This window comes from Anastrepha obliqua, chromosome 1 (assembly GCF_027943255.1).
Source record: "Anastrepha obliqua isolate idAnaObli1 chromosome 1, idAnaObli1_1.0, whole genome shotgun sequence".
NCBI classification, from domain to species: domain Eukaryota; kingdom Metazoa; phylum Arthropoda; class Insecta; order Diptera; family Tephritidae; genus Anastrepha; species Anastrepha obliqua.
The window spans coordinates 23,330,815-23,400,966 of record NC_072892.1 but is presented as its reverse complement, the minus strand read 5'-3'; the positions used below and the strand labels follow the sequence as shown (position 1 = coordinate 23,400,966).

The following is a 70,152-nucleotide window of genomic DNA, read 5'->3' as shown; positions in this document are numbered from 1 at the left end:
TTATAAAAAATAAAAAAAAATTCCATTTTGAGAATTGCATCTTTTTAAATTTTTCTCGTATAAGAACTATTCTGCTAACTCAAAATTGTTGCTGTTATTCTGCATTAGCCCCAGGTTTTCGTTTTTAAATTAGTTTCTTCAACTAGTCTCAAAATGACTTATTGCTTTGCACGACCAAATACATTTTTCTCTTTGACACTGCAAAAGTTTCTCAAGCTACTTACCTATTGCCATGATCCGACATCATAATAAGTATTGTATTGTCTAACAAATGTGTCTCTTTCAAAAAGCGAAGCCAAGAAATTACTTCATCATCGGCTGCACCTATCAAATTAATGGAATCATGTGACAGTCCGCCATGAAAACTAAACACAAAACGGGGCGAATCTTTGTATTTGAGCATAAACTAAAAAGAATTTTAAAATTAGTTTAGTACAAATTTGTATTAATATTAATAACTTACATTTTTAGTGTAATCCAGCATAACAGCATGATCTGGTTGATGACCGATGCAGTGTTTTGCGCAGCAATTCCACATGTTTGGCGCTTCCAAGTAAAGCGTACGCAAATAGTGATCGACTGGTTGTTCAGTGAATCCTTTCATGCGATATGTGAAAGTGCCAATATTTGGCACATCCTCATTAAACGAAGTATAGTAGCCATTATGCGCATACTCTTTCCAAATCATCGGATAAACATCGACGTTCATTGCATTCGACATGCGTGTACGTGTCTCTGGCAACTCCAATTCAGTGTAGCCGGTCAGTAATGGTACTAATGCCTGTGGCGTGCCATCACCTACAATGTTGTAACCTTGTAAAACAATGGTCTTTAACTCCTTCACAAGGTATGCGTACGTTTTGGGTAATTTGCGCTGAAAAGCATTGCGGCTGAGCGAATCGAAACCCAACATAAGTATGTTAAAATGCTTCGAGAATGAGGGGTTGCTGTCCTCGTCAGCAGCCATCTCGGCAACGCCTGCACCTGCAAGTCCGGCATAAATGGGTAGCTTAGGCGGTGTTTGTGGCTTCACAGCAACTCCATCGCGTATGCCGTAGGCCATGCCATACCAGCTGTTACCAGACGTGGAACTATGACAGACAACCTTTACAAAGTCACTTGCGCGCAAAATATATGGCTCTTTAGTTTTTGTCGATTTGCCATATTTGCTCTTGTAATCCGTGCTGCGTATCACATCCGTATAAGTACAAATGACTTCACCTTGTGTGGCACTTATTTCCGGTTTAACAAAGCAAATCGATTTCTGTGCGGATGCATATTATTGAAGTATGCATTATTAAGTAATTTAAGATAATAAAAAATATATTCTACTTGAATATCATACCTACATATTTATAAGATATTTTTCGAGAATACTTTTAAAAAATTACCTATTTTATACATAGTAGGTAGTTAGGAAGAAGTGGTAGTTGGTCTCTAAACCACCTCACTTACACCGCTGTCGATTTACAGGTATTGTGATAGCACAGTGGCAGTTAATCTGCTACTCCTCGTTAAACCATTTTGTTTTAAGGGGGGGGGGGGGGGGGGGGGGGGGTAGGGTCACAAAATCGAAATTTTTTTTCTTCACTCATCTTATAGTAAATCATTTCAGCATTACGTCATACTTTAACTGAAAAATTCGACTTTTTTAGTTTCAGATGATTCTACGACGAATGCCGATTGGCACCGCAGAGCACCTCTCGAAAAACATATCTCCAAAAAAACTCTGTCATGGGCTTATTTGTCAATATTTTATTATTAATATTGTTTAAAAACTTATTGAAAAGATGTACAATAACATGCAACTGATTTTATTAAAGTATCTTAAGCCATATTTCTGTAAAAAATTTAAAAAAAAGTGTTTTTTTTTTAGCGCTAAACCCTACCCCCCCCTAAGTGCAAACCCATTGATCGGGTTGCGACTTAAATCCCTAAGGTCATCAGTATCATTCAAAAACGATGAGCCAAAGTATATATGTAGGTAAACGTAGGAGCATGAAGAACGGGACAGTGACAGAGAAGATGTGTGACAGACTCTCTCTCCCTGTCATTCTTGCAGCTTCTGCAATAGTTGAAATGAGGTACGTTCAATCTTTGAGCAGTTCGGCCTAGGAGACAGTGCCCTATGATCAAATCAACTAACATAGGGACGTTTTTCCTTGACCGATGAAGTAGCACCCGTAGAATTTTGGCCAAATTCTTTTTGTAGCATTGCATGCCAGACTATCAACCTATCTCATGTTGGCTCTCAAGTGGCAATACTGCTTGTACCGCGCAGTTCGTATGTTGAGAGGGGTATACCTACAATCTCCATACCAAGAGAGAGGCGAGTGGTAGTGCCCCTAAATTCCCTGGTATGTCACTATATCCTGGCACTTATATCAAATGTACGCGGAAATATTTCGCCATCTCGTTAAGAGATGTCCGACGTTGGCAGACACGATGGAATTAGTGACAAACCCACCAAGAGATTTTTTCACCGCTTGCCTACCGGAGTAAGTATAGACATCTCCAAAGGTAGTCACACTTTTGCCTAACCAGGCAGCTACTCGTACATACCTTATTAATAGTTTGAAATTTCAGCCTGTGGCTACAGTGATTAGGAAGACGAGCCGACACCTTTACTTTTTGCTTACAGTAGACAACAAAGCCACATTTAGCGCCAATCTTTGAGCTATCAGTAAAGCACCGTAAGCAGTTTTGCTTACCAGGTATATTGTCAACCCCCTCACATCTAGCTGGAATTTTAGGAATAAATAACCTGTTAAGGTATGGTTCATTCAAACACAAAACATCAGTTTTTATACATACAGCCCGTAAAACAAAATATAGCACCTCAACATTTTGACATGTTTTGATTATTTACCTTTTTTTTAATTAAATAATTTTTTTTATAATATTGTAGTTTATTCCATTACAAGGACCATATTCATCCCAATTTCAAACTTTGTAGAAGGTTTATAAAAATTTTCATAAAAATTTCAAAAAGTTTAGCCTATAAAACTTTGGCCCATTTCATTTTAATATGATACATCTAGCTCCTCTTCCTATTTGTGTTGTACATCTTCATAGTTTCCATAAATGGAGGGGTGTACAGTTTTACACCAGATGGGTTTTTAGTAGGAGATTTCTCATGGCAGAAATACACTCGGAGGCTTGCCATTGTCTGCCGGGGAGCGACCGCAATTAGTAAATATTTTTTCTATCAATTGGGGTTGCGGACCTGCACACCAATCCATTTGGGGCCGCCGTAAATTTTTTTGTACAGAGAAAATACGCAGAGAAAAATGTCAAAAATCAATGAGAATTTTAAGCCACTTCAAACTTACTTTGTATTGTAGATATATAATTATATATTATTTTTAGTTCTGCTTAAAAAGTAGGTAATGAATTATACTTTTATAAAAAAAAAAAGATAAATACTAAAAAAAGGAAAAAAGTCAGACTGGTCAAAATGTTGAGGTGCTATATTTTTTCGCGAGCTATAGTATATTTATTATAGTTGAATTTGTTGTACATACATTGGCCTAATTTGGAACATAAATCACAAGTGCGTAATTGTGCATCCGTAAATTGTTCATATTACAAAGAAGCGTTCGGAGTAGAGCTCTAAATCATCACAAGCCAAATATCAATCTAACAAACTCCCTCCAAGTCCAATAGGCATACATGAGATACCATTGGCTTGCTGCCCTAATTCAAAATTATGGAAATTCCCACTGGGAAATTTTTTATGTACCAAAACAGATGTTTGAATTCAAAATTATTGCCATAAAACTTTGCCCAAGAAAAACATGCAGTTTCACCCAATTTACTCTAAATTTCTATTCCATTACTTTTTTTTTATAAATTCATACTTATTTACCTCACATGTGACCCAATCATCCAGTATATTGCCACAATTGATTTTCTCAACCGGATGGTAGTACTTCATTACTTCTGGGTCATCTACTGGCAGTTGGGGTAGACGACATTCGCCACGATTCATAGGCGAGCGTATAGAACGCTCAATGATTAAACTATGACATATAATATTTTGTATTAGTAGCATTAAAACAAAAAAATTTGTTATATTTCTATAAGTTTAAGATTCTTCTTACATTTTCTCAGAACGATCCATTTCCTTTGGTCCAGTAAAAAACAGAAAAATAGCCACTGTGAGTACAAATAATAAAGCGGCAATTTTATAAGCGAAACGACGACGTATCTTGCGCATACTGGCAATGATTATTTCACAAAACGGGGCCTGAATGAGAGCGAATATATATATATATTGTTACATATTTATGTATATAATAAGTACCCGGAAACATGTACGGAATTACTAAATTAGCTACAAGAAGACTTTAATGTTAAATGTTGTGTCCTTTTAATATGATTGCAAAAAGCTTCATATATTTAGGAGTGTCGTAATAGGACTAAAATATCCTAACTTTAGACAGATTATTATCATCATTCAGATTTTGTAATCTACAATGAAATGGCGAAATCAATCCAATTATAATTTACAAAAATTCCCAATTGACCAGTCAACATCTTATAGAAATTCTGAGAACAGATTTAATTAATTTCACGTCTAGTTTTTTGAAAAGTAAAGTAAAAAATATTTGAAAAGTTAGTTTAATTATTATGTTTCATTTTGATTACTTTAATAGCTAAAATATTAGCCGGGATTTTTACGCAAATATGTATCTGCCCTGGCGGCTGCCGTAACCGAATAGGTTGGTGGGTCACTTTCATTCGGGAGTGCGTAGGTTCGAATCTCCGTCATAATAGAAAAGATATTTTATAATAGCGCAGTATATATGTGCCAATTATTTATTTTTTAGTTTTTAAACCAAAAATATGCACATCGACAATTGCCTATAAACGGAGCTAATCGCAAAAGATTCAGATGTAGTAGAATTCACTACATTTTTAAAGTATATTCGCATTGTTATCTTTCCTTGACCATAATTGTACCGACTAGCAAACCCGTTTCATGACAAAAATCGATAAGACAAATTCAGCTAGTTAACATGTCGATTATCGCAAAATATACGATAACAATTTTGGGGCGGTTGACTCAAACGGCGTTTTTATTAAAACGATGAAATTAGATTATCAAAAAGTTTCTAAGTATTTGGTATTTTAAAGCTAAATACACACCAGGCAACCGTTGCAGCAACTCGGCCATGTTGAAGCAACCGTTGCCTCGTGTGTAGCTGTGTTGCCAATTGATTTTCGTGTTGCTGCAACCGTTGCCTGAAATATCAAATAAATTTGATTTTTGGGATAGGTTGCTGCAACCGTTGCCTCGTGTGTATCATTGTTTACTGCTTTTACTCGTTCAGTTCGTTGAACACAAGCAAAGAAGAAGGTTCGTGCGGAGTAAAATAAAGTGAAAAAGGAAAAAATGGCAATTGAAAATAATGAAAATTATGTTAATTTTATTAACGAATATAAAAATTTGAGAGAGCTGTGGGATATAAGTAGTGAAAAATATAAAAATAAAAATTTTAGAAAAAAAGCATACGAACAATTAAAAAATGAATATAATTAAATTGATAAAAATTTCAAGTCCGCAAAAGCGTTTCCTGTTACAAGATACCGCAAAGTTATTGCCAGTCTAATTTCTGCTGCCTCTCTCATTATGGTATCTTGTTTCGTTATTTTGGCCTTTACAAAGTCCAACAATTTTCTAAACAGGGCTTCGTCCATCCTCATGTAATTTTTAAAGTCCGCTGGCTCATTTTCCTTCAGTTCTTTCAGCAGCCTCTCTTTCGAAAATTCGATTTTTTTAAAAGCCAATTTTTGGACCAGATTTTTTTTCTCTTCTTTTGTTGCATCTCTTCTTCCTCATTTTCGTACAAAAGTTCGTCAATTATAATAAGGGAAGTAATTTTACGCATTTCGTCGATCATTTAAAAAATTTAATTTTACGTATCTTCCGCTTGTACCTTTCCTGCACCACAGTTATACACAATACTGAGATTGAAGCAACGGTCGCAACGTGTTTCTTAAACAAAGGCAACACGTTGCTGCAACCGTTGCTTCAACGGTTGCCTGGTGTGTATTTAGCTTAATGATTTAACGTTTAAAGAGGAGATATTGAGCCCGCAAGTTGTAGGTATACGTTTGTTCCACTCTTTCCACTTCGCTACAGGGAAGTTCTAAAAACTATTCCTGTTTACTCCAGACCTGATGACCTAATTTTTCAGCTTTACAGTCAACTTAGAGGTTAACCTGTTAAGTGATTATGTCGCATACATATATGCGAAAATTTCAAAAGTACATTTTAGTTAATGTCGTATATGTGCGTCATGCCGAAAAAGGAAATTGCATTTGCTATGAAACTTAAAGTTAAGCAAAAAACGAAAATTTCCCTGTTATTTTGACATTATAAAGTAAGCATAAACACTGAATTTCCTGATAATCGTTATCATAATCGTTCAGCCAACACGCACGGTGAATCCAATATTTGGCTGAAAACCGGTTTTGCATCGACAGTCTTCGCTTGAAATTAATTCAGCGCAGTAAATCGAGCTGTCTAAGAAAAACTAATCGCTTAATAGGTTAAAGGATAACAAGTATCCAAAGGAGAATATCCATGAGCCAGTCGTCCGTACGCCGTAGCATACACCGTGTAACAACCTTGCGATAACTTTGTTGTTGCTTTCACATTCAAATTTTTCGTCAAGGGAGCAGTACCATAGTACTATAATTTATTTTCTTTTAGTTTGTGATGCGATCTTCAATAATTTTCGTGTCTGGCAACATCACATGAGATCCGTCGAATACTCATCTATGGAATACTCTCTCTCGTCGTGTCCGGTGCAATAATTGCATTGTGTTCGCCAAACAAAATTTCAGCATAACAGTGACCTAGTACATACATATTTGCAATAAGTTGTTTCCATATTTAATATATTGTTATCAACTTTTGCCTGTACAGATGTGTGATAAGGCAATATCCGTCTTTCAATTGTTTGCGCTCACAAAAAATGATCTATTTCATGAATAATTTTAAATATAATCGGCATATTTTTGTAGGCATCGAATAAAATAATGCAGGCCTATTTAACATTCACGGCGCAAATTTAAACATTAAAATTTCTCTAAATTCTTCAATCCAACAACAATGTGCATATATATATATATATATATATATATATATATATATATGTACGTACATACAAACATTACTTTTGTTCTCAAATGAAAACAAATTTCTTGTACTCATATCACTCATTAATACAAATTTTTTACCTTTATAATTCTTCTTCAGTAACTTTATGCAACACTGCAAGGAAGCATAAAATCAACAAATTGTTTCACTTTCAACATGTAATAGTTTTTTTTTTAATACTATCAATGTTTCTGCTGGAAAGTCCAGCCGGGAACAGCAAAAACAAGAGCACAGGACGCGAAAGAGCTGATAATTCTATATCAGTACTGTTATTAACAAAATATTCGTTAAGTAATACGTATATATATTTGGTACTATATTTTAGCTGTGTTATCTTAACAAATAACCGGAAATATTTTCTGATATCCACTTAAATGTTTTATGAACAAAAATGTATACAAAGTTTGAGTGCCTAATGAAAAAATTAACAGATGAGGTATAGTATTGCCACACTATTTAAATGGAAATGTTGTTATGAATTTTTCTTATAAGGTGTTGAGAGAGTAAATCAGCCGTGTGAATAGAAAAATACCTAGTTCAAGCAAATACTAACGAATTCGGAGTTAAATTAGCTTGAATTCAAGAAGCTTTGAATTCATAAAAGGTGGATTCGCTAGAACAACAGCAAAATTTACGTGTATTTTTCTAAACGATAACACATTTAAACGGTTCTCAATTTTAGCAATTTGTTCCCAAAATTTACAAACGTCTTATTGCTGCTTAAGCTGATTAAGATACAATCTTAACAAACTAATAATAATAAATAAATAATAATTATAAAATACAAAATATTTCCCGACATATACGTCTTCTTTAAATGTATCTTAAAATCTGTCAAACTCTTTTTCGAATTTGGTAAAATGACAATTGAGTTGTCAACCTACGAAATGACAACTGATGTTAGGACAGTAATGGGAAGAAATTCAAAAGGACAGATATGTTGTAATGGGGAAATTCGCGATCTCAACATAGCATTTTTGTCTTAACAGTGCTACTTTAACATAACCTATAGACGGTGTAGAGATTAGAATTAGAACTATAAATTCTTCAAACTTATCGATAATTTCCTGTGCTAAGAAGCGTTCAGTGTTAAATAAAAAAAAAAATTAAGAGTATTATTTTTTAGCTTTTTAGCGCTTTCCCATCTTTATATAAGAAAAATAGAAAATTTAATGTATTAAATAAACGAAAAAAGGAACCATTTTTCAAAAATTATTCTGAAGGAACCAATAAACTATGATGAGTTCAGCTTGGGTCCGATTAGAGGTTCCATACCATAATATCAATGCCAAAATCGTCACCATATATATCAATTGAAATTTTGTTTTTCGTATTCACCTCTGAGTTTTAATTTGTAATATTAATTTGCGATTCCTTTCATGATTTTTACTTATTTTGAAATTTTGTTTCGATATTAAGAGTAATGAATGATGAGCATTTTCTTGAGTTGGTGCTGTGCTGCTCGTGGTTTTATGACAAAACTGATGATAATAATGATGAGTATAAGAACCAGACAAACAAAAAAATAAAATAAATGCAAGGGATACAAGTCGTCAATAGTTTGAATGCAGATGGTGAATAACAAATGAGTTTCAAGTTTTTGAAAAAAAAATTTGTTTGTATAATCTGAATGGAATGTTGGCTCATATTATTTCTAGTTGGTAAGAAAAATGAATTGTTTATATGGTACATGTGGTAATTATATTATCTATTTTAACAGACTGGAGCAAGGGCACTAATATTGGAAAGCACCGTCAATCTCCTCGTTTCGGCATATGGTGCCTATTTTCCAAGAATAACAACATGAACTTATTCTTTCTTTAGTTTCTCTCTCAAAATTAAATTGAGCAAATAAATGATTTCGTATGTGAATTTAAATTGTTTACAGTTAAGGTAAAATTAAAGGCGTCATATCGTGCCAAACCATACCATAACGTCATAACTTTAACAGTGGTCTTCACCATAACGATATTTACTATTGTTGTAGCATAAACATTCCAAAACATGTAAGTGGAGTGACAAGCCCTTGACCGGATATAAAATCAGGTCAATCCGGTCAATGTTATTTACTGATATCTATTATTGATTTATTTGTTTATTTCGAAAGTGTAGCAAATCAACAATCAGCTGTTTATGGTTACGGTGAAAAATCAAAATTCAATTGTCCTGTTCGGTTACGGTTATGACTACGAAATTATGACATGTCACGTCTAATCGACTATAGTGTTGCCTATAGCTAAATACACACCAGGCAACCGTTGAAGCAACGGTTGCAGCAACGTGTTGCCTTTGTTTAAGAAACACGTTGCAACCGTTGCTTCAATCTCAGTATTGTGTATAACTGTGGTGCAGGAAAGGTACAAGCGGAAGATACGTAAAATTAAATTTTTTAAATGATCGGCGAAATGCGTAAAATTACTTCTCTTATTATAATTGATGAACTTTTGTACGAAAATGAGGAAGATGAGATGCAACAAAAGAAGAGAAAAAAAATCTGGTCCAAAAATTGGCTTTTAAAAAATTCGAATTTTCGAACGATAGGCTGCTGAAAGAACTGAAGGAAAATGAGCCAGCGGACTATAAAAATTACATGAGGATGGACGAAGCCCTGTTTAGAAAATTGTTGGACTTCGTAAAGGCCAAAATAACGAAACAAGATACCATAGGAGAGGCAATATCAGCAGAAATTAGACTGGCAATAACTTTGCGGTATCTTGCAACAGGAAACGCTTTTGCGGACTTGAAATTTTTATCAATTTTATTGTATTCATTTTTTAATTGTTCGTATGCTTTTTTTCTAAAATTTGTATTTTTATATTTTTCACTACTTATATCCCACAGCTCTCTCAAATTTTTATATTCGTTAATAAAATTAACATAATTTTCATTATTTTCAATTGCCATTTTTTCCTTTTTCACTTTATTTTACTCCGCACGAACCTTCTTCTTTGCTTGTGTTCAACGAACTGAACGAGTAAAAGCAGTAAACAATGATACACACGAGGCAACGGTTGCAGCAACCTATCCCAAAAATCAAATTTATTTGATATTTCAGGCAACGGTTGCAGCAACACGAAAATCATTTGGCAACACAGCTACACACGAGGCAACGGTTGCTTCAACATGGCCGAGTTGCTGCAACGGTTGCCTGGTGTGTATTTAGCTTATAAGTTAATTCGATCGGCAGATTTATAGCACCTCTAATTTAACCTTGAGTTATCGACTTATCACCTTTCATATTAGTACGATTCGATTATTTTAATACATTCGATATATTATTCGCATACAAAGTAGTAAATATTTTTCCGTCGATACTTGAATTTCTATTATACGTACGTAAAATCCTTAAAATCATATATGAATTATGACTGAATCTGTACGGTTAACTAATGATGACTTTCGTAAGCTCTTGGCTACACCGCGGCAACCACCGCCAGGTAGTACTCCTTCACTGAATGCAGCGGCAGCTTCGTCGTCTTCAACCGAAAAGAAAAAAACGCAAGGTTCAAGCAGTGAACGCAATGATTTACGCCGAAAAAAGAAAAATTTCTATGCAGCACTTAAAAAACAAGAGGATGGCAAATTGCAACAGCTCTCGGAAAAATATCGTGACCGAGCGCGTGAACGACGTGATGGTGCCAATCCGGATTACCAAAATGTTAGTACGCCTGGTCACAGTAGCACAAATGCGTATCGTGCTGTTGCTCCAGATTTGAAATCAGGCATTGATGCGGCTGAGCGTCGTCGTAGAATTATACAGGAGTCGAAATTCTTGGGTGGTGATATGCGTCATACTCACTTGGTGAAAGGTCTTGATTATGCGCTCTTGCAAAAGGTTCGTTCTGAATTGCAAACTAAAGAGGTTGAGGAACAGGCTCTGGCGGTTGCGGCAGCAACGGAAAAATTGGCCGAAACCGCTGCTGCTGAACAGGCTGAGGCGGAAGCCAAAGATGCAGATGATCATATGACTATTAAAAGTGCTTTGGCTCGTAACATTTTTAGTTTGGTTCAAACGCGTCGATCAAAAGATATTCCACGCATTGAGCTATTCGCTCCCGGCCGCATGGCTTACGTTATTGATTTAGAAGATGATTTGGGGGAAACCGATATACCAACAACGTTAATACGTTCAAAATTTGAAGTACCCGTCAATCGAGAAGACATTGCCACACTAACTACTAATGATATTGTTATAAATAAACTGTCACAGATTCTTTCTTACTTACGCGCAGGTGGACGCAATAAGAAAAACAAGAAACGTGACAAAGACAAGCCGCTTTTCTATGAAAAAGAAATGGAACAGTCTTTGAATATGCTCGAAGTAGGAGTAAATGTGGGTACCAACTTATCTGGTAAAGCTGCGGGTGATAACATCTATGACGATATTGGGGACTATCAACCAAGTACCAAGAATGAAGGTTCAAAATTGGTTAAAAATAACTCAAAAAGTGCAACTGGTTCTTATTTCGGCGATGTAAAAGGAGTCGAGGACACAGACCCTCTGATTACTAATATACCACCACCACCTAAAATCACAAAAACTGTAACCTCGCGCTTTGCTAACGAACCTGAGGGGTATGCCGAGTGTTATCCAGGATTAGAGGAAATGAATGACGCTATAGATGATTCAGACGACGAAGTAGACTATACTAAAATGGATTTGGGCAATAAAAAGGGACCGATTGGGCGTTGGGATTTCGATACACAAGAAGAGTATTCAGATTATATGAGCACCAAAGAGGCTTTGCCCAAAGCAGCATTTCAGTATGGAGTTAAAATGCAAGACGGAAGACGAACTCGCAAAAACAAAACCGAAAAGAGCGAAAAGGCAGAATTGGATCGAGAGTGGCAGAAAATACAGGTATGCATCAATTGTGTTATTATCGCTAGATTAAATTGAATTGATTTTTGTTTTAGAATATTATACAAAAACGAAAATTCCCTAAAGGAGGTGCAGAAGAGCCTGATTACAAAGCTGCTAAATATTAGTTTAAAAATCAAACAATATCAAATGTATATGCGTTTAACAAATTTAGAGAAGTGCACAGACTTTGCTGTTTTATTAATTTATAATGTAAGTACCAACAAATAACATAAATTAGCAATTGCGTTTCGAATAATAAATGTGAAAAGTGTACAAATGTTTTGAAATATTTTAGTGCAGTGGATATCATGTAAATATTTGAGTACATTAATAGCGATTTACTAAGAATACACAACTTATAGCCCATAATGTACACAACAATAATACTCCAAATACAATGTTTTAGCTACTGGAAAAATTTTAACCTGTAATTTTACTTCAACATGCCGTTTGGTTTTTAAGATAGATTATTTGTAAAGCTCGAGAGTAGCTAGTAGACTGTCTTATAGAATTAACAAATAGTCCAGCTTTAAACTACAATTTTTGTATTAATAGGATTTTCGACACTGTGATTTCCGGTAACACATGGAATCCTTTAATGTTCAACTTATTCTTCAGAAGCGCTCGTTATTTTATGATAACGGTTTATATGAGCTGCAAGAATATGATGAAAATATTTAAGTACTTTAAAATGAAGATATTAAAATTAGTTTGCTTACTTTTTAATTGGGCTAATCGTATGTATGATTTATTGCAAATATCACAGCTGTGGCGCATTGACTTGTGCGAAAGGAGATGCAAATTCAATGATTTCTCAAATTTGAAACGTTGATTGCATTCCGGACAACGAAAGTTTCTCCCCTTTACTGAAATCATCGAAAATACTGAACATTATATATTTATTTACAAACGTTCTAATAATATTAAGTACTGACCCTCGTGAACTTTTCCGTGAATTTTAAGCGCTGTTCTTGTCGAGAATGCCTTTGAGCACTTACCGCATCTATATGGACGAACAGTAGCGTGATGCTGCAAATCGTGACGATCCAACTCTGAGAAGTGCTTAAAATGCATATCGCAGTCACGACATGAATATGGGCGATCTGTCTTCGTCACATGTACCCTAAGATGTTTTATAAGCGAATATTTGGAACGATATTTACGCGGACAATGTGCACACATAAAGCCTTCATACGGCTGTGGAGAAGTGGCGACTACTTCCGACTTTCTTGTTGTATCCGCATTATCTTGCTGATGCTGCTGTTTCAGGTGCTTTTGAAGATTGGTCTCCGTAGAGAATTGCTTTTTGCATTTTGGACAGCGAACGGTGCGTTTGGCCAACTCAATGGGATGGCATCGCTCTAGATGTGCCCGCTTTTGTATGTGTTGTGTGAATTCTGTAAGTAATATAGATAGATATGCATACATATATAACATCTGTTATGCAAACAATTTTTTTTTTGTTATTTTTCATTTTACTTTCATCGCAGTAGTTGCATTTAAGTGGCGCTTCCCCCTCGCCGTGAATGGCATAGAGATGAGTGCGTAGTTCCCATTTGCTGCGCATACCTATGAAAAAATGAAGTTCAGATTAATAAAATAGACATAAATGTATGCTCACTCCTTCCACAACGTGTACAAAGGAACTCGCCCTGGCGTGTATGAGTTACTTTGTGCGTCATCAGATGTGTGCGTGTCACAAACGCTTTCCCGCAAAGCTCGCATCGCCATAATTTATCTTCGTTGTGCCATCTTTTGTGATATTTGAAGTTATAAAGAGAAACATTCTTCAATTCTAGCTGACAAACATCACAGGTGTAGTTGCCGTGCGTATGATTTCGTTCTATGTGCATACGCATCTGGCCAGAACCGCCTGCAACAACTTTGCCGCAGAGCTCGCAGCTGTCTGCCTTTTTGAGATGTATGGCGTTTATATGCGCTACACAGCCACTCCGTGTACGATACCGTGCCGCACATTGAGGGCAATTATATGGCCGCTCCTTGTCATCATGTATCGAAGCTATGTGCTCGGCCAGGAGCTCTTTCGTTGCGAAAATCGGCTGCTCCGACACCTTGTACACGCACAGACGGCATCGCATGCCATTCGAAGACTTTTTATTTGGACGTGAAACCACTGCAGTTGAATGCTCGATTTCTTTATCCCCAAGCGCTGCATTTTGAATGCTATTATTATTTTTGATAAACTCAGTATTAGCTTTGCCAAGCGATTCCCCATTATATATCTTTCTGTAATCAGGTTCATTTAATACACCGCATAAAACATCTGAAATATTATCATCACTTATTATGCGTTTAATCTTATTTGGCGAAAACTGATAATGGGCATAATCTGTAATTTTAGACTCAACGCACGAAGAATTATATGTTTTTATTTTAGCTTCGCTAGTAGAATTAGAAAAATTTACTGTGTCTGTTGCGCTACTCTTCTCGTATAACGGTGAAAAATCCTCTTTTTTTAAGGCTTCCATTTCTTTTAGTATACTCTCTTGATTTTCTGGAATATCTAGATCTATTTCTTCGTTAAAACCAATTTTATGCACCATCTGTCGGTCAGGTATCTCTGCTGTCTGTCTTGGCGTATTTATAGACCCCAATGTGGAGGCCTGTTCATCAACTGCTGCCAGCATCGTTTCAAACTCATCAATTTGCAAGTCTTCTTCCAGAATATTTACATTTGCATTGATCATCTGCAGTGTTAACTCATTCATAAGCACCGATTGTAAGTCATCAGACAAATACGCATTTGACTCTTTACCTGATTCAAAGGCAGCGACTTGATCGTTTATTGCAGCTAGCAACGTTTCAAATTCATGTATTTCAGATTGGTAATCTGCCACGATTCCTTTTTTATCGGACATAGGAGCAGCAATTTCTCTTGATGTTTCTGTAATGACCCATGTAAATTGGTTGTCTTTTCCGTTGTTTGGTATGACTTTTTGTGCACCATGCCTTTGAGCATCCTTACAAGGCTTTCCTTTTAATCCACTTTTTTCGATTTTTCCGATTTTGTAGTCAGTTGTTCGGCATACGTATTTTTGTAAATCAAATGAAATGTTCTTGTTTAAACAGACTTTCTCGCCCTCTTCTATAACGCTTTTTGCATTTGTGCGCTGCGTTGATCTATTAAAATTTATAGACTTGCCCGCGGCAGTCCCTACTGAGTTGTTATTGGTGTCAATTTCACGCTCAACCTCTTGCACATGCACACTGCACTCTGAAATTTCACTATTTGGTACATGAATCCCCTTCTCTCCAGCATCCTCTTCTTCACTTATCCATTGCAAATTCGTCTCCTCCTCCTCCTCAATTAGTACTACCTGAAATTCGGGTGGTCTGCTAGACTCAATATTCGAATCAAACGATAACTCACCGGTTTGTTCATTGGCTGCAATTAAACCTGATTCAAACTCAATTAATTGTTCTTTGCTCCCTTTCTTATTTGCATTTGTAACATTCGGCACTCTGTCATCCGCATACATAGCAGTAAACTCGGATACTGTTGGAAATGTGTTCGGTGCGGCTTGCCTGTTGTGCATCTCCGCTTCACCACAATTTGTTTTAGTATGAAGGTCATTTTCATTGTCGTTGATTGCTTCAGCATCCCCCACCATCGTCTCCAACGAGTGCAAACGCAAATGAAGATGCTCTTTCGCTCTCAAAGCTTGTAACCGAAATTCGTCTATCTGTATTAGCGCCAATTCGCACGTCTCACAAATATGCTGAGATAAATTATCATCCTGCATAATATCTAATTGCCACTCCTTTAGCGTACTTAAAATCGCAATTAATTTAGCGTTTGCGAAAATGTCGATCACTGCTTCGTCTGCGTTCCCAGGAGGTGCTGCACAGGTGCGACAGTACACGCTGCTACCCATTGCTATGACGAACTGGCATGCAGTCGTAGTTATTTCGATCATTTGGACGGAGTCTCACGTTTCTATTTAATATTATAATCATATTGTTTGTCGCCGCCACCACCGCTGTTACTGCTGCTAATGCTACTGCTCCCATCAATTTTGTTACCGATCACTCATGTATGCTTCTTCTTCGCGTGTTTGCGTCTGCGTTGTTGTAGTCTCTCAAGTTAAGAACATTATGTAAACAAAAAAGTTACGAGTAAACAAACCGCTATTTCACCTGATAGATGTCACTGAACGCGCCCATTCATCGATCGCGAATAGCGATTAATATAAAATTGCATGCACATGATATGCGCTGGACTATGCTGATGCTCATGTACCCACTAGGCAATAGCAATCGTAACGTTTATTAGAAGATTATCAAATACGAAATGCAAACTTTGCGTGAGCTCTTAAATCAATTTAAAATAAACTTTGCTATTTTTAATGAATGCTGGCTGAATATAATTTTTTACTAAATTTACGTCAAACCCTTACATCGACATTATAAAATATCGGCAAGGAAAACGCAAAACTAAGAGCCCCTTGTCTATACCAACTTTTATGCACCTTATCATAGAGCAGGGGTGTCATAGCAATACCATGCATCATTTTCCAAGTAAAAATCTTGATACTAAATTGAATAATCAGGATAGAGAATCAAGTTTGCAGAATCCAGTCTACGCAGTCAATTTTAAACCCGGGTGTTTCTCATCGACAATATCGCGTTTTCGGAGGCAGTCCGAAGTTCTCGTGTTCCATCAGGTCGCCTTATATCTACATACATGTATATGTAATATTTATTTATTTTCATATGTATGTATTTATTGTTTAAAAATAGAAATCAACTAAATTTTACTGCAAGCACATAGGCATCGGCATTTTTAACACAAATATTTATATATGTACGTATACAAGAGAGAAACACAACTATTTTTAGGAGATGAAATAATTTTTTTATAACATACATATATATGTATATGTCCCAGTACATGGCTAATTTGCGAGCATAAATTCACGCCTCTAAATATTAAGGTCAAAAAACTCTTAGTTTCCAAAAAAAAAACTATTTAATTAATACTTACTACAACAGAGTCTCTTCATTTTCTCTTATAAAGAATATATGCATGTATGTATGTATATTTTCAATCTCCTTGAGAACTCTGCACATTAACGTGTTGTTGGTAAAAAATATTGTATATTCGGCACATGTGTATACATATATTCACAAAATAATAGAATAAGGTATTTCACCAGATGTTGTGATAATTATTGTTAAAAAATCGCTATAGAATAGAATGTAGGCATACATAGGTGATTAATGAGCGTTAGAATGAAAAGATAAATATACAAAATATGTACATAAGTACATTCCAACGTACAGTCTTGTCTTCCCTATTAGGTATTTTCGCCAAATCGCTGCCCCTTGCATGTACTCGAACTGTACCAAGAACCGTGTGGGCTTACTATCAGCGGTGTACTATCAGCCGTGTGGGTTTACACTTATACAGCTATGACCAGGGAAATAGCGCACTTATGGTGTTGTCCATACGAATTGTTATTGCTTAGAAGATTAATTGATATTCGTACGGTTTTTATGCCAATGTTCACTCAGAATTACTTTTCTCTATTATCGGACAATAAGTCCAATTAGCTTTTTTAATGCTTCCATTTGCCATATTTTATTCGAAACCCATATTATTGCATTGAGCAATGAAATAGCGCAGTTATATTTCAAGTTGGGTTCCTGAAGCAAATATTTTGTTACGATTGTTGCAAATTATCAAGTTCTGGTGTTCATAAAAACTTGCAAAGTAGGGGAAAATGAGAGAGCTACATGAGATTTCATTTTGAGGGGAAGTCGCAAGCTTTTACTGGATATATTTGTACTTGTAAGAATTTGCAAGTGAGAAAAACAGCTCATCGCAAAGTTAAAATAAACGCGAATTAAAATTTGCGAATTGGGTCCAAGTTCTAAATTGAGATAAAGCAAATTATTTTAGATACAATTTATAAAGTTATATTAAAATATTATAAATTTAAAGTTATATTATATTATTATATATATTAAATGGGAATCGTCCAATGTTATAGAGGTATGCACTTCTGAACCACAGCCACAAAACCCCTGAACCACGAAATTCAAATCGAAAGCATTGCAGGTGTCTTTTGTGTTTTGCGCTTGTACCATACTTGTTGGTTATTAACTAATTTGGCAATATATGTATATACATACATACATGTTTAGACGGGAGCAAATAAAATATGAAGAAAGTTATGATTGCCATAACAATACAATTGTTAATGGGATATTCTCCATCTGACAGCCTTGATGAAATGGAACAAATTATTGTGGACAAAATAAAATCTTGTGAAGCTAAGTTCGTTATGTTGCATTTTATTTGCTTTTTTGTTTTTTTGCTCAACTGAAAATATTTTTACTCATTTTGATACTTTCCGCTAAAAATTTAATCAGCTGTTCGTAAAATTTGCTAAATGTTAGTAGTTTTGCGTTCAAGTTCTTTTTTTTTTTTTTTTGACAATTTTCTCTTTGAAATTTTAATTTCTGTTTTTGTAACAGATCAGTAGAAGTGCGCTACTTTAGCGTGCAGCTCAAAATGTGACAAATTTCGATTTTTGAGCTGCTCATAATTATAGATATTGAATTTATTATTATTTAGTTTGCCTTTTTTGTGATAATCTGGATAATCTAGATTTGTGCAAGAATAACTGTTTTACTAGGCCATCCAGTAAAAATAATCATCGTTATTGTAGAAAAGTGCGCTATTTTTCTGTCCATAGCTGTATAAATGTATGTATGTATGTATATTCAGATGCATGTGCGAACATTTTTTTTAAACACATTCGTATGCACATATATATGTATATACGTATATGTATTGACGTATTTGGATGGGAGGGGTAGTAGTAAGAGTTTAAGTGCGAAAACGATTTATTGATAATGAGTCGACGTTTGTTTAGCAAAGATTATTCGAACGTCTCTGTCTAGTTGGTCTAGTTAAGTAATAAATATAAAAAATATACAATCGGCGTTTCAAGTCCAATGTTGAAATTCTTCTGACGACAGAAAAAACAGACGCCCAGATGTGTGTAATCTATACATTCTGATTTGATCCCTTTTTTCTGACGCGTTCGGCTTGATTAGAAATGGAATTTACGATTTAAATATTTAAATTTTCCCCAGTGAAGTTAGCAGCAATGCGCATTTATTTAATTCATTCACTTATTATCTTATCCTAACAATGTTTCCATTCATTTCATACTGCTAGTCGCGAGGTCTTGAAATACATAAATCGAAAATAATGTAATGTTTAACAAGATTCAGAGATAGAACAGAGTAGTAGTTGCAACTACAACGAAGGCCTAACACAGCCAGTTTCCTGAATGAAAAATTATTTGCAAGTTTATTTATATTTAATTTATAATAAATAAACAAATATAAATATGTAAATGCAAATTATTACATACATACACCCGTAGGAAAGAAAAAAAAAGAGGTTGTCTGTAAAGTCGGTTTACTGACGATAGTTTAACGTGATAACTTCATTAGAAAATACTGATTGAATGGTTGCATTTTTCAAAAGAAAATTTTAATTTTATTTGTTTGATAGATATTTTGTATGGATATAGAGAATGAGGTAACATTAACATAACATAATATACTTTAACATAACATAACATAACATAACATAACATAACATAACCTAACATAACATAACATAACGTAACATAACATAACATAACATAATATAACATAATATAACATAATATAACATAACATAATATGCTGTTCAAGCAAGGTAACGACGCATTTTTGGTGCGTGCAGCCGGCTACATAGAATTATAAGACGTTATCACGTCAAAAAATAATAACATTAAAACAACAGGTATTATTAACAAACTTGGTTTTATTTTAAATTCTTCTTAATCAATAAGAAGGCATATGCAAATACAAATACGTGAATTTATATATGTACATATGCGCATATACATACATATATACGCTCACTTAAGTAGGAGAGAGCAAGATGTCGAACGTTGCCGTTCGTTTGCTTTGTTCGTTCCGCGCTTTCGCTTGCAATTCATTCAAGGTAACGGCAATGAGCAAGGTAACACTAATGAGCAAGGTAACGACACATTTTTTCGTGTGTGCAGCCTGTTAAATCGCATTGCTGTAAAAATTAGTTAACTGCTTGAATTGGAGTGCATTTCTCAGTAATCTTAGCCTAATAGGAAGAGTGTTTCAAAGAATAATAGAATTAACGACATTGTGTGCACTCGACGATTGTAGAAATATCAGCCTACCATAAACAAAAAAATAAAAATAAATTAATGGTTCTTCTTAGTGTACGAGTGTTGCCTTTTATGTTTTGTGCCCAATAATGAAAACACAGTAAAATAATAATAAAAATGATTTTTTCTGTTGTTTTTCAAAATATTTTGCTTTGCGGTCAATACACTTCTGCATTAGTTTTAATCAATTTTCAAAGCACTTTTGCTACTCGAAAGACTTGTTTGCCACACGAGAAGAGTGCTACGGATCATTGTTTTGTTGAAAATTCCAAATCACCGGTGAATTCCCTTCCGCGCAATTTGAAGTATTTGAGCGTACTTGACCACACCCATATTTCCTTCAATACAATGAATTGGTTTGATACCGTTCCACGAAAACCAGCCCCCCTCCCGTGTTTTATGATTGGTGAGACAAACTTGGGGCCGATTGCTGCACGTAAGCCGTACGCACTTCCTACCATCTAAACAAACTCTATTAATTTTCGTTTTATCACTGAATAAAATATAATGCCACTGATTTTGACTCTAGGATATGCGCTCTTGAGCAACCTCAATTCGGCGTTGTCGTTGCGATGCTGTTACCAATGGCTCTTCCGTGCCAGCCGATCGCAAAGCCCTGCTTCTGCTAATCGAAGCGAAACTGTTCATTTTGTTATTAGATTTTCCAGGTGAAAAAAAAATTCCACAGGGATATCAGCAGTATTCTTCCTGGGATCCTGTTTCGACAATCTAACGGTCAACCTATCAATCTCGCCAGCAGTCTTTCGAGATTTTTTTTTTTTTTTGAATGATTTCTGCTGTTTTATACTCAGAAAAATATTTCAAAGCATTAAAAATCATTGTTTTTGAAACGTTTAATTGTGTTGAAACAGTATAATCCGGTCTTTGTACCTCTATGATTGCTTTTCGAAGAGCTGGGGTGCGATTTTTCTCTTTCGAATCGTTTCGACAATGGTCAAATGCTGTAGGAATGCTTCACACACTTTATTTTTTTACTTACTTACCAGTTACAATATAAAACAAAAAAACAATTCACAAAATTTTGGTCGAAGACCGAATCGTGCTTAAGTATATTTCTCACAAAAATATCAGTACTTCTCCTAAAACGCAAGATGTTCTTAAGTACTTTTTAACGGTTGTAGATTGCGACCATGTTTAAAATCCGCTTCGGAGATTTTTCCTTTGCCCCAAAGAATGGATTTTTTTCAGATCAGACTCACCTTTAAATTCCAATTTACAATTAAGCAACAACTTGGTTCCAATAGAGCTTAACTTTTTTAACTAAAAACAATAAATTCGCATTTATTATGAAATTTACTTACTTTTTGCGCTCCATCTCAATTGCGTATTGAATTTTTTTGTATTGGCTGCATTTCCTTATTCATTCCCTGTTTAGAAGAAACTTTTTTGTTTACTTATACGTTAAAACATCCCGGATATTAAAGCAGACTCTGTAATTCCCTTCCGAGTGAATTCCCATGAAACTCGTTGTAAATCCACGGTGTAGAGAATACCGGAGGTTGCGCCTTCCAAAAACTGTGGGTGTATTTTTGGCGAATTTGACAATTGAGTGAAGTCAGTACAGAAAATAAACAGACCGCTGTGTGCAGTTGTATGTGTGCTCAATTTATTCGATATTCTTGGCTTACTGGATACTCTTGCTTATTCTATATTGTTGTTGTAGCAGCATGAACATTTCCCATACATATACGAGAAATGCGGCTGAAGTGACAGTCCTTGGGCGGATGTATAGTAAATACGGATTGTTCCGGTTACGTATAACCGGCATGACGAGATCTGTGTTTCATTTTCACCCTTTTTTTCTAAAATGAATTCCGAGTGACTTGTGAATGTTTTCAGAAATAAATTCATAAGAAAACTTTCGGTTCAGAGAACGTCTAAAATCGAGAAGCTGCAACTAATGTACTAAAACTCACGAAGAAAAAAACTGGCAAAAGCTAATTGGTTCAAACGAGATCCTATTATATTTTGTCATGGTGAATTTCCGTCGCGAGTTTTACTAGATGATTTACACCTTCTTTGTTTTAGACGTACTCTGGACGGTTAGCATTCACATCAATATAAATTTATTGCATTTCGCCGCAGCCGAATAGATTGGTGCGTGACTACCATTCAGAAGTGCGTAGGTTCGAATCTCCGTGCAGGAAACAGCAAAATGATGTAAAAATCGTTTCTAATAGCAGTCACTCCTCGACAGCCAATGGCAAACCTTCGAGTGTATTTCTGCCATGAAAAAGCTCGTCATAAAAAGTATCTGCCGTTCGGAGTCGGCTTAAAACTGTGGGTCCCTCCATTTGTGGAACAACATATAAACGCACACTACAAATAGGAGAAGGAGCTCAGCCAAACACCAACAGACGCGCCAATTATTTTTTTTATTTTTTGTTTTTTTTTATTTGATGCATACACATTTGGTCTGTTCCTTTACACGAAATTCCGAATTGTTTTAAAATTTTACTTGCGTCGTATTGTATTTCTTTTCTTGGGTTCATAATTTGTACCGATTTTAAGCAATTTTTGTTCGTTTATAAAAGATATCTTTTTTTTAAATTACCGTTATATGGTTTACGTGTTTATTGTCCGATTTCGATCTTGGCCAAGTTTCATTGAACTATATTAAGTTTTGCCTGAGTTATCGTGCGCACGGACAGACAAACAATTATTGCTAAGTCAACTTCTCTCATCACTCAGAGTATTCTGGCATAAATAAATACTTCAAAATCTATCACTATTTCTTTACGCTGTTACATCCAACCGTTATGTAAACAAAATTATAACATCATTGGACACAAGTGCGCGGGTATAAAAACAAAACAAATGTATTAGGCACCTAAGCACCTGCTCTCAGGCTGCTCTTTACAAATCATCGGCTTATTTGTAAGAAATAATAAAAAGATTTTGTTTTAAATGACGTATTGTATTTGTTGTTTGTTGCATTTAAATCAAGTACAAAGTACTTAAAACTCAAACTTTTGAATGATTGGAGTGCATATGCGTACATTAGTAGGTATTGTTACTGCCTAGAATTAACCAATTTTGTGCGGCAAATTAATGACATATCGTTATCGTTAAAACAATATGCCGACAACCATTTGCATGAAATCATTAAGTGCTTAATAATATTGTATAACATCGTTGTGTCTGAATGTACAATTTGTCGAATAGCATAGTTTACTATTTAATACATATGCAAGTAAGTATAAGATTAAATGTGTTTATATAATTAAATGTTGCAGTTATTTTTTGTCACAATCATGCGGTTTAACATTGATTTAGTTATTTACGCGGGGCTTATATGTACATGCATATGTATGGTTGTACGCATAATGGCATGCATGACTTATATTTGCAATTTTATACATTATTGTATATACATATGTCTGTGCTATAACTATTATACGATTTAAGTGAATTTTTTTTTAATAGTATTTTTTGTTTTTATAAAAGCTTAAAACTACAACACTACATATACATACATAGCAATTAAGTTTCCAAACAAATCGATTTAATTATTTCCACACTACTGCTTTTATTACTGCATTTGCACACACATATGTACATACATTTTTTAAAACAAAAATATGTCTAATATGACACATTATGCCGTTTATGTGTTTTCAATTGCAGTATTTTTTCATTCGTTTTATTTTAATCGTACGTAGATACCCTGGCTTAATTTTTATTATGTACTGCATATACAATTTCTTAAAAGCTATGCGGAAAAGCTTACACGTTCACACACATATGTATATTTGCATTTCCATCTGACGTCTTTTAATGCTCTTTAAAATTTTTTTCGTCCTTGCTGTTGACACTTGGGCTGTAGCATTCATTGAATAGACAGTGGTGGGAGATTATGGTTAATGAAATTAAGATAATGCATATGATGATGTGTTGTTGATGGCTGCAGGTTGTTGTAATGGAACAAACATATCTTTGGTTATTATATTTAACTTTTACTCATCCCTGATATTTTGTTTCGTGAAAAATTGCTAAGGTTAAGGAGTAAATATTTTATAGTGACTTAAACATATTATTGAAGAAGTGCGTTTTTAAAATTAGACTTATGTACTTTGATTTCGAAGTAGAAAAACGCGAGAATCTGGTATATTTCAATCAAATTATTTAATGAAATTCAGAAACCTAGATGTGAATAAACTAAAAGATAAAGATAGGAGAATGGGGTAAGTTTACCTAAGTTCGGTGTATAATTTTGGCTGCATTTTTTCTTTATGATAAAAATACATAGTTATTGCTGTAGCAGCACTGCAGCAACAGTACTTGCTAAGCCATGTCAAGGTCAAGTACACGTATTCAGTTTGAACATGCGGAGTGGGTGCAAGCGCTTAGGATTAAAAAGTTAGATCGCCGAAACTATTGCCCGTAAAGCAAAGAACCTGATTTATTTTGTAGTTGGGGAACGCACCACCATGGCTTCCATTAAGTAAACAATACCACGATATTACTCGATAGCATAAATATAAGGATAAATCGTGGCCTAAAGCATAGGCGCCTTAAACTTATCGAAGGCTTTTGGTACTTAATTCAGGATACACACAACGCTACTGGAGGAGATTTCACTATTGGAATATGCTATTGAGTGTTGGATGAGGCTGGTCGGTAATGATATTCACGCTTTCTATTTAAAAGCAAACGGTTTTATTTTTGTTCCTTCCGTTCTGTACTGCAACAAACCGTACACTCCCCACTATGAAATGGGGTCAAAGGAAGTCAAGTTTGAGCATAATATCAAAGTTGACGGCACAACAAATTCTTTTACATTTTAGTTTTCTCTTCCGTGCACATAACCGCGTTTGCGACCAGAGTACATAACCGCAACTAAGTTCTCAAACCCTTTGGCGAAAATAAATGAAACAGCGATCGGCAAGTATATCCTAGCATTTTCATGGTAGAAATACACTCGGAGGTTTGCCATTGCCTCCCGAGGGGCAATCGTTATTAGAACTAACACAATCACATTCGCCGGCTTAATTATGATCTGGATATGGTAGCACGTTGAACTACTACTCATCCCGATTGCTCCCCGATATAGAAAACATATATCCAAGAAATAAAGAGAAGAATATATCCCTCACGACACTAACTATCTCTTCACATGCTTCAACTCATCTAATACTTTCTCCCTTTGGCCCGAACCCATCGAAATGGCATGATCTATCGTTAGTTAACCTCAGTCAATAGCATTTAGTGGAACACTGACCTAGACAGGTCTTAGTAAGGCCAAAACTTACAACAACCAATCACACCTTATTGCGACGAAGATCTTTGGCTAGCTCATAGCTTGCTTTCAGAATTGAATTTTGGATATTGTTGCAGCTTAAACTCCTATCTATCCAGGATTAACATCAACATACGCAAAATACGTTCCTTTTCGACTGAAAGCCGTATGGCACCACTTAATAGGTCATTTGGTCTGACCAAGGGCAAACAGTGCGTTTATTGAACCAGGCGCCATCAACGATGCCAATTGGTCTTGGTAAGCTACTAAAAATATAGCCACTAGCGATGGGGACTAAGCTGCCACAACAGCAATAACCTACGATTCGTGTATGAGATTATTATTATTTTATGCTTGATTTTTGCAAATTACATTCTTTCAGACACCATTTTGGACTTGCTAAAAATCTTTTACAGTTTAGTTGCTTACTTATATAAAGATAATTAATATGCTCGTCATTCACTTAAATATTTACATTGAACATTTTGTACCCTCACTGCACTTCATAAAATCTAATTGCAATCCACCCATACAATCATTCAGTCATTCCAACTGCTTACTGAACCCATTCCCCCTAAACTCGATGCCGTTGTTGGTTGCGTCGTTTTCTGCGGTCGCCGCTTTTCCACCAGCTTTACATCTTTCACACAGAGATCGTGCTTTGATTCGGCTGCAAACTTTATCACTGCTTGCGTTGGCACTAACGGTACGTGCCGCAAATCCAACCAAATCAATTGTTCGCATTTAGCTAAGTGTTCCAATGAAAATTCAGAAACCAGTCGACAAGAGCTCAAATTCAATTCCACCAATTTTGCGATGGCCGTTGGTGAAGTGCCAATTTGTGCCACTCCGGCATCTGTTACACGCTGACATGATGAGAGATCCAGATTCACAAGATTCGGCAAAGCTTGCGTTATGTAGCGCAGCGCCACATCGGTTATATCCGTTCCAGCCAATTTTAGAGTTTTAAGATCTCGAAGTCGTGTCTTCGAATCTGCTAAGCCGGGTCGTGAGTCCTTGGGAGGCGACAGTATATCCCGAATGGCGGCATCGTTAAGACCACGCACAAAGCTCATATCTAGTATTTGTAATGGCGGGCAGAGGCAAGTGTGTAGAGCCAGCACCGCCTGTATTGGACAATTCTGCAGCGAGAGATGTTTTAGTGCCGGTAGGCGTGCAATTACCCAGGCTAGCTGCCTTTTGGCAATTTGAGTCCAGTCTAATATTAAGTGCTCCGGTTGACGACGCACAATCGCCGTAAGTAGTGAAGCAGACAACTTGTGCTCAGCACAATTCATTGTTTTCCAGAGATCAGGATCTACGGACACATTCGACCATACTTTACAAACCGAACAGCAGGTGACTAGGGTCTCTTGAGGCAAATAGCGAAAGATGATTTTAAGCAATGTTGGATCGAGGGCCAAATTTGCGACACTAATGTGACTACCAGTTAAGCCGCTTCCACTGGACGATAAGTGACCAGCGGGACGTACCACATATTGAGGTTTCTTAAGTACTCTCGTTGATGAATTGAGCATTTGTTGAGCCAACTGTGAACGTATTGAATTTTTTTTCCGCGACATTTGTGTGCCATTGCCACCGCTAATACCACCGTTGCCGGCGCCCACATGGCAATCCATGGATGCACCCGCATCAATACTGTCCTGCATACTGCTGCACAAGCTCAACCCGTCATCACTCTTACGCCTCTTTATGCGATCGCTAGTTGCGTTGGGCGAGATACCCGGCGAAGAGGTATCATAGCTACGCTCAGTCTTCACTTCAATGTGGTGGTGATGCCGCTTGCCACCATGCTTCCAATGTACAGCGTTTGCTGTACAAGACTCCATTTCCGATTCACTTGTGAAAACAAAATCATTATATTGTCCAATGGGCGGTGGCAACTGATTGCTGTCGTGATCATGCCCGACTGCAACGATATTTGAACCTCCCACTGAAGTGCGCCGAACCTCCGAAGATTTTTGACGTGCTCGAAAGTGACGAGGCTACAATAAAAGTAATGCCATCATTGATTGCTTCTAATTGGTAGGAAATAAACTTATATATGTATTTCAATATGATTAATGTACGCACCTTGTAGTCATTATTTTTTCCCGATCGACAACAGCTCGGACATTCCCAACTATTTGGCAAGTCCTCATTCATTATACCCTTAGCATCTGCCGCATCTTCGGTGCCATCCAACAGCGACAGCGCACAATCAGGATGCGCAATCTCATAACACACTGAACATTCCATTAGCGATGACGGTCCTTCTAGCGATGCTAACTGTTTAGTTTGAGGCGACACGGGTACTTGACGCCAACCATCCAAATGACAAACAAAACATTGCGCTGTCACCGGTAACATCGGTGACAGACACTGACGCATCATGCAAGTCTGCTTAGCGCGCCCTGGACCGCCGAATTTCACCATATCCAAACAGAAGCTGCACTCACCACAATCGGAACGTTGACAAGCAGCACACACTTTACAACGCGTTCGTCGACGACGCGGCTGTCCAGTACCGGTCACATTGGGCGACAGCTTCGACTCGTTCGGTGAGAGGCAAGAGAATTCTGCAGTATTAACTGTGTTTGCGTTATGCGCATGTGGCGGTATATGTGATTGCAAATGAGTTTGGTTCGAGCCCACAGTCGTTGTTACTGTCGAAGTTGTTGTTGTGGCGGTAGAACTACCAGGGGTAACAGTATTGTAGCTTGAGCAAGATGCGATAACACTGACGGTGTTGTTAGCCTGATTGGCTGCCGCAGCAACAGCATTAGCCAGGTGCATCTTCTTTGGCGGACGGTACTTAAGGCTGTCCGAGGGTGATACGAATGTGGCTAGGAGAGAAAACACAATAGTAAGACAAAATAGTTGATGTTGTGTGTAAAATTGGATTATTATAATTATATTCTGATTTCCTTTCAAAAATTAATGCAGGAAGTCCGATATATCGAAAAGAAAAGACAAAAACACTTTGAATGCAAATTATACACGTCTTATTAATGTATAGAAAAATTAATTTACAAACAATAACAAAAGAAAAATTATAGAACTTGAACTCGCGTTTTCAGCATAAATTGCAATCGCATATGCTGAAAGATTTTTAAAGGTGTTCTACGTAGCAAAATTCAAAGCACACAACTTTTCACAATAAACTAACCACGCAGCATTCGTGCATCATTTTGCAGCTACGCACATTTGTACCTACCGTGCGAGTATTCGTGTTTTAATTTAAATTTGAGAATTTGAAAAAAACAGCATTATTTACGCATCGTTTTCAGCAGCGTTGGTGCACCATTTTGCAGCTTTATTTGAATTACACACAAGAGCTAAATGTGAGTTTGTTACTACTACCTACCCTTAGATTGCCAGAATCAATATTGCCCTAACTTAAAGATTGGTTGCCTACGGTTTTAATGCTATCCCTAATATAAAAATTACTTTCTATTTTACAACATAACTATAGTTACCTGTCTTACCTGGCTGCGGTGTCCCATTCTCCACAGGTTCCTTTTTACACTCTTTTACAATAACGCCTCCATTATCTGTGGCATTTGTAATGGATATGACATTGGATTTAGGATTGATATCACCTTTATTTGGCACCGCATTGTTGGATGATGATAATTCTGCCGCATTTGCTGCGTTGGCTGCATCTAATTGTTGTTGTTCACGTATGATTTCTGAATTTTTTCGTGCAATCTCTGCCTTGATTTCCTGCTTGACTATCGTGCGGTCGTACACCTGAAATGTCGGGTGCATCTGACCGGGCGGTTTCAACACCGACTCACCGGTTATTGCTAACTCCGGCTTATCCTTGCAATGGCGTTCCACCAGCGTACGCACGTCCTTGATCAATGCCACAGGATCGCGTACAAGTTCTGGTACGTTTTTTTTTTGTGGTGGCAAATCATATAAATACATGACGATCTCTTTAAGACCAAAAAGTTCATAGTGCGTGAGATGTACATGATTACGTTTTGCCATTTCCTCCTCGCTTACCGAAGGTTCGCCTTCCAGATGAGAGTGACCCAGAAGAGTATAAACATAACGTGCCAGTACATACCACAACATTTCGGTGAAGAAAGGGTATCGGAATTTTTGCGGTACTTTAGTAGCATCTTCCACCTGCGCCGTCTTAAGTTGTTTAACAATACCAAAGGAATGCAAAAAGTTACCGCCAAATACTAGTGTGTCTGTGGGCGTGTATACTGCATGTATCCAACCAGTTGGTATAAAGAAAGTGTTACCCGCAGTTAGATAGACCCGGGCACACTTTTCGACTGTATCGCCAAAGAAAACATCTGCCTGCTTGCCGGACAGCACCCACTTCTCGTATAGTTGTAAATTTTTTTCTGTTGGTGGTATCAACCAAAATACTTTACTACCCTTCAAAATATGATACCAGACTGAAGTGCCACCAAAGTCTATGTGAAAATCTGTGTAGCAATTCTTCACTGACATAAGACAATATTTTTGTACTTTTGGATACATCATTTCTCCCAGTACATTTGTGCCCTCCTTTTGTGCGTCTTTTAAACGCTTTGGCCACACTACATCCACCCAATCGATCTGCCGAACAATTTCCGGACATTGCACATAATTGTCTAATCGTGTATGGGAAAACTCTAACGAGATCACATTAAGTAGTCGATCTTTTTGTGGATTATCATAATACTGTTGCCACTCTTTCATTGTCATTTGTAGATTTTTCTGTGTATTTACATCCATTACGTCCAGTATACGACGTGATCCAACGCACAGCCTCACATCATTCACGGTAAATTCATTGGCATCAGGCATACGTAAGCCCAAGCCTGCTTTTTCACGAAACAATAACGGAATATTGAAGCCATATTGTTGAAGGAAGCTGAAAGTGAAAATAAATCGGTGATTATCTAATTTTCAAATGAGCAACTATAATCTTACCCCACAGTCAAATCACTTCCACGCATCTCACGAACCATACTAGTCTGTGCAAACTTCGAAGATTCTAATTTTTCTGACACGCTAAATCCCCGTGCCCCTTCCAAATCATCATCTCCCAATGTCCATTCTTCAAGATAAAGTTTACGTTGTTTGCGTTCGCGCTAAAATTAGATAAAATAATTTTACGGTTTAATGCAAGTTATATACTATATCGTACATAAGTACGTTCGCCGACATATTCATTATAAATCAATTTTAGCATTATAATAATACTTTCACCCCCTCTGTTAATGTAAAACAATTTTATTCCTAGCTAGTTTTTTTATTCCAGAACTTAAAAAATTTGCGAAATTCTTTCCGGATATGTTTAGTTTTAATAGTTTTATATTACAAATATTGTATATACACTTGTGCTCACTTTATCTTTTAGCAATATTCACAACGAAAAAGGCTAATTTTTTATAAACTCCTTTATATGGAAGAAAATTCTCATAAACAACTCGATTTTTGAGCGACTTCAAACTTACACCATATTTTACTAAAATTGAATAGTTATAAAACTGCTTACCCAGAAGGTTTTTAAGATTCTGATTAAAAAGTTTAAAATTTTGATGACAATTTTTGGAAACTTGTTAATTTTTTGTGAATTTTGTACAAAGTTTGGAGCTTTGATTTATTTCTTTATTCTTTATTCAAGCGCTTTGGCATAAACAATATTTTTTGTTTTTCTATTTGTTTTTGAGTAAATATAAAATATGAATTGAAAATCAGGAAAAAAGAAGATTGTTTTTAAATTTAAAATCAACGCATATGAATAAACAATCGTCTTCTTTCCTGATCATCCATGAATTTTTCGTTTCAATTTATATGTTTTATTAAGCATTGGAGTTTTTTTAACCATTATCCATTTATATTTTTCAAAAAAAAAAAACGAAAAAATTTTTTTTTTCCACGAACACATAATTTCTTTCGGATTTCACATTAAATTCTCAAATTTCGTAAGAAATTATTCACTGTTCCAAAATCCACTCCAAAAAAATTCACAAACAATTTTTACATGTTGCACTTAAGTTTTTTCCTTATGGCATCCAAACCAGAAAGAAATATTGACACATTGTAACTCACACTGTCGATTTGACAGTTCAGTTCCGCCCCAAGCGTTAAAAAAGTAAGCGACATTATGACTGGTTCAAAAGAACGCTGTACCCGTTGCCAGTGCTCCGAATTACAACCAAACTTTACGAAACCCATTTTCAATACTTACTTAACAATGTGTGTAAGTTTGGTTTAATTCGGGGCAAAGACACGGCGGGTCCACGTTTTGGCATATATTTCCAGACCCTAGTCATCAATAGGTATGAAAATTACCCCGTATTAAAGCACTTATCAACAGCTTTAATTTGATACCCATATTGTACATACACAACCAAAGGTTACCCGGGTCCACGTTTTGACCTATATCTCGAGACCCCAGTTACGGAGCGGCATGAAAAATACTCTGTACTAAAGCATTCACCAACAGCTTCAATTTGATATCCATATTGTACAAACACATTCTAGGGTCCACGTTTCGGTCTCTATCTCGAGACCCTAGTCACGGAGCGGCATGAAAAATACTCTGGACTAAAGCATTCACCAACAGCTTCCATTTGATACCCATATTGTACATACACATCCGAAGGTTACCCGGGTCCACGTTTTGACCTATATCTCGAGCTCTATTCCCAAAATAAAATATAATCCATGTTACTCGTGGATGATGTAGCTTTCGAATGGTGAAAGAATTTTTAAAATCGGCCCAGTAGTTTTTGAGCCTATTCATTACAACCAAACAAACAAAGTTTTCCTCTTTATAATATTAGTGTAGATGTATGTACATATGGGATTAAACTGACGAGCAAACATTACGAACGAACCTACTAAAATGCTATTAAGCAGCACTGCAAAACCAATAATGGTATGAGCATTGACTATGTTGATTTTTAGCGTATATCAGTACCACAAGCTAAATTTTGTGAAACACATCCCAAGTGACGTAGGATCCAAAATTCCCCTCACCATACCTATCAAGCGAAGCGGACATTGCTAAAAAACCGAAATAAACGAAAAGCTTGCATTAGCTTGCATACAACTTCTCAAAACGGGCGGACCACCATAGTTATGCGCAAATAAACATTGTATTATTTAACATAAGAATAAAATGCAAAAAGAAATAAAATATTTGTTATTGTTAATTAAACTACACAAATTTTACTTAAAATTCTTTTCTCTTACAGAAATCTTATCGGGCACCGCTTTTGTTTGTGTACAACTGTGAAAAGTGCCGAAAATCTGCTTTGTAGTAAAAAAAGTTGGATCATGTGAAAAACATATTAATAATTAATTCTGCGTTAAATCTAGTACTAACTTCACAGCTTAGAAATTTCGCCAGCAACATGCATTTGGCTTGCGGTGAAATGTTGCTAGCAACATTAATTGCTAAATGAGAAGAAACTTCAAATTTGTAAGCATCGCCTCAGAAGCAACGGGCAACAGTTGGTAAGAAATTTTTTTTTTTTTTTAATTAATACATATAATTATACTAGCATTACCTAGTGGGCTTCGCACTACCATACATAAAATGTTTTTTTATATCGCAAGAAATTTTTCATATTAAGTTTTCTTTATAGAACTCGTAAAATGTTGAAACAGTTGAATTAGTTGATTTTTTTCATTCAACATACTTTCTAAAGATGTCACAATAGCCTTTTCTGTACTTTTTTTAAATTTTATTGTTGTGGTCACCTACATATATACAGGTAAGGTGAAAGAGCCGATAAAAACTTGTAATTAAACTTTGATTCTTTAATTTCCAGTTCAATTTTAAACGCTAAATAAATTATGCTAAAATAAATAAAGTTAAAAATGTTTTTCCTGTTCCTCCTGGAGCATTCAATTTTTTATTATATTTGCGTCCAAAATGACTTGCAATTCGATAAAAAATTGATGCGAAAGTTGATTGCATCACAAAAAAAATTGTTTTCTTGAGGGCGAATCATCAATCGATACGAATAAAAATTCATCGCACTTACGGTTTTCGTTGATTTTTGACCTGCGATGCAAAAATTAATTAGCGTATGAAAATTATTTAAAAATCATATTTAAACAAAAATAAAATGTGTATGTACCAGTTGTTGGATTTATCATTGGTATGTTGATATGATAGCCATCGTCCCCTCTCCAAAACAAAATGGGGTATTGCAATGCATCATAACAGCGATGGAGTTCTGAAATACGTTGTAATTGCTCATTTCTACGATACAAAACAATATCTCGTGGCTGAAACTGTTCACCAACCACAACAATAGCTACTTCATAAATCGTTGGTACATTGAATCGTCTGGCGTGCTCCCAATTGGTGTTTTATTGGCTTTTATTATGATTTTGTGGCCATCGGTGGGCATCAGTTTGAGTGCCACTTTGAACAATTTCACCAATTCATTGTGTTGATGGAACATTGTTTGCAATTCATTCACGATTGATCTTCTCGTATTCGTCGAAATTGCACAGCGCTGATCTAATTCACGATTCTCATCACCAATAAAATATATTTGCAAAAATTGATGGTCACCATCTGGGAATGGTAGCAAAGACCCAGCTCTATGGTATATTTGACCTTGAATCTGTAAAGTTCGAGAAATATATGTAGATAACGGATCTGAATTTTTAAAAACATTTTAACTGGTTGTAGTACATAAGAATGCAATCTCTTAACCTGAAGGCGAGTTCCCAATTGGTCTATATCTGGAGTCCTTAGTTACCCAGCGAAAAGAAAAGTCCTCTTTTCATTAGCATTTATCAACAACTTACAATGGATACTCATGTGGTTCAAACACATCCTAGGGTTATCCAGGTCCACGTTTTGGTCTATATCGCGAGACCCTAGTTACGGACGGGCATTAAAAATACTCTATACTATAGCAATCATCAACAGCTCCCATTTGCTACCCATATTGTACAAACACATCCTAGGGTTACCCGGGTTCACGTTTTGGCCTATTTCTCGAGACCCTGGTATCCGATTCTTAAAATTTCAAAACACAAACCATCTACTGAATAGTCCAAACAAAGCCTAAAAATTTGGTTTGGATAGGTGAGCCCGTTCTTGAGTTATAAGATTACCAAGGAAATGTAACTTCTTTTTATATATATAGATAAAGACAGACAAAAATTTAAAGAATATTTTGTTACACTCTTTGCTAGACGTTTCGCTTAAAAATGTCATACCTTCGGAGGATTCAAAGTCAGACCATTGCCTCGCAAACGAACTGTCAGTCATCGCTCAATTTTTATTTTCGGCCGCCGTAGCCGAATGGGTTGGTGCGTGACTACCATTCGCAATTCACAGAGAGAACGTCGGTTCGAATCTCGGTGAAGCACCAAAATTAAGAAAAACATTTTTCTAATAGCGGTCGCCCCTCGGCAGGCAATGGCAAACCTCCGCGTGTATTTCTGCCATGAAAAAGCTAATCATAAAAATATCTGCCGTTCGGAGTCGGCTTATAACTGTAGGTCCCTCCATTTGTGGAACAACATCACGACGCACACCACAAATAGGAGGAGGAGCTCGGCCCAACACCCAAAAAGGGTGTACGCGCCAATTATATATATATATATATATTTTAAATAGGTGTGAAAAAATGTTGCTGGCATGTTACACGGTGTTTTCACAGCGTGAACTACTTTGCCGTGAGATACATATGTACGAAATTTCACGGCAATGCAATTTGTATGGATTTTGAAACGCGAACTTAGTACTATGCTTTAGAATAAACAGCCATAGTAAATGAAAACTTGTTGAATTATTGAATTTGAAATAAGTTTCGGATATTGATCAATACTTGAAATATATATACCTAAAACTTTTATTGATGGTTTACTTATTTTAATCTCGATGGTGTTTGTAAGACTAGCTCTGTACAAAGATTTTTTGTTTTCTTCGAATACAAAGGAAATATCACAATTTCACAAAACATCTACCAACTATGATAAGAATATCCAAATAAAAAAGGAGTAATAAAAACATGTAAGTGAAACTTTTCGCCATTCTTGACGTTCACGTGCTGCCTTCTCCCAGTTTCTGACTCCTATTGCTAGGAGTTTCTATGCTACATCGTCTTTCCACCGTAGTCTGCGTCTTCCTTGGCTTCATATGCTTGTCACTTTTCGTTTCTAGTCATCTTTTTTGCACTCTATCCGCTTCTATACACGTTACGTGTCCTGTCCATCTGATCCTTTGGCACTTTACATATTTCTCTGAGTCCTCCTTTTGTGTTAGACTATTAACGTATTTGTGCCAAAGTTACGCGGGTTTCTCGGGGTAGCTGAAGACCTTCATTTGCAGTAGGGGGTGATTGGACTCCGATGACGGCATTCAGAGGTCGAGAATTGAGGAAGGTGGTAAGTGCCTCCCGATGAATGCTATTTAACATCTGTCTAAATACTGTCCGGTCCAGTACTTGTAGGCTCGTTATATCATGCGCTTAATAACTCGATATTACTCTTTGTCCAAGGTGGATTCTTATTGAGCGTTGGTAAGGCATAATCTGTTAGTAACAACGCCTACTTCCCATATAACGGTAATTTTCAGAATATCCAAAAACGTGATATTTCGATTATAAACGATAAAAAATTACCCAAATTTAATACAAATTGATCAACCCAAGAAAAGAAATATAACTCAAGTAAAAATTTAAAAAGCTGTACGATGCCACGCCCTCTTTTGGTATATATGTATATGTCTATATCTATCTCGATTATTTTATGCTGCTACATACAAAAGTTATGTGAAAAAAAATGATATACCCTTGGGCATACATAAGTGCGCAGGTATAATTAAGTTGATATTCTAGGCAAATTTTCACAAATTTCGACAGCCTTTATTAATTCAGGAAGAGAGAATTGCCAATTAATTAGAAATGTTCGGGTGAGAAAACATGTTTTTAAGTTTATCAATGTGCATTTAGTAATGCTAATATGTATGGTATGTGTATAACAATATATATTTATAAACCATGCATCGTCACTCGAACGTTATCTATCACTTTCTTCGATGACACAGCCGGCAGGTTTGTGACATAATTGCAGGAACAAAATACTATTTAAATGAAAAGAAAATGCCTTAGAGCGAAGAGTAACAAAAATGTACACACGGTAAGTGGCAGGTGGGGCTTGTTTTGGTTGTAAAACAAGATGGTGAGGAAAGCGGAAACACAATATATGTATAGGTACCACTACAGTCTGAATACTAACCTGACGGGCATCAGTAAATACTAAAGTAGTAATTGACAAAAAAAAAAAAAAAAAAAATTGTGTAAACAGCGATAGAACTCACAACGTTTAGTAAGTAGCCAAGTCAACTCAGACATAAGGTACAAAGAAAATTAGCTATGAAGAGAGTGAACGATTGCTGAGCAAAAATTAGGATTTTGCTTTATTTGAGTGAGATAATGGAGTGCCTTCGGTTTGTATGTGTGCCGCCTTGGACTTGAGAGAAATGGTTATTATGTTAATGTGTTTGTGGGCATCTATCTACGCAAGCGCGAGCCTAAAAACAGCCCTAGCAACATTCTACGAGTGAATTCAGTTGTTTTCGGATAACACATTTGCATTACTACTCGGACTGCCAACACGAGTAGGCACCATGCCCGCTATTATAGTACAAATCATAGCTCAGTCATAAAAGCAGATTGGTTGTAGACCAGCGTGAGCTGCTAGCCCAAACAGCTTGTGTACAATTAAAAGATATGTGAGAGAACGAGCGAGCGAGCGAGCACGAACACACCGGTTTCGATAACACTCGAATCAATTGCAACCCCCATAGACAGAGTCGTTCAGGCAGTTGGTCCAACCAAGGTGATTGATAACAGCAACAGCAGTAGTCGAGCAGGCTACTAAGCACCTCACTTGGCCGCCGTTGGCCAGCAATAAACCGTCAAGCTGTGGATGTTCGTATTTCTTGGAAAAGGAAAATAGGAAAGAAGTTGGTTGATGCCCTTCACTTTGCACATACAAACATACATACAATTGTAATTGTTGCCAATGATGTTCATGCATCTGCTTCTTGGGAAAAAAGGCGCTATATTTTGGCTCTGTGTCTAGTCCCTTGTTGTTTACTCTATGGTACAGTTGTTTGGAGGCAATTGGCGCCTAACATTTTGCACGTACATACATAGATATGAAACAATGCATTTGGTACTACAGTGGTCGTCCAATAAAATGGATAATATTAATTATCGATTTGTTACTTCTCCTCTCCGCCACAGAGATATACCAGGGAACTGTAGGGCAGACCAACTTGCAAGAGAAGGTACCTCTTTGCCAGACATAAGTAATTTTATGGAGATACCTCTCGCAACTTGTAAGCTTCTCATTAAGGGCGTATTAATCAGGTCTACAAATCAAAGATGGATTAGCGTTAACACCTGTGAAATTGCTAGGCAAACATGGCCAAGGCTAAATTTACGTCTGTCCAAGAGTATTATAAACCTGAATAGACTTCAAATCAGGACCTTAGTAGGGGCCTTCACAGGACATTGTCTCATAGGAAATCATGCAAAGAGATTAGGCGTTTACACGCATGATTTCTGTCGTAGCTGCAGAAATGAGGAGGAGTTGGAAACAATTCAACACCTTTTTTGCACATGCCCAACTCTAGCCAGAAGCAGGAACCGATTTCTAAAATCCTACTTTTTAACGAATATAGATAATCTATACATTTTAGGTATCAACAACCTTTTACGCTTTGTCAAAAGCTCAGGATGGTTTAATATAGAGAGGGAAATGTAGCTCAGCCCCCGCGGTTCACAACGGACCCATTTCGTGGTCTAAGTGGCATCGTTGTCTCTATGTGCGATGCGGCTGCCGAACCTAACCTAACCTAACCTAGTTCTTGTCTGGCTGGTCGTCGACTCTGCTCGATTAACGCTTCCGTGACAAAGCCAATTCCAATCTGCTAGAACTCGGAAATTTCTAAACTCTGACCCCCTAATCTTCTTCTCTCTATCCAAGCAGCGTATAAAAAATAATAAAATCATTGAAATCCGCTTAACAATTTTCCTTGGTGCATGTTTCCTATTTTGGTTTATTATTTGAGCAATTTTACCTTATTTAAAACAGAGATATCACGTTTTTTTCTTTTTTTTTGTATAAGAGGTTGGCACGGGTATTGAACGAGGAGTATAAAATAAAATTAATTAATTTTTCTTCGATTCATCCTGCACAAATCGACTCCTCTCATCATTTTGGTATACATACTTGGAAATAAGCTTAAAAAACTCTTTACTTATCGCAAGTAAATAAATTTAATATTTACTAAAATAGCAAATAACAGTAATGCTTTGTGAAAATGTCGTTCAAATCAAATGAAGCTTAGAAGTATTTTAAATATTTAACGGAAGTAATTAACATTGATATTTTCATTTCGCAAGATTTCAGATGAAATCAAGAAAGGCTCGAAGTCATATACATAATCGGATTGCTTATGCTCGTAATACATGATATCTCACATTAATTTTCAGTGCAAGACGGTGCAAGAGTAGATCATATTCGATATCAGGGCCGGTTAAGGTGAATAAGCTAGACAATAAACGATATAGTCTGTGAGAAAACAACTCGTATGTAGTCATTAGTTTTTAGCAGATGCCTGTATTTTCTTTTGCTTTTCTCACAGCTGTTTGTATTTTGTTGAACGTGTAATGTAGTAAATACATACATATAACCAAGGCGAGTACTTACAAGATGATGGCAGTAGTATAAAAATAATCGTTTATTAAGACTGTGTTATAGCGCGACTTTTGTCGGCGTTACTTTGAAAATTCTCTGTTTGTGCAATTCCTATTATAGGACAAATACTCAAGGTAACGGTATTTTATTTTCGCGATTTCGACAACCAGTCGACGTCAACAGTAGAAATAAAATAATGTCTTGGCAATTATTGTGATTTTAATATTTGGCAATTATTAAAATTTTAATATTTGTGTATGTGAGTGTGTGCCGTGGCAAGAAAGTGCGTGCATGTGTATATAATTTGTTGTGTTGGTCAGTTTCTATGGCTTTCGCTTACTCTTTCTCTTCACGAAATTTCCCTTCTTTTTAAAATTCGTAAGCGATGACGTCGCAACAAATTCAGAAGGCACAATCTTGTATTCTATCATTCTTATGATGCACACACTCACCAACGTAAATGTACGTTCCGTGTAAGCTGACACGAATAAACTAATGAGAGCCTAAGGTAAATGAAAAAATCACCACCGTTCCGTTGCGTAGTATCGTAGATGGTGTACGTTTTGGATTGTTCCGTAAAAACGTGTCACCTGATTGCTCTATCACCACACAGTGTTGCTAAACAGTACATTTCGAAATCATTTACAAAATAAACTTAGACAAGTTTTAATTTTTATTAAAATAACTTAAAACAATGTTGAATAATGTTAATTATAGATAAATGAACTATTTGCATTTGTTGCTTTTTGGCTATGGTTTATTAAACAATGAAACATCGTAACTGATAACACGGATGTGTGTAAAAGTGTGTATGCACAAATATAAATGGCAACATTGTGTTGATACCACGAAACACAAACACACACAAGCCGATGTAATGTGCAAATATGTAACCAAACAAAAGCAGTTGTTTTCTACGGACAGGGACCACGATAACGTCAGTGAGTGTGGGCCCCATAACACATAATCTATTTTGTTCTCAGTCAAATTCGTTGCCGCAACGGACCCGTTGTAACAGGTCTATAAGTAGATCAAAATGTGGCAGCACTGCATGGAACAGGTTATCTAAAGAAAAATTACAAACTCACTCACTTCCTCAAGCAATGAATAAATTCTCAGAGTCGGTATCTGCAGTAATCGGATGAAATAATTCACACACATACACATATGAGCGATTACATATTGTGTTTGATTTTGAGTGAATTTCAGTTTCGGAATGTATCTGTGTGAGAGGCATCACCCATACACTCACACCAGCTCCAAGTACTTTTTAAACGTACGAAATTCATTGAACAGCGTCAGTTGTCATAAGCTGCTCCGCGTTGGTACAAATGATGGCCGCTTGAACTGTGGATAACGAGTAGTACAGCTAAACCATGCTGCAGGTTGAATCGGCATAGGGGGGTGGGGCCCTTTATAATTTAATGCGTGTGCTCATATGTGTACAACACTCTTTAATAGCGCTCGATCAAGTCCACGAACACTACAAAGCCATATTATTCATACATACACATACATTTTTGTATGTAACATAAGTCTGTATACATGTTGTGCATAAGCACGCCTTATATTTTCACACAGTTTTCTTTGTTAATCATCGAAAATAGCTAAATCTTTGCTAAACACTGATATGATTTTGATTTGCGGTGAATTTGCGGTGGAGTTTCGTTGTTATTACAATTAATTTTTACACAAATAAGAGCAAAAATTAAAACAAAAGAAAAAAAAATTGGCAGAACCAATGTGATAACCGGCTCAGGCTGTTTTTTCCATTATTGGTATGCACTTGGATTATAACTTTTAAGAACACCACATTTATGTTTAAGAATACGTTAACGATAAATATTAAGTAGTACAATACAAAGATAATACAACTACACCAAGATAGTATGACGGCATTACTCTATTGCATGGATGATTTCACCTCCACCCTATCTAGAAAATACACGTACGAAAGGGGTTTATAGTCCGTACTGAGAATCGAGTCGTTAACACCACACATAACTTACATACATATTTATATATATTTTTCAGTTGCCTTCCAAGGCAATGCTGCCCGCTATTTCGGGCTACGTTCCTACTAGACACAATGACTGAAACGGTCGCGACACTCAATTAACTTCAGAAAGCTTTTGATATTAAAATTTTGTACGAAAATGTGCTGAGTATTATGCACTATTTCACAATTTTCTATAACTTTTGTTTAGCAATTTTGTCTTTTTAATTATGTATTTATTGTTAATCATTTAAGTACTTACCAATTGGCGACGCTGCTGCTGTCCACCTTTCTGCGTCTTGCCTGGCGACCCCGTTTCGGACATCGCCACCGAATTTTTCAGCTCAATTCAGTATTACCCACTCACAATTCACTTTTCCAAATGTTTTTGATCTGCAAATAATTGTTAGAAATTCATTAAGCACCACTAAAAACTATTTCTGTATTCATATCGTGCAAACGAAATTCTGTAAATTTAAATATATTTTTAAGTACCACGCAGCAACGAGTTTTAAATAAAGAAAAGTTAGCTTAAAACGTTTCTGCCGTATGGTAATATTAAATGACGTTTGGTCATCTCGTACAAAAAATAAAGTACTACAAATTTTATCACCGACAATGAATACTACATGAACAGACGAGCTAAACGAACCGGACCGTACTAAACGTGCAACTTTCGTAGGTATCTAAACGAAAGAAAATCGCTTCTTCGTTCTTTTCTATTTCTCTCTATCCGTTCAAATTATACTCAAGGCGAATTCATATAAGGTGAAGTTACTTTAGTAGACCAGTTGAATGGTTTTTTCTTGTGATTTAGTGGTTGCAGTGAATTTAGTAGGCGCATTCCGAAAACCGTTCCTTTGTTTTTCGTGAATTTGACAATTGGGTGACGTTAGTACATAAAATAAACAAATGAATGCACGATTTATTCTATCTTCTTGGCTTTCCACTCATTTTCGCTTATTCTTCTCTTCTTTTTGTTTGTGTATTTTCCGTACTGACGACGGCACATGGGAGGACGCAATCGTGATATCAGTAGGTCAGTTGATTTATTTTTTTACTTCCAATCTGAACATTAGCATGTCGCGGCCGTTCTCTTTTAATACTACTCTACTTTATTGGCAGATCGAGAATGACAACCAAGGCGAATTCATTTAAGGTGATATCGTTTTTACAAATACAATTTGGAGGGATATTGCCAAATTTTACCTGAAAGAAGAAGAAGGAAATTAAATGCAAATGCAATTATAATCAGACTTCAATCAACTGATGAAAGAACACCACCTTATGTAAATTCGCCTTAAATACAAGATTACGCGTTGCCTAGGCTAAGGAGAAGAGTAATCGAATACAAGTTGAGTCTTTAATATCATTCGCGTTTGCATAACTGAACACAGGACACTTCATTTTTATTATATTTATTATTTTGTTTAAAAATCACTGAGTGGATCACAAACAAGGTTTGTTTATTTTCTGTGCTGACGTAATTAAAAACAGCCCATTTTGTCAAATTCGTCAAGAACAAAATAGCAGTACTCGGGACGGATTGTTAGCGGTAGTATAAAACAAAAATTTGGTATATTTATCATTTTCCCTTGAGCTAGACCAAGCAGAGCAAATTTTTCTTGTTTGGTGGTTTGCAAGTCAATGATATATTTTCATTAAATTCTAACTCGTCGAAAATTCCTGAAGAACGTTAGAGTCAAACCACCAAATTGCGAAATCAAAATACATGTAAATTTTGTTTTTGTACTAGTGCTAACACCTTGTATGAATCATCCTTTTGCAGACGTCGCTTTCAGCGTTTTGGCCAGTGAAGGGTAATACCGCAAACAAACGGCGATTACAGAATGCAAATGCATTGGTGTGTTTACGGTGGAGTAATTGGGATCAAAATTTATGTAATTATTGGTTCCAGCCTTATTGTTCAACAAGATTAAAAATATGTATTTATTTCAAGAAATTAAAGAAATAATTTTATAAATATTCAAATAAAAATAAAAATACTATTTTAAAAAAATTATTTCATATAAATAATAAAAATAATAAGTATTCTACGATATGAATTTTTAATAAAGCCGTGGAATATACTCGTAGAATATAACTTATAAGTATATTTTATATATAAATAACTTATAAGTTATATGTTCGAATTCCAACGTAGCCGCCGAACCTTACAGGAAGGCCGTCCAAAAACGGTGGTTGTGCCAGAAATAATCGATGCTGTGTGTCAATTGATCCCGCAAGATGTAGCATTTTTTGCCATTTGTGGGACAAGGATACATTCAATATTGTATGAACATTTGGTCATTAGAAAGATTTGTTCTCATTGGATACAGCATAATTTAAGAACAACAGGTCGTGTTCCCACGACAGCCGGTTCTACGTAACCGGAACGACCCGGATTTATATCCGGCCAAGGACCATTCATATATGTATGAAATGTTTATGCTACTACAACAACAACTAGTTCTGGCAGCTGTTTTAGCAAACTAACATGACCACATACACCAGGCCTATTCCAGTGATCTTCGGTTAAATTGTCTCAATTTGGAGATTCGCCAACTGGTAAATCAACATAACCAAGTGGGTTGAGCATTTAAAGCCCTGCAACTTTCCGTCTCACATCAGCTTTGATCAATGGTAAAGCCTCTGTCTAATCCGACGAAGCACAATTACATAATGGCTATCCCATTGGAAATTGTGTTTCGTCGGACCCAAAGCGATGCTCGAGGCTTTTTAGCTGACAATTTATATTCCATCCTTCGGCTGACAGAAACGAGTGTCATGTTACCGGACCGTTGTACAGTCTACCAAGCAAAAGTGCACCGATTGTTTTCATCAGCTATGATAAACCTGTTGCTTGCATCACAAAGATCTTCAATTCTCTGAAAAGTGATAAACGGGCAAACATTAGACTTAGACGAAAACCTAGTGGCGCTGGATCTCTTCAAGGCTTTTGAGACAATTAGCAATGCCACTCAGCTAGTTGGCACCAAAAAATCTACTCTCCCACGGGGACTGAAGAGGTGTTCCGCAAATTCCCTGTGTAGGCGACACTCGTCAGTAACGTTTCGAAATCAAATACCTAAACAGATAGGGATAAAGCAAGGAGTGCCGCAGGATAGTGTTCTCCTTCGCTTTTCAATCTCTACATTTTGTAACTTCCTAAACCACCAGAGAGTTTACGTTGATATTGGTTTTTGACAATATCGGTTGCTTGTGTTCTTCAGGTCCGCGAATTTACTGCAATCCGAACCTTATGTCTCCTGATGTCCCCTATCCAACACCTACACAGTGAGTTATTTATGTTTTCAGTTAGGGCTCTTAAGTTTAGCAAGCAGTTCATGCTGGAGTGTTACCGTAGAAACCATATTTCCCAAAACAGGACTTACAATCTTCCGGTACCATCAATAACATACAAGTACTTTACCACGCATTCTCGTCGAACAATTGCCAATAGTATTATTTTACATAATTTTTAGCAGTGTATGTTCTACCAGCGAGCGGCGGTAATCAAGTTCGGTTGCGCCCCATCTAACTTTGAACATCAACTTCATACATACATGTGTACAGATTATAACCTTTTATCATTTTTCTTTCACGCGAACAGTAAACGCGCAGAGAAAAACGCGTGCAGGTACTGGAATATTCAACTGCAGAACTGATTAACCAGCGCTCGCTTTAAACCTGATTGTGTTAAATTTCACGTAAATACAAAGTTACACTTTTCGACCAAGGATTTGCAAGGTATATTTTTTTGCAGTGCATAGAGCCAAACTATTAGGAACAGGAATTTCATTACTTTAGCACACCCGTTTCTTAAAACATTAGTTACGCAGGTACCGAAGAATTGTGTTTACAGACGTTCCTAATTTTCTCTGAGCTTGCTTGGAAGAGACACATATCCATCCACCTTTGTTTTCGCTCTTCCATTTTATCAAAGTTCACTGATACTTTGGTTTCATTTTATTTTTCTGCAACAACGAGATGCTCTATAAGTGAGGATGTGTATTTATGCAAAGAATTCTCATTAAAGCTTATGCCAATAATCCCACATTGGATTGCCTATTCTTCTAAATTTTTGGATTCCTTTATGGGTGCGTATGGCACATAAGTATATACATAGGCATATCAACATCCGATACATTTGTACACAGAATTTTTTTATATGTAAGCTGATATATTAATCTCTAAGGTTCGCACAAATCACATTTCCACTTTTCTAGATTATCGTCATATGTATTTACGTGTAGGGTAGCGTGTTTTTATAAATTTTATTAAATATTTTACATTGCACAAAACATACTTGAGGAAAATATCGGTTTGTTCCGTTTTATCACTGAAACACTTATTTTTGAACTGTTGTGAGTCGCGCGAAGCACACAATCGACAAATAATTCTTTTAGCTGCCCGATTATTGCTGCTGGAAGATGATTTGCCGTAAAATAAAGTATCCACACACGTCCACAACTCGCGCTGGCAACGAAACTAATGAAAACGAAACCTGTATCCACCAGAAACACAAGGCGAATCTATACAAGGTGAAGTCACTAGAGCAATAGCAACATGCACATGTATTTTGTTTTTCCAATTGGGTGCTTTGAATATCAATGGTCTGATTGAAAGAATATCTAGAAGGATAGAATTGTTTAGTTTAAATCTCACAAATCGCAAAACTATCAAGTCATTCATTGAATTTTCACAAACATGTAATTCCTCCTCCTTTTGTTTATTTGATATTGAAAAGGCGCCTGACGTCACACTTGCCAAAATCGCGAAAAATGAAGTAACAGTTTTGGGAAGACCCCACCTTCTGTATTCAATTTGCCTTGGAGCAGCCTAAGTTTGTTTAGAACCTTCACACACTACAGACAATTTGGTTGGCCAATTATTCGTTGGGTCGTGCTGTATTTTTGCACACTAAATAGTCTGGCCAACCTAATAGTCGCGTTGATTGTGGGTGCACACACAACACTACGTCGGGCAGGGTTGCATTTGTGCTAATTATATAATTACGATTTCCATTCATACATGACATCCCTAGTCTAATGTCGAATAATTTGGTAAAATTCGGACCTGTCAATTATTCGACAAAATGTTGCCCAAAAGTGTTAAAGAGAAATGAATAAATTATTAGATCCACGTCGTCTACACTGATCGATTACTAACGCTTTAAAAGTTAGCGGAAGAAAAAATTACCCATTTTTATAAGCACCACAATTAATTTGTATTTTAAAACATAACGCAAAAATCTCTCAGTGGTTTACAAATGTTTCAAAAGTACCTTACTACAATTTTTACAGAATTTCCAGTATTGAACATAGGGCAGAGAAATTACGAATCGAATAGGGCTATACACATGGTAAACGAATACACAAAAAATGTTATAGCTTGGTCAAAAGACCTTAGACATTTTATAAGGAAAGTCGTAACATTTATGGAAATATTGTTGGAGCTTCAAAACCATAAACGCGCTAAACATTTTTAGTTTGATCGTAATCGGACTTCACACCCAACTATTTAATCTGCGGCAAAATTGGTGTAATTTGTGCATTTTCACATCTCTTGATTCAAGAGGGACCGTCAAAGAGTTGTTTGATAAAGACTATATTGTGCTGAGGCTCTTACGTTCCATAATATACGGCGTTTATTTCGAATGTGAAATTGCGCCGAGTGGTTTCATTTAGGATTGTTATTAGTTTAATATTTAATAAAACGCATAACATCAATTTACAATATTTTTCAAATGCTATGGGTTGTTCGTACGCATTCGTACCATATTCCTTCTCACATGTATCTTCCTCCCTGATGTAGGAAACGTAGAGTTCAGCTTATGACAGATGTGTCCTGAAGGTTCTCTACATCGTCGTGCTCACGCAGAATAAATAACCCAAGCAGTACAATTGAGAAAGCTAGAATAAATTAACCAATGAGAATGTAAACAAGCAAAGCAACAACAAGGAAGTGGGATACTTTGACAATCAAGACTCAAAATCGAATAGTGATACACCACCTTGCATGAATTCGCCTGGGGAAGAACGTATGTATTAAATAGAAACAAGTCAAATCAGCTGCTACTTTATTGATATACGTTTTGAATGCTCATATTACTCAAGACAGATAGAATAAGACTTCATTATCTATGAAGACTTGCGCCCATCAGAGATGCGTGACATCACACTGGTGCAGTTGCATGAAAAAAATCCTATGTAGAACGGAAGAGATGACGAAGAAGATGGGTGCCAGTTTTGTATTTTGATTCTGTGCATCGTAAATACAAATTTTCCCATTCCATACTTTCCCCAAATTCATGTTATATACTGATTTAAATGTAAATTTGCAAAGCGTACGCATATTATTGTTGTGGGGAAACTTCATATGTGGAAAATATACAGGAATTTACAGAACAACGTAAACAACTCAACTATGCAATCAAAAATTACTTGTTTGTATTTATTTAAATTGAAAAGTGAGCTTTCCACTTTTAATAGAAATGTTTAAATGTCGTTAGGACTCGATTCCAATTTACATATTTGTACATGATAATAAATAAATCATTGTGACGAAACGTTATTGCCTTATAATAGTTTAATGTATTTTACAAAAATAAGTAGAAAATTATTAATTATAGTTATAAAGCTTCCTGGAATACATATACTCATTTATACCACAACTTGTACGTCTACAAATATTTTTTTCATAACTACATTTCAGTTCCGAGAGTGGCAACTTCTCCGCGCTTTATAAGAAACGTTACGGAAGCAATAAAAAAACCTATTAAAATCCGTATTAGTAGCGTTAGAAAATGGAAGATTACTTTCAGTAATACATTTTGTCCGTAAAATAGTTACTTTTATTGAACTACAAATCTTCCTCCATATGATCGGCTTTCATATTGTTAAAATCCAAACGACATGTATTATTATTGTCCACAAAGTCGTCGATATCTTCCAACTCGGGATCATGTTCAGAAAATTCGTCATCGTCGCATATAGTATCAGCATCCGCTATATCAGCAGTGCCAAAACTATCTGCACTTGTACTATCGCTGCTGGTTGGAGTCAATTCATTTTCTTTTTTGCGATGGAGTAACTCTAGCACTGGAGGTGGCTGCCAAAGCACCAAGGCGGTACAAGGTTTTTCGATTCGATTTAAAAGCGCTTCTGGTAAAAAGCTTGATTTAAGTTCTTGCTCTTGAAGTCTTTTTAACTGGTCACACACAGTAAAGCGGCTGGCGTTACGCAATTTTTGTTCTAATTCTTTCGCAGTTATCTGATAGTCTTCGTATGTGAGATTAGTAAAGCATCTACCGGTACTAGTACTAGGTGTGTCATCACCGGACATAGAGTTGTTAGTCTCATGTATATCATTTTGAATGTAATCACTAGATATGTGCAGGCCATTAAAATGAGCAGTGATTTTTTCTTCTGAAATGAATTGCTTGACGGGTCTGCATAAAAAAATATGCAGATCGTTATTAAAAAAACTTCAAACTATCAGTATTAACTTACACTTGAACTTCTATATCTGATTTGCGTTTCTGATGAAGAGCTGTTCGACAATGAACATCCTCGTTAACTTGGGCACTAAACTGCATTACGCTATTTTGCCCTACACTTGTGCTAGCTATTTTCCATGGCATTGTATGAAGGTTCCACGGTGTCGGTGAAGGATTAGGCATTAAATGCGGCATGGATTGTATTGATTGCTGGTATGGAGTAAAACTTGATTGTTGTCCAGATGCAGTCGCAGCTGTTGTCGTCGACTCCGTTTCTGCGCCACTATTATTGTCCAAAATTTTATAATAAAGTAGTTATAAAACTGGTAAATACTATATCAAAATTACAACTTACTGCATTTTGTTAGGCCAATAATTATTTTCTTCGTTCTGCATGAAATAAATATGTTTTGTTAAAATCGTCTAATGCTGTTTGCTTTAAATTCCTCGCTTTTCTTTATTATTGTGCATTTGACAGTTCACCTAGTTTTGTTATTGTTTTTCTGCTGAATGTACTAGAATATTCCTACTTTGTTATCGTTGCCAGAGTGTCAAAATTCTGTGTAAAGGACTCTGGGACTGTGCCAGTCAGCAGAAAACGTCTATGGTGAAAACACTCTGTACTATGATCGGAAAACTTGACAATTCTGCTGTGCCTGTCAGAAATTTTTGATCATTTTTTTGATTCAGAAGAAGAGCAGTGGGTTAAGAAATTAAAAACTATCTTTTCTGAGCTCAATTCTTTCGGAACTGAATTTAAAAGTTTTAACAATAACAGTGGAACAAAACAAAACAATATAATAATATAAGTTTTGCTTTTTTTAACTAATGTATACCTATGCATATATTTTTATTACCTTATAATTTGATTATATTTTAATTTTATTTTTCTCCTGTCTTCTTCTTTGTTGTGTTATGTTATGCCTTTGCCTTGCCTCAAAAAATGTAATTATAATCCAATTTATTAGCAATTAGCAAAGGCCCTCTGTTTCACTTCTTCCTTTTTCAAATCTATTATTATTGTTGTATTTGTAGCTAGCTTTCTAAGCCTAGCCTATGTCGATGCTCTGCTCAATACCGTCATCGAGGATATCTAATGGTAGGTTTTGGAAATAAGCGGTTATATCCGGATCGAAAAGAACGATGGTAGATAGGTATGTTGGTTCAAGTGGTCATGGGGACCACCTTTTCATTTCATCATCATCCGGAGTTTTGAAGAATGAAAGATTACGAGATTGCAGCTTCCCAACCCGACGCGACGTCAGAGATTACGGATATCTAAACAAAAGATAGGACAATTACTTGTTTGTGAAGAGAACGAGTACGCGAAAACAATGGAAATTGCCAAACAAAAAAAAATTATACTTACAAACACACACTTCCTTACCACGACATCATCCACATAAAAACGCAAACAAACTGCATTTGGAGGCTTTATATCAATTTGTGCTGTCACAATTTAACATACAACACTTCGTGTTCATTAGTTTTATTAGTTTAAATCTCACAAATCACAAAACTACCAAGCCATTTACTGAATATTCACAAACACGTAACTTTTCCTACTTTTTTTGTTTTGTTTTATGAGCTGACGTCAGACTTGCCAAAATCGCTAAATATAAAGTAACTGTTTTTTAATGGCGCCACCTTAGGTACTTAATTCGCCTTTGCACTGTACTACAACAAAGTGAAAGATAAACAAACTTTGACAATTTAGAGCAGCCCATTTAAAAAAAGTGAATCAGCTGTTAACTTGTTGATGGGAATTTATCTTGCTGCTTACAATTGAAAACAAAATGCGGTATGCCCAGGTTGTGGTTGGCCCGGCTGGCAGTGGCAAAGTAAGTATATTTTAACTTAATTAATATTTCAGATAAAGTTAACATGTATGATTATCTTAAAAAAAAAAAAAACAGTCAACATATTGCACATATATGCAGCGCCATGCTCAAGATTCAAAACGTGCGATCGAAGTAGTGAACCTAGATCCGGCGGCAGAACATTTTGACTATCAACCGTTGGTCGATATACGCGATCTGATTCAATTGGACGATGCAATGGAAGATAAAGAACTTCACTATGGTCCCAATGGAGGCCTGATATTTTGCTTGGAATACTTAATAGAAAACCAGGATTGGTTAAAAGAGCAACTATGTGGTGCGGATGATTCCGACAATGATATTGGTGGAGAACCCGATGACGACTATATACTCTTTGATATGCCTGGACAAATAGAACTTTTCACACATTTATCGATGGGAAAGCAGTTAGTACAGTTGTTGGAGTCTTGGAATTTCCGCATTTGCACGGTTTTTCTCGTGGATTCTCAGTTCATGGTTGATGGTGCGAAATTTCTGTCGGGCACCATGGCTGCTCTAAGTGTTATGGCTAATTTGGAGATGCCACATGTTAATGTTTTGAGTAAAATGGATTTACTTAGTAAGTCAGCACGGAAGCAATTGGATAATTATTTGGATCCAGACCCGAAAGCGTTATTGGGCGATGTTACACAAGAATCGGCATGGGGACGAACGCATCGAAAACTTTCTGAGGCAATTGGAAGTTTAATTGAGGACTTCAGGTAAATATAATATATAATTTAAAGTTAGTGAAATCACTGATGGCACGCTGTAAAACATTTGATAAGCTCAAGATGGCGTAGGGCTGAGCGTATGTGCCTTTTTTCTGCCTGCAATTGGCTCAGATGTCTGAATCTTCCCCGCGCTATAGCGCTACACTCTAAGAGAAGGTGTATTGGATTCTCCGGGGATGGGTCACAGAAGCGACAAGAGTCATTTGAGCATATCCCAATCCTGTGCAGATGACTGCGTAATATGCAATGGCCTGTGAGAATGCTCGTGAACATTATCAGTTTATCCTTAGGGAGAGTTATAAGTTTTCGTTGTACCTCTAAACCTCTTCGCAACTCTTCACCCTTGAACTTCTCCTCGAATGTTGTGCCATAGCAAAAAAGGACTCGGAGCCCTTTTAACGGCAAAGCCGCAGCCTCTTTTGCCAAAGCATCCGCTACTTCGTTCCCACTTATACCCCTGGGTCCTGTGACTAAAATTGGTCAGCTGCGATGTGCGTTCCTAACAAATTCAGTTCCTCGATACACTCAAGGGTTAGTGAGGACTTAACCTCATAGGATATAACAATGCCTGGAGTGCCGCCTGGCTGTCGCTCAGAATGGCAATTAGCTTATTTTGCAGATTCCTATCTAAATTGATGTCTGCACATAGACAGATGGCATACAGCATGCCTCTTTCAGTTAAGCTTGGCATCCAGGACAAAGCCAAGATACTTAACTTTGCTGACCAATCCGATAGCAGCCCCTCGGCAGGCAATGGCAAACCTCCGAGTGTATTTCTGCCATGAAAAGGCTTCTCATAAAAAATCTGCCGTTAGTAGTCGGCTTCAAACTGTAGGTCCCTCGATTTGTGGAACATCAAGACGCACGCCACAAATAGGAGGAGGAGCTCGGCCAAACAGTCAAAAAGGGTGTACGCGCCAATTATATACATATATATTAGGGCGGGTCGTTTTAAAAATCACTCATTGCTCTGTAAAAATCGTATTCTAGGGATCAAAATAAGAAACTTTGCCGAAGGAACCATACCTCTGAAACGAATTCTGATGTCCCCCAATTTGGGTCGAACGAAAAATCCCACTTTCACCCATTTTGAGTGCTCCAATCGAGTCCAAATGTATGACCGACCCCCACTAACTTTGGACGGCCGATCCACCCATGCCAGTGGCACACCCCCTGGAACTCCCCTGGGGGGTTCCCCATACAATCATTTCAAAATATCACCATTTTTGGCCTTTACATGAGAAAAGAAACTAAAAAGTTCGACCCAAATTGGGGGACATCAGAAATCGTTTTAGAGGTATGGTTCCTTCGGCAAAGTTTCTTATTTTGATCCCTAGAATATGATTTTCACAGAGCAATGGGCGATTTTTTTGTGCCTCCCCACGAAAGACACTAAAAGTTCGACCCAAATTGGGGGACATCAGAATTCGTTTTAGAGGTATGGTTCCTTCGGCAAAGTTTCTTATTTTGATCCCTAGAATATGATTTTCACAGAGCAATGGACGATTTTTTTGCCTCCCCACAAATCGACCCGGCCTAATATATATATATGCGCCACAGGGGATGATCGGGTTTTATGTCCCACCTATAACAGCTGGCTTAATATATAGAATATATAAACTATGGTTTATATTGTATTTTTATGCCGTAAATGATTTAATATCAATAAAATATAAATAATATAATAAAAGCAAAGCTTTATGCAACTTTTTCAAGTACTTCGGCTCGAAAAACACTTAAAAGTGTACAAGATTTCTGTTACAAGCTCCAAATGCTTCAAACTTATTATACTTTCGGTTTGCGAGTCGGATGGAATGGATGATTCATATGTGAAAGGTCAGGTGGATTTTTTTCGAATTCGGCAATTTCCAGCATTCCACTTTTAGCGATTTCCCATAATTCGGGATTTTCCTTTTTAAATGTTTCATACCACTTTTGCACCAATGGATAGTTTGATAAATCAAAACTTATTGCTTCCAAACATAAAGTGGCCGAGACCAAAGCGAAATCGGCAATAGTTAGAAAATCTGCAGCGGCATACTTTGTGCCCCCTTCTTGTAAATACGTTTCAAAGACATTCAACGCATTATTGACTTTTTTCAAACTCATATCGGTACGCTGATAATCAAAGAATATGGGTGCCATGCTATGTGCTGAAATTGCAGAATAATAGAATCCCATATTGAAGCACATCCTATGATTTACAATGGCACGTTGAGTTGCTTCGCGCGGATATAGTTTGCTGGTTGGTGAATATTTATCGCAAAGATACTGCATTATGGCGACGCTTTCAGGTAAATAAAAGCCATCATCATCAAGAACCGGAATCTCCTTTTGGGGATTCATCTGTAAAGTCAGAAAAAATAGGTCTCATATAATAATTTAATAATTTACACGTTGAAAATTAAATTACCTTGGCATACTCATCTGTCATATGTTGACCTGCGATAAAGTCAATGCTAACCAGTTCGTAGGGTATATTGAGAGCATGGAGCACCATGCGCACGGCTAGCGATGGTGGGCCATCGGATACAGCATACAATTTCATTGTCATACTAAAGGTGAAAAAGTAAAAAAATATTAGAAGATTATATCTCGCTTCTAGCAAAAACGCGCAATACGCAGCTTAGTCGTTAATTTTGTAGATATGTCTTGCAATAATTTAGTAAATTTACAGTAAAAAAATCACTTCCACATTAAATGATTTGTGTGTATGCCTTAGCTATTTTGAAACATGTTACACTAGTTTTTTGCCGCCTGCACAGGTGGCATGCAATTCTGTTACAAAAAAACAAGTTTCAGCTCGCAGTTGTTGGAATCATATCTAGGTTTCCGGTGCAGGGGAGAACCTTTTAGAGTCTATAATACAAATCTACCATCAGCTATTATCATTTCGACTTTATTAGAAAGTGAAAATCATTTCACATACCTTACAGGCACAAACTTAAAAGTACAAGTAATTCCAACGCACCAGCAATATAAAACTTGTTTTGAGCAATGACAACAGCCAACTAACAACGCCGCTGTGAAACGAAATGATGCTAGTTGCCGCTTTGCCTATTTCTAGTTTTTTTAAATAAAGCTTTAGTAAGCTTTTACCAATTTGTTTTACATGAATAATGCAAGTGTAAGGCATGCAAGCTTGACAGGTTTAGACCCGACTTCTGCTCCCATTTGTGGTATGCATGTGCCCTGTGCCAAAGAGATAAATGCTTTTTATGAGGGGCCTTTGAGGGGGAAATATTTTATATTCAGTGTTTTGATATTCAATAGATAAATAATTGGCGCGTATACTTCTGTTAGGTGTTTGGTTAAGCTCCTCCTCCTATTTGTAGCGTGCGTCTTGATATTGTGCCACAAATGCAATTGCTATTCCCTCCCAGCTTTTCCAATGTCTTGATGTTTCATGCCTTAAGTAGGATTCGAAACCACGTCTTTCAAGCTAAGAACCAATGTGCTGATCACAAGCACACTCGGCTACGGCAGTAACACTTGAATTTAAAATTCAAGCAATGCACATAATACACATGTACATATAAATAATTCTGGCTAAGCACAACATACAGAAGTACATACAACAAACAAATTTGCAGGTTACTTTAATATCTAGAAATGTGTAAAATTGCAATTCATTTCACTAATTGCGTCAACACCTAATTTGACTGGTCATTAAGAAATTTGATCAAGGTGTGTGATAGTCGTCAAAATGTTGAAGAATGTGGGCGTTAGGATAGAGTCGGTAATTACATTGCATGTACGAAATATAAACTTTCTCAAATTTGAAAAGACCCACCCTAAATGGCTAGGAATAGAGAAATTGCAATAGAGATGTGTATTTGAAAATAATTGGTTTATAACTTTCTAGTTGTAATATTTTGGTAGATTTGCTTTCGGTGGAAATCTATTGCATTTTAAAATTTTTTTTTAAATTGGCGCGGGCATTTTTGTTAGGTGTTTGGCCGAGCTCTTCCTCCTGTTTGTAGCGTGCGTCTTGATGTCGTTGCACAAATGGAGCGACCTACAGTTTTAAGACGATCCTGAACGGCAGATATTTTTTTATGAGAAGCTTTTTCATGGCAGAAATACACTCGGAGGTTTCCCATTGCCAGCTTAGAGGTGACCGCTATTAGAAAAAACTTTTTCTTCATTTTGGGTTTTCACGGACATTGTAACCTACGTACTCCAAATGGTAATCACGCACCAACCTATTCAGCTACTGCGGCCGCCACTGCAGTTTACCACTTCTTAAATTTCAATTCGTTTCAGTAACTGATATAAGTTGGACTTGGGTGGTTATAGTAAGGTGGTTGAGTCTGAACCGTAAATGCGATCATTTACAAATTTACAAGAATTACCGCTCGAAATACGCGATGCACTCAAAATACCTTGCGTTCATATAATCTTGCGCCGGCAAAACTTTTACTGTTTGTTCTAATGAAAAATAATGTTACAGGATTGCCAAAATTAACACATGGGCGAAAAGTCCCGTGCCTAACAAAGAAAACACGTTTTTTTTTATTCAAAAGTAGTGGCAAATTCATCAACGTAAATTCCATGAAAAACGACGCAATCATTCCAGCGCCGCTCTAACATTTCAATATCACTCCTCAAAATAGGCCTCAGTTTCAGCGATAACCTCTTCATACGGGCAAAATTTCTTATCACTGAGCATTTTTTTTAGGTCTGCAAACAGCCAGTAGTCACCGGGATCCAAATCTCGCGAATACGGTGGATGTAGAACAATTCGAAGTTCAATTCAGGTAGTTTTGCCATTGCTTAGAATCAACATGTGTTCTTGTATATCTTTTGTCAGCTAAATCACGCAACTTAACTTTTTGATCATTCAAAACGATTTTGTGGATTTTTCGACGATTTTTGGTGTTACCGCTTCATTTGGACGTCCACTGCGTTGTGCATCATCGGTGTCTCTACGACCACGTTTTAAGTCAACCAATCATCATTTTATTGTTGCTTCTGATGGAGCGGAGTTCCCATAACACTTTTCAAGCATTTTGCTTGAACGATATTTTTTCCCATCAAGAAGCAGTGTAAAATTAAAACTCAAGCTTTTTTTGATCCATTGTTTTGAAAATAATAAAAGTAGCGTCACTCTTAGCACAATAACTCACAATAACTTGAATAGAATATCAAGAAATTTTAACCGTTGCCTTTTAAAGACTAGTACGAACTGAAAAAGAGGTGAATGCAATAAAACTAGTGCCATTTATGTGTTAGGCCCGGGACTTTTCACTCCATTATTTTCCTCAAACTTTAGTAATAAAAAATAAATTATTGTGGACTATTCCGTTCTTGGTGGTAAGAGAGAGTTTTTTTCGGAGATTATTCGCGTCGAATGATGCAAAAGGGTTAAGGTTAGACTTAGCAAACTGTTATTTGTTTAGCAAATATTTCATTATAAAAGCAATAAATAATTTAGAGGAATCGATTTTGAAGCGGTATACGAATAATCAAATAAGGACACACAAAATTTCTAAATTTCTGTATCTCTTTTCTGAGCGATGTCACGTTTAGTGCTGGTTACAAAGCGATATATATTTAAGCATATAGGCGATATTTTACTTACCCTATTGCATCTTCAATTTCCGTATCAAAATTATCCAATCCTTTTTTTGTACTAGAATCTTTGCCCAAGATTTTTGTATATTTTACATTTAAAGCATCAATTGACCCTTCAAATGCTTGCTCTGTCATTTTGACGTTTTTGTCATTTTGTATTTCGTTATATAAACGACGTTTAATGTCAGATTCAATCACGGCATGCGTATGATGGTTGGTGGTTCGAAAAACGCGTATCTCATTATTCACGGTGATTGTGGATACACGACTCTTACAGTTGAGCTCGGGATCTTTGCATTTTATACACGACCAATAAGTGCGATTATTTTGCGTACTTTTCAAATGATAAATGTAACCGTCAACACATAATAATTCACCGCCTTTGGCTGAACGCAAAGTTGACACATTGTTCAGATTCATTTCCGTGTCAAGAGTTAAGCTTGTTTCAAATAGAGCTTTTTGGCGGTCCCCCGGTAAACCAAAATAGTCATTATTTGCGCATGCACTTATATCCAAGTGATCATCATTATTGGTATATGTATTTATATCCAAATATTCTACTTCCATTTCATCTCCCGCCGCCATTTCCTCTACCAAATCTTCGTATGTGGAATTGAAGATTACTTCTTGCTTCTGTGTATTTTCACATGTAATTGTTGACACTATTTCGGAGTTGTCGTATGCACAATGCAATTTGGTGCCTTGCCGCATCTCTTCTAATTTTGTAGGTAGGGTAGCTGTACTATCTAGGTGATCATCATCGGAGTCTAAAACACTGGAGAAGCTGGAAACAGTACTCTCATCTAAAGCGAGGCATTTCGAGCTAGTGCAAAGCATTTGTTGAATGAAAACAAAATATATAAAAAAATATAGTCATAACCGCGATTTGAAATAAAATCATATTGTGCTATGCATATTAATAACATTTATATTTACATATTTACCTCTTCAGAGTCGCTTGTTCATCCTTGTCTTTTTCTTCCTTACATAATCGTCCAATACTACGTTCAATGGTTTCCTTGGACTTTTCCACTATCTCTTTAAATTTTTCATTTAACTCATTGCCAGATTCGTTAAGTATATTTTCTTTTTTAATGCCCGCTTTCTTAGCATTCAACACCACAAAGCTTCTGCATAAGCGCCGCTTAATGTCTTGCGAATGATCGGAGTGTATATGCGTTCCAGAAACTCGAACAATAATTGGACCCTTGTTGGTCATTTCGGTCGTAACACGTGCATTGCACTTATAAAACTTGTCGCGGCGCAAAAGACATGTCCAATACGCACGTCCATTGCGAGGACTTCGCGTATCCAAATGATAAATGTAATTGTCCAGGCAGAGCACTTTATTTCCCTTTGCTGATGGTAAAAAAGTGAATTTCGCTTTATCCGAGTCAATTTTTGTGCTGGTAGAAAGTGCAGCGAGAGGATCAGCTGAATAGGTGTAGGTCACGGGCTTTGCCTTTGTTCGAAGTCGTCTGGGTTTAGCTTGGGTACAGCTACCGATTTCGTTTGGTGAATTTTGAGTTTTAGCGTTAAAACTTTCTATTATACGCTTTTTCGGGGGTTTATTTGAAAGTGTAGTACAAGCTTCGTTTTGTGGTACTTCCAGTGGTTCAATTGATTGGAAATCTTTATCTTCCTCGCCATTTTCTGTTTGTACGGTTATATTGTTCTTGAGGAGTAGCTTGGTTAGTTTCCATGGAGTATAACCGTCGTGATTGTGATCTACCAATTGACGATCCTTTAAACGATGAGTGCCATTCGATAGATACTCGGTAAGAATACGAGCCTTACATTGAGGATCTTGTTTAATACACTCCCAACGATGAGTGCTCGACGTGATAGACTTTGATTCTAAACGGTAAAGAAACCCTTCCACGCATATCATTTGGCGTCCAAGTGCAGTTTTCAGCATATATAACTTTTCTTTCTACAGGTAAAATAATAGAAAACAATTATTATAAGACTAAAATAGTTTGGCTGAAGGATTTTCTATTTACATCAAGAAATTATGGGAACTTTATATAGTTGTCTAGGATTACATATTTCAATATATACATATAAAACAACAGGCCACCGTAGCCGGATGGGTTGGTGCGTGATTACCATTCAGAAGTACAGTTTGGAATCTCCGTGCAAGCAACACCAAATGATAGTAAGCTTTTCTAATATCTGTCGACCCTTGGCAGGCAACGACAAACCTCCGAGTGTATTTCTGCCATGAAAAAGCTCCTCATAAAAAATCATTTGCCGTTCGGAGTCGGCGTAAAACTGTAGACCCCTCCATTTGTGGAAAAACATCAAAATGCACACCACAAATCAGAGGAGGAGCTCGGCAAAACACCCTATAAAGAATGTAAAATCCCATTATATAAATATTTAAGAACAAATTACAAAATTTCTATCGCCACATTTACAAAAGCATTTATTGGAAGATTATTCAGTATAGCATTTAGCTATTACATATGCAATTGTGGTTTCCTGATTGGTGGAAAAGATTTTCTTTGCTTTTAACCAAATATAACCAGGTATTACACAGTTATTATCACTAACATAACTTACATATTCCTTAGTGTGTAAAGGAGCCCATAGGCAACACAATATGCAGGTTATCATTAGACAGACATTTCCGGAATGAGCGAATAACCATTCTGAGCGACAGGCACGGCTCTTTCATCCTGTAAGATTAAGTCCTCACTGGTACTTGAATGTATTGAGAAACTGAATCTACTAGGAATGCACAATCGCTCCAGCCTAATATGAGTCCCAGGAGACAGGGGTATAACTGGGAACGAAGTAGCGGGAGAGGCTACGGTCTCCCCATCAATAAGATCCGAGTTCTTCCCTGCTATGGGACAACGCACCATCAAGAAGATGCTTAGAAGAGAAGAGCTAGGAGTAAGGGGGGGGGTTGCTGGTACCAAACAATGGAGGTTTAACCAAAAGAGGTTTAAAAGACTCATAACCCTCCCCAAGGATAAAAAGAAGTTGTCTGTAAAGTCGGTTTACTGACGAAAGTTTAACGTGACAACGTCATAAGAAAATACTGATGTAATGGTTGCAATTTTCAAAACAAAATTTTAATTTTATTTGTTTGATAGATATTTTGTATGAATATAGAGAAGGAGGTAAATGGAATCGCAGTGGAATATTTCAAGTTATACCTACACAAACGTGAAAAATGAAGAAACATTTATCAAATTCATAAAAGATATGCTCACTTTCGATTGTGCGTCAGACGTTAATAAGTCAACAACACTAAGAGGCAACATCATCGAATTGCCTTTTTCAAGACACATTACACTCAAAACACCTCATTTCATTTCCTTCTTTTCCTATCATCGTCCTATTCTCAAGAGAAATGGTTCATTACAGGAAGAAGGCATATGCAAATAAAAATATGTGAATACATAATATGTATTACATATATATGCTCGATCAAGTAGGAGAGAGCCAGATGTCGAACGTTGCCGAATGCGGGGGCCGATTGTGCTCTTTGTCGTTCGTTCCGCGCTTTCGCTTGCAGTTCAAGCAAGGTAACGACGATTGAGAAAGATAACGACGCATTTTTTCGTGCGAGCAGCCGGCTAAATCAAATTATAAGACGTTATCACGTAAAAAAAATGCTCACGGGCATTTTCACAGGCTCTGCAGACTGCGTAGTCATTTGCACATGATCGGGATATAGTCCACTGATTCTTCTCGTTTCTGCGACCAATCCCAGGAAACTCTAAGGCACCTTGCCCTTGAATGTAGCGCTATAGCGCGGAGAAAGTTGGGATATCTATGTCTAAGGCAATATTTTTGTTTTAGATAAAGCATTTTTGTGTTCTATAAAACTCAAGTCTTTAATCAAAGCGAATTTATACGCGGTAGTTTGTTCCATTAGCTGAACGGTGGCTAATGGCCAAAGTGAGTGTATTCGTATGTTTTACTTCAGAAAATAGTACAGAAATTTTGTATAAAATCGCTTTGTCTTGAATGAAGACTTATTTTTATTTGTGCTTAGGAGTAAAAAAATATATGTAAATACTTGTAAATACGTACTTCAAAGTTGAAAAAGTATCCTCCTCCTTGAAGGGCGCTATCATCATTAGCTCCTTCATAAACATTAGTATCTTCGAAAGTTAGCTTTTTTGCTTTAGTTTGCTTAGGATACATGTCATTTTCATCATCTGCCGGCCACTCATCGGATTCCATGCCCTCATCATTTTGTATACTCGAAATAGGTTCTTCTTCCTGTTCTTCCAGTGACAAATCTTGTTTGTATTTAAGATGCTTGTTTTTCAGCGTGCACGGTTTGCCAGCAATGTCTGCTTTAAGCTTTCGTTCAACTACCTTGGATATTTCTTTTTCTGAACAACGTTCGTGCGTGTGTTCACTTGTTACTCGTACTACCTTGTGCTGAGACTCGTCGCCATCAATAATAACAGTGGCTATTCGTGATCTACACGGCTGGTATTTACTTTTCAACCTATTGCATACCCACCGGCATCTTTTATTGCCGCGATCAACAAAATGATATAGAAAATTGTCGACACATAACATGTCGATGCCTTTCGCGGAGCGCACCATTTGCACCTGTGATGTGTCCATTTGTGACATATTCGCAATAATTAGATTTCAAGATGTTTAGTTTCCTCTAGAATCACAGTTTGTTTATATTGTTATCCTCTGTTTTAAACACTCACGAAATCCCACAATTTTTTAGTAGAACAGAGTGATTTCGGCTTTTTAGTGTATTACATTTTTTAGAAGCCCGTATGAAAAACACCAAAATTTTTCGCACTTAAAAATGGCCTCACTAATCCTCAGTTTTTAAGTTGGCTGCAATGTTAGTGCTGCCACACTAACGTGTTATTTTGCCAACAATATTATATACAATTCCCATTTGTTTGCAGTGAGCAGTACACAAATCTCAGTGTAGACTTCACTTGAAACATTAGCAATGATTACTCAGCACATCAAAGGAAAAAGGAAGCGTAAAATGTGTGCGCATATGGGTTTAAAACTGTTTTATGATCGATCTTTAGCTCCTGAGCGATGCCACAACTAAAACATGCCGGGCAACTTCGATTATTTCTGTGGTTTTATCGACATTTTATTTAACATCAACAATTAGCTGTTACAGTATCATAAGCACCATTAATTTGCAAAATGTACTGAATTTTCTCACAAGAGAATGGAACAAACAAAAAACAGCAAAATAATTTTTTAGCGTGAAATGTCACCTTGACAGCGAGCATAAACTTTAAATTGTTTGATCGATACTTTACGAGATATCGATCACTACAGCCATCTAGCAAGAAAATATATTTCTTTTTCCCAAAACTAATATATTATTACAGCTTTGGTTATTCTATGACCGTACCATATGCAAATTATTTATCGGATTCTTTTATTTAAATTAATTTCAGTCTTGTTCGATTCGTTCCGTTGAACATTGACGATGAGGAAAGCATACAGGATTTACTCCTTCAAATAGACAACGTTATACAATATGGAGAAGATGCCGATGTGAAAATACGCGACTTCGACCCACCAGAAGAGGAAAACGATCCCATTGCCGAATCGAAAATAGTTTAAAGCCCGTGAATATAAAACATTTTTTATAAGTATATCTACCAATAAATTTCAAATTAAACATGTTCAATATTTCTTTTATAAAAATACTCCTAAATAATTTTTATATTTTGTTTTACAATTTTAATTTACAATTAACAAAGGGTGTTGCTGAAATAACTACCTCATATTTATATTCTTTCCGTATCCATTACAAGATTGCCGTCTTTATCTTTCAATCGCACGCGTCCATTGGAGTATCGCGTCTCCTGACTTCCGTCTGGGTAAACAAGCTTCACAGTGCCATCGGGATATTCACGACGTTTATTAAGTTTAGTATGTATTTCCTTTTGACCGTTTGGTAGTATCAAAACCCTATCACCGTTTCGCATTTGTATAAGATTTGTCCCATCAGCAAAACGCCACTCCTCTAGTTTATCTTTTTCCGATGGATTTATTATTTTCACAGAATGGTCAGGAAGATGAATTTCTACTACTCCATTCTTATACCGATGTTCTGTTTGACCATTGGGAAATTCTAAGATTTCTAATCCATCCAGATATGTTGTATGCCAGGTATTTGTTTCAGCGAAGTAATATTTAACTGTACCCTCATCGACATTAGTCTCTTTTATGTCTTTGTTGAAGTATAGCATCCGTATATGCAATCCATCGGATGAGATTTTTTTCAAATTGCCATTCGGATACCAAATATCTCGGCTACCATCTGAATTGATAATTTCTCGTCGAAAATGTTCACCTGTTTCGGTACCACATTGGCTATTTCCAATTGCTTTTACCCCAAAGTTGACAGTTGCAGATTCCAATTTATTCGTTTTCTCATTCTCATTCTTACCTCTATCGTGCTTCAAAACGACCGTTCCTTCAGAAATGTTTAAATTTTGCAAAGTTTTACCACTTCTACTGTCCTGTGTCAATTGCAGTTCGGAAATTATGTTTTCGTCATCATCGTCATCGGCAAGATCAACATCAGTCTCATTATGATGTTTGGGCATTCCTGTCGTTTGTAAAGTACAAGGATTTTCTACATCGATCGTCAAATCCGTTCTGCTCGTGTTCCGAGTATTCGGTGGGCCTTTCAGCACACGTTGAGCTTTACCATTTGATTTTTGAATTATCGGCGGCGAGTGTGTCGATTTTAAGTTTTTGCTATAAGTGCTTTTATTCAAATGGGGATATTCTATATTGCATGCGTTGACAGTGGCCTAAAATAGAAATGTGTTAGCACGTTTGTAAACTTTTTTTTTATAAGACGATATTATTTTTAAATTAATTAATTAAATTTTTCGATGTTAGGAAAAATAATACCTACCAACTTCGGTGCCAATTTGGCAATGTTTTTATTTATTTCCATGAGCATTTTGTTGTTGCCTTCCCGTTCAAGTTTATGTTTTTCATTTTCTAAACGCTTGTTTTCCTTGGTTAATCGTTCGATGTCTTCATATAGTTGCTTTTGATCACGTTCCAAGTTTCGAATTTGCACACGCAATCGCGCCTGCGCAGATGCATGCAATTGATCCTTTTGCTTTAACTGCACTTGCAACGTTTCGATTTCTTCCTTGAGCCGTACTATTTCTTTTCGCTCTTTATTAACCAATGTTTGTTTCTGCACTCGCATTTGATGTTCAAACTTTCGCCTATCTTGCTCGATTTTAATACGTTCGTCGTGCAGATACATTTCCATTTGAATCTTATCGTCTTTCAAACGATCTAGCGCTTCTTTGCGCTCTTGGCTAAAATGTGCTCGTTCCATTTCATATTCCTGTTTGGCACGTATTAATTCCATGTTGTTACTTCTGAAGGCGGCTATTTCCTTTTCGAGCTCTTCCAATCGTAGTTTAATTATATTACTTTTCTCTTGTAGTTCCTGCGTTAGGGCAGATGGTGGTGGATGCGTCTGTTCTATACAGGTGCCTTCACCATCGTTCTTGTCAAGCAGTGCCCTAAAGAGTGCTTCTTTGAATTGATGGAATAAATCGGAACTCTTATTTGAAGCTACTTCTTCATCCAATGTTAGTGAGCTTTCCGATATAACATCACCGTTATCATATTCACAAGTTGTATTCTCTTCGGAGAAGTGCACATGTAGATCCACCTTATCAACATTTAATGTTGAATCATTTTTTGGTTCATCGCTCATGTAAGAAGAATTTATAGGCACTTGACACCGCACACTTCGTTCTTCAACTTCATCAGAACTATTATGCTCATCGTTATCTGAATCACCCTTTAAAACCTCTTCGACTGCAGGCCGCAAAGTTTTATCTGCATATCGTTTGTCTATAGGTATTTCAATTTCGTTTTCTTCAGCTTCTTCACAAATTATTTTATGATCCAAAAATTTTCTCATACAGCTAGAGTTCATGTCGATTGTTCCCTGGGCTGCTTGTCGTTCAAGAAGTTCAAAAATGCTTAAGTTTTCATCCTCTATATTGGTATTCTTACCATACTTCTCCATGTTTTCAGACTTAGCGGAAGCAGCTCGTATTTCTTTTATCTTAATTGGCTTCACCTGTTGTGGGTCGAGAACTTTTGACCATGTAATTGCGGCATATGGCTCAACTAGGTGTTCCTGCTCATTTTCTTCATTATGCTCACTTGTGTTGGACTCTCCATTTGCACCTTGAGATAATCTCACATTTGGTAAAGTAATAGAAATTGGCGACGACAGCCTAACATTCGCTGATTTTTCGTCAGGTGTTGAGCTATAAACAAATCTTGATTTGGATATTTGTTGAAACTGCTTTTCATTAAGATCCCGTTCTTTTATTTCTTCAGCAGCATCAACTGGTTTTAGTTTCGCATTTTTATTATCCTGTGAACGTGTTGCTTTGGGAACCAGCCTGCGTCGCTGTAGATTTTTAACCTTTGGATGTGTTGTAGCGTACTTATAACGTGGTAAATTATTCAGTCGGAACGCTTCAGGTGAGATTTTATAACGTTGTTTTATACCTTCACCGCGTTTAAGATATGGTCGTTTTGGTTTTACCTCTTTGTATTCGAGTTCTTCGTCATTGCAGTAAATATGACTCAATTTCATTAGATTTGAAAATTTCACCAGATTATTATTGCTACCTTCAAATAATCTATTCTCCATCTCTGAGATTTCTCTGTCAACCTCTAAATTTTCTTTATTTCCATATTTGTTCGCTAGATCCGAGGAAGTGTCACCGCCGCCATCCCCCACGTTATTTCCATTTACGTCGTTGTCAAGAAATATACCCATTTTCTCGTACATGTTCTGCTGCTCCAAACCGAGCATTTTTCGTTGCATATTCTGGCGCTTATCGAGCAGACGTTTTTGTTCTTCTTGCCATTTGTTCAACTCCTCCATGCGCTCCTCTATATTAAGATCATTCTTCAAGGTATTGTCGTTGCAATTAGTTTGCAGCATTTTCAACATATAATTTGCTGATCGATATAATTTGTAAAAAAATAAATTTCTCTGCACACGAATATTTTCAAATCGAGGCCTTAAAAAAGTTATTTATTTCAGTACCGGCAACTTGAAGGGCATATTCGATAGTAAAACGGACAGTGTTGTGGAGTTGTGCCGATGTTACTATCGATTAAAAAGATTCCATGCTGTTTAATAATATTTTTATAAAAACAAACCGTTAAATTTTTTGCTCTTCTTCCATATTAATCCTATTTATCCAAAGCCAATATGAACTAGTAAGCAAAGCAAACAAACTCAACAGCTAATTTAATTTATCTTAATTTGATAATATAGGAACGTCGGAATTCGTCGTAGAATATAACTTTATTCAATAAAGGAAAAATTAAAAAGGCCCTAGTAGCCAATGTGCTAATTAAGTTAGGGTTATATTGTATATATCTCCTATAAATAATAATAATAATAAAAAGCTTTCTCGTTTTTTTTTTAGTTAGGGACGTTTTAGACATACCAAGCTATTTATGATATTAAGCCGATTCTGCTGAAAAGTGAAGATATAAAGATTTTATTATACGTTTTTTATGATTCGATTGAGTCTTATAAATAATATTAATTTTATGGAAGAAAGTCAAAAAAACGTAGTAGTTCGAGTTATGGTACAATCGTCTGCCAATATTTATTGGCAGAAGTACGAAATACTTACTTTCATTAATATATCACTAACCTCTGAAAGAACACTAAGAAGTTTTCGAGTTACAAAGAAAGTTTATGTAGTTGTTTATTTCATTTGAGTTGATATAATCGGTTTGAGCAAGGATAATAGATTACAAGCTCCGGCTTAAGGCGAATCTATTAGAGTTGATATCAGTAGACCAGCTGATTTGTTTTTTTTTTTGTTTCGTAGAAAATGTCAGCACGAAATAAAATGACGAAAAGCTTCAAGCTCCAACTGCATGTTGGCTATTTAGCGTAGTTCGTCTCTTCTTTCTTTTTTCCTTACTTTTATCGTGATATTTTACCCACAGAATACAGAAGGTGGTCTCTTCCGAAAGCCGCTGCTTTATTTATCGCGTTTTGACACTCGATGACGTTATTGGTGCAAATAATCAAACAAAATGAAGAATGTATTTAAGCTTTGAGATTTCTAAATTAAACAATATATAAAAAAATAAATGCAGCATGTGTATTTCTTTAACAAGAATATCTCCAACGGCAGGCTAATCACTTAGCTTGTTAGTGTACTTACTTCAACTATAGTAACCAATACTAGGACGTACGATTCCTAAGACGATATCATCTAATCGCGTACTTTGGAGAAGCTTTGTAGATGCTCTATGCTCCTCAAAGAAAGCGCCATTGCAAGAAAGTGTGTGTGTATAATTTCTTATGTTTGGTAGTTTTCAATGCTTTCGCTTACTTTTCTTCTGCTTTTTGTCCATTTTGTTTCATCACTGACTTCACAGTGAATTGGGAAGGCGCATTCTTGTATTCTATCAATCTTGGATGCCATCACCTTCCCATAGCTCATGATCATGTCGTTAGAACAAATACTGCTGGGTAGTATTTTCAAATGCAACTCTGTGCGAAATAAAATAAAATAAAGTAAATTGACGAAATAAATTATTCTTCCTATTAGAATTTTGTACACGGTGCAAAGTGTTTTGCGCCTAATTTATTTACAAGGCTTTTGCTCAAATGTGGAAATAATTCGATTGAATTAATCTCGAATGCGGTATGAACTCGGGAGAGTTGGACTTTAGTACAACTCGTCGGCTTGTGTTAATAGTAATTGTACTGTTAGTTATATTATTTGTGAAAAATATTGTATTCAGTGAGGATTGATTTACCGTCAAGGGCTATTAAGAGAATTTAGGTTGTTTATTAACATTCACGAAAAATGGCAACGGCCACTAACCGACGAGTTTCATACTTTTACAATCCCGATGTGGGTAATTTTCATTACGGTCCCGGTCATCCAATGAAACCGCATCGTTTGTCGGTAACTCATAGTCTTGTTATGAATTATGGCCTCCACAGGAAGATGAAGATCTACAGACCTTACAAGTAGTCATCCATTTGATTCCTAAATATGAAAAACTCAATGATTTTTTTTTTCACAGGGCAAGTGCACAAGACATGCTTCGTTTTCATAGTGAAGAATATATTGACTTTCTACAGAAAGTCACTCCGCAAAACATTCAGTGCAACAGTAAATATGACCACCCAATTCTTTGGAAGTTGGAAATTACTATGATTTTTATATGTCCTTTACAGCCGTTGGATACACAAAATACCTATCTCACTTCAGTGTGGGTGAGGACTGCCCTGTTTTCGATGGATTGTTCGAGTTTTGCGCAATGTATACAGGCGCTTCGCTCGAAGGTGCCCAAAAGCTAAATCACAACCACAGTGATATATGCATCAATTGGTCCGGTGGCTTACATCATGCAAAAAAATTTGAAGCATCAGGTAGGCAAGCCACTGACTTACACTAGCTGTCGATCTAACTCTTGTCCTTCTAGGCTTCTGTTATGTTAACGATATAGTCATAGGCATACTTGAGTTACTTAAGTACAATCCTAGAGTTTTGTACATTGATATTGACGTGCACCATGGTGATGGCGTGCAAGAGGCATTTTATCTTACCGATCGTGTGATGACTGTTTCCTTCCATAAATATGGGAACTACTTCTTCCCAGGAACCGGGGATATGTATGAAATAGGTGCAGAATCCGGGCGATATTATAGCGTAAATGTCCCCTTGAAAGAAGGCATAGACGATCACAGTTATTTCCAAGTGTTTAAACCAATAATCTCAGCTGTAATGGACTTTTATCGCCCTACCGCGATTGTACTGCAATGTGGAGCAGATTCACTGGCTGGTGATCGTTTGGGGTGCTTTTCCCTCAGTACACGTGGACACGGCGAATGTGTAAAATTCGTTAAAGAATTAAACGTACCAACTTTGGTTGTGGGGGGTGGAGGCTATACGTTACGCAACGTGGCTCGCTGCTGGACTCATGAAACTTCGCTACTGGTAGACGAAAACATCTCAAATGACTTGCCGATGTCAGAATATTTGGAATTCTTCGCGCCTGATTTTACGCTTCACCCAGATGTGAATTCACGCCAGGAGAACGCAAATTCTAAGCAATATTTGGAATTGATAGTAAAACACGTTTATGAGAATTTAAAGATGTGTCAACATTCGCCGAGCGTGCAAATGGTGCAAATTCCACCAGACGCCATGGATATGGAGGAAGTGAGAGTTAAAGAAGAATCGGATCCAGATGTTCGAATAACACAGGCGGAAGACGATAAAATGGTGGAACCTAAAAATGAGTTCTACAGCGGAGATACTGACCAAGATAAAGGCGATATGACCGAAAGTTGAACATTACGAAGTGAATAATAAGAGCACTTTAGGGAAAAGCTTGTAAATACGCAAAATTAGTTAATTATAAGTTTACTTTTAATAAATATATATTTTTTAAGCTTTATTGGTTGAATTAAGATAATGTACAAGATGACATATATGTATAATTGAGGACTAAATATGCGCAAAGGGAAGAACAAAAAAAAAAAAAAAAAAAAAAAAAAAAATGAAAGGTAATACCAAGACATTAGTTGAAAGTATTTCTGGTAAGGAAAAATCAATATATAATCCCTTTGAAATGGTATTAAATTTATTTATTACAGTCATGATCTATAAATTCAATTAATGCTTGGGAAACTGGAACAAAGGAAACATAATTGGCTATGTTAGAAAAATTGTGGTAGTACTGCTTTTCATTAAACTTTTTTAATGCAACCTGCATAGATGACGCAACCTATTCGCAGTACTTCGGAAAAATTTTGCAGCCAATGAAGTAAATATTTACTGTTGCAAAACAGCAATCAATAAATAAATTAGATTCCCGTGTCGTACAATGGTAACACAACGACCCAGAAAGGTCTAAGTGAGTTGGTTGTTATTGTTGGAGCAGCATAAACATTCCGCATACTTACATACGGGGAATGTTGCTGGAGTGACAGTCCTTGCCCGGATATAAATCCGAGTCGTTTCGGTAACGTACAACCGACTGTGGTGGAAACGGTTGGTCATACAGACCGGCTACCACCATAACCTAACCTGCAACCAACGCTAAAGTTAAAGAGTCCGCATAAATGATTGCAAATTCTTTAATATCATTATAATGAAAAACGTTTTTTCGCTTTTTGATCGCCGGGGTTTCATTCACATTACCTGAAAATTATTTTAATACACAAGGC

The 70,152-nt window shown here is 36.5% G+C and overlaps 9 protein-coding genes across 14 annotated transcripts in view; 3 read left to right on the top strand and 6 right to left on the bottom strand.

Annotated features, from left to right (window-relative positions):
* Positions 1-7,557, bottom strand: part of LOC129245823 (uncharacterized) — a 10,432-nt gene extending 2,875 nt beyond the window's left edge. Inside the window, exons 1-5 of the mRNA XM_054884232.1 lie at positions 7,252-7,557; positions 4,104-4,249; positions 3,869-4,022; positions 464-1,264; positions 225-406 (exon numbers count right to left, since the gene is read on the bottom strand). Coding sequence (XP_054740207.1) covers positions 225-406; positions 464-1,264; positions 3,869-4,022; positions 4,104-4,219 — 1,253 coding nt within the window. The 5' untranslated portion in view covers positions 4,220-4,249; positions 7,252-7,557. The remainder of the gene's footprint in view (positions 1-224; positions 407-463; positions 1,265-3,868; positions 4,023-4,103; positions 4,250-7,251) is intronic.
* Positions 7,558-10,453: 2,896 nt separating this feature from the next.
* On the top strand, positions 10,454-12,312 carry LOC129245816 (protein Red). The gene is made up of 2 exons (XM_054884219.1): positions 10,454-12,032; positions 12,089-12,312. The coding sequence occupies exons 1-2, from the start codon at positions 10,536-10,538 to the stop codon at positions 12,158-12,160; spliced, it is 1,569 nt and encodes a 522-aa protein (XP_054740194.1). The 5' UTR covers positions 10,454-10,535; the 3' UTR covers positions 12,161-12,312.
* On the bottom strand, positions 12,186-16,161 carry LOC129245808 (uncharacterized). The gene is made up of 5 exons (XM_054884207.1): positions 13,657-16,161; positions 13,515-13,604; positions 12,971-13,432; positions 12,755-12,901; positions 12,186-12,689 (listed from the first exon to the last, which is right to left on the bottom strand). Exons 1-5 carry the CDS (start codon positions 15,971-15,973, stop codon positions 12,643-12,645), a joined length of 3,063 nt encoding a protein of 1,020 aa, XP_054740182.1. The 5' UTR covers positions 15,974-16,161; the 3' UTR covers positions 12,186-12,642.
* Positions 16,162-25,853: 9,692 nt separating this feature from the next.
* Positions 25,854-45,700, bottom strand: LOC129245780 (jmjC domain-containing histone demethylation protein 1). 3 transcript variants are annotated; one of them, XM_054884168.1, is made up of 6 exons: positions 45,536-45,700; positions 41,489-41,619; positions 30,468-30,628; positions 29,009-30,408; positions 27,624-28,375; positions 25,854-27,535 (listed from the first exon to the last, which is right to left on the bottom strand). In XM_054884168.1, the coding sequence occupies exons 2-6, from the start codon at positions 41,549-41,551 to the stop codon at positions 26,069-26,071; spliced, it is 3,843 nt and encodes a 1,280-aa protein (XP_054740143.1). In that variant the 5' UTR covers positions 41,552-41,619; positions 45,536-45,700; the 3' UTR covers positions 25,854-26,068. The 3 variants fall into 3 exon arrangements, with proteins under 3 accessions (XP_054740143.1, XP_054740159.1, XP_054740151.1); XM_054884184.1 differs by having other exon boundaries at positions 29,018-30,408; XM_054884176.1 differs by lacking the exon at positions 45,536-45,700 and adding an exon at positions 41,722-41,875.
* A 2,078-nt stretch (positions 45,701-47,778) lies between these two features.
* Positions 47,779-49,203, bottom strand: LOC129245799 (uncharacterized). The gene is made up of 3 exons (XM_054884195.1): positions 49,083-49,203; positions 48,741-49,010; positions 47,779-48,679 (listed from the first exon to the last, which is right to left on the bottom strand). The coding sequence occupies exons 1-3, from the start codon at positions 49,121-49,123 to the stop codon at positions 48,091-48,093; spliced, it is 900 nt and encodes a 299-aa protein (XP_054740170.1). The 5' UTR covers positions 49,124-49,203; the 3' UTR covers positions 47,779-48,090.
* Positions 49,204-50,448: 1,245 nt separating this feature from the next.
* On the top strand, positions 50,449-62,553 carry LOC129236128 (GPN-loop GTPase 3). The gene is made up of 3 exons (XM_054870347.1): positions 50,449-50,568; positions 50,644-51,308; positions 62,318-62,553. The coding sequence occupies exons 1-3, from the start codon at positions 50,524-50,526 to the stop codon at positions 62,484-62,486; spliced, it is 879 nt and encodes a 292-aa protein (XP_054726322.1). The 5' UTR covers positions 50,449-50,523; the 3' UTR covers positions 62,487-62,553.
* LOC129236127 (glutathione S-transferase 1-1) lies at positions 52,947-61,699 on the bottom strand. Of its 4 annotated transcripts, XM_054870343.1 has the most exons (5): positions 60,948-61,699; positions 57,842-58,830; positions 56,905-57,720; positions 53,734-53,875; positions 52,947-53,666 (listed from the first exon to the last, which is right to left on the bottom strand). In XM_054870343.1, exons 1-5 carry the CDS (start codon positions 61,503-61,505, stop codon positions 53,106-53,108), a joined length of 3,066 nt encoding a protein of 1,021 aa, XP_054726318.1. In that variant the 5' UTR covers positions 61,506-61,699; the 3' UTR covers positions 52,947-53,105. The 4 variants fall into 4 exon arrangements, with proteins under 4 accessions (XP_054726318.1, XP_054726320.1, XP_054726319.1 ...); XM_054870345.1 differs by lacking the exons at positions 56,905-57,720; positions 57,842-58,830; positions 60,948-61,699 and adding an exon at positions 54,292-54,369; XM_054870344.1 differs by lacking the exons at positions 56,905-57,720; positions 57,842-58,830; positions 60,948-61,699 and adding an exon at positions 54,250-54,365.
* A 2-nt stretch (positions 62,554-62,555) lies between the features above and the next one.
* Positions 62,556-65,999, bottom strand: LOC129236126 (putative autophagy-related protein 11). Its single transcript, XM_054870342.1, has 2 exons — positions 63,796-65,999; positions 62,556-63,688 (listed from the first exon to the last, which is right to left on the bottom strand). Exons 1-2 carry the CDS (start codon positions 65,884-65,886, stop codon positions 62,654-62,656), a joined length of 3,126 nt encoding a protein of 1,041 aa, XP_054726317.1. The 5' UTR covers positions 65,887-65,999; the 3' UTR covers positions 62,556-62,653.
* A 1,452-nt stretch (positions 66,000-67,451) lies between these two features.
* Positions 67,452-69,578, top strand: LOC129241551 (histone deacetylase 3). Its single transcript, XM_054877950.1, has 4 exons — positions 67,452-67,944; positions 68,001-68,089; positions 68,155-68,349; positions 68,403-69,578. Exons 1-4 carry the CDS (start codon positions 67,778-67,780, stop codon positions 69,272-69,274), a joined length of 1,323 nt encoding a protein of 440 aa, XP_054733925.1. The 5' UTR covers positions 67,452-67,777; the 3' UTR covers positions 69,275-69,578.
* Positions 69,579-70,152: the final 574 nt, after the last annotated feature.

Excerpts from the sequence above, each read along its gene's own strand:
- LOC129245816 (XM_054884219.1), top strand. The coding sequence starts at position 10,536 with ATGACTGAATCTGTACGGTTAACTAATGATGACTTTCGTAAGCTCTTG. Across the intron at positions 12,033-12,088 it reads GAGAGTGGCAGAAAATACAG|AATATTATACAAAAACGAAA; the intron begins GTATGCATCAAT and ends TTTTTGTTTTAG.
- LOC129236128 (XM_054870347.1), top strand. The coding sequence starts at position 50,524 with ATGCGGTATGCCCAGGTTGTGGTTGGCCCGGCTGGCAGTGGCAAA. Across the intron at positions 50,569-50,643 it reads GCCCGGCTGGCAGTGGCAAA|TCAACATATTGCACATATAT; the intron begins GTAAGTATATTT and ends AAAAAAAAACAG. Across the intron at positions 51,309-62,317 it reads AGTTTAATTGAGGACTTCAG|TCTTGTTCGATTCGTTCCGT; the intron begins GTAAATATAATA and ends AATTAATTTCAG.
- LOC129245780 (XM_054884168.1), bottom strand. The coding sequence starts at position 41,551 with ATGTCCGAAACGGGGTCGCCAGGCAAGACGCAGAAAGGTGGACAGCAG. Across the intron at positions 30,409-30,467 it reads GGAAGTGATTTGACTGTGGG|CTTCCTTCAACAATATGGCT; the intron begins GTAAGATTATAG and ends TTTCACTTTCAG. Across the intron at positions 28,376-29,008 it reads ACCGCAGCCAGGTAAGACAG|CCACATTCGTATCACCCTCG; the intron begins GTAACTATAGTT and ends TTTCTCTCCTAG.
- LOC129245799 (XM_054884195.1), bottom strand. The coding sequence starts at position 49,123 with ATGCAGAACGAAGAAAATAATTATTGGCCTAACAAAATGCA. Across the intron at positions 49,011-49,082 it reads TATTGGCCTAACAAAATGCA|TGGCGCAGAAACGGAGTCGA; the intron begins GTAAGTTGTAAT and ends GGACAATAATAG. Across the intron at positions 48,680-48,740 it reads TCAGATATAGAAGTTCAAGT|ACCCGTCAAGCAATTCATTT; the intron begins GTAAGTTAATAC and ends TTTTTTATGCAG.
- LOC129236126 (XM_054870342.1), bottom strand. The coding sequence starts at position 65,886 with ATGTTGAAAATGCTGCAAACTAATTGCAACGACAATACCTTGAAGAAT. Across the intron at positions 63,689-63,795 it reads CCAAATTGGCACCGAAGTTG|GCCACTGTCAACGCATGCAA; the intron begins GTAGGTATTATT and ends TTTCTATTTTAG.
- LOC129245808 (XM_054884207.1), bottom strand. The coding sequence starts at position 15,973 with ATGATCGAAATAACTACGACTGCATGCCAGTTCGTCATAGCAATGGGT. Across the intron at positions 13,605-13,656 it reads TTGTACACGTTGTGGAAGGA|GTATGCGCAGCAAATGGGAA; the intron begins GTGAGCATACAT and ends ATTTTTTCATAG. Across the intron at positions 12,902-12,970 it reads TCACGGAAAAGTTCACGAGG|TAAAGGGGAGAAACTTTCGT; the intron begins GTCAGTACTTAA and ends CGATGATTTCAG.
- LOC129241551 (XM_054877950.1), top strand. The coding sequence starts at position 67,778 with ATGGCAACGGCCACTAACCGACGAGTTTCATACTTTTACAATCCCGAT. Across the intron at positions 67,945-68,000 it reads AAGATCTACAGACCTTACAA|GGCAAGTGCACAAGACATGC; the intron begins GTAGTCATCCAT and ends TTTTTTTCACAG. Across the intron at positions 68,350-68,402 it reads AAAAAAATTTGAAGCATCAG|GCTTCTGTTATGTTAACGAT; the intron begins GTAGGCAAGCCA and ends TTGTCCTTCTAG.
- LOC129236127 (XM_054870343.1), bottom strand. The coding sequence starts at position 61,505 with ATGTCACAAATGGACACATCACAGGTGCAAATGGTGCGCTCCGCGAAA. Across the intron at positions 53,876-56,904 it reads GAAATTGAAGATGCAATAGG|TATGACAATGAAATTGTATG; the intron begins GTAAGTAAAATA and ends TTTCACCTTTAG. Across the intron at positions 53,667-53,733 it reads TGACAGATGAGTATGCCAAG|ATGAATCCCCAAAAGGAGAT; the intron begins GTAATTTAATTT and ends CTGACTTTACAG.